This window comes from Apium graveolens, chromosome 5 (genome assembly GCF_009905375.1).
Source record: "Apium graveolens cultivar Ventura chromosome 5, ASM990537v1, whole genome shotgun sequence".
NCBI lineage: Eukaryota > Viridiplantae > Streptophyta > Magnoliopsida > Apiales > Apiaceae > Apium > Apium graveolens.
In genome coordinates, this window is record NC_133651.1 from 27,789,885 (window position 1) to 27,861,973 (window position 72,089).

Here is a 72,089-nt window from a genome sequence, read left to right on the forward strand (position 1 = left end):
TGAGGATGCCTGGAAGAAAAACAAAAGGGAGTTAGAATTAATTGATGGATTGTCAACGGATGTGGAATCAACGGATGATGAAAGTTATCCGTTGAAGGAAGAAAAGGAGCATCCGTTGAAGGCTCATCAATTAAAACAGGCAAGTTCTTTTAAAAATAAAAATCTCAATAAAAAGAATGATTCAACTCTCAAGAACTTTGTCAAAGAAGGAGCTAGCACATCCAGAGATGTCAGTAAGGTGAATATAGGACACATGACTTTAGATCAGCTAAAAGATAGGCTTAAGTTGGTTGAGGATAAGAAGGAAACTAAAAGAAAATCTAAAAGAAATGGGAAGGTAGGGATTAATAAACATAACAATTACACACCTGATAGGTATGCTCCTAGAAAAAGTTGTGTGCATTGTAAAAGTGTTAATCACCTATCTGATAATTGCAAATCTGTTAAAAATGCTCCCATGCCTTCAAATCCCTCCATGCCTAACATGTCTATGTCACCTCTGCATGCTATGCCTGTTATGTCTCACCAGAATCCCCATACATATTTTGCAAACATGCCATATATTAACAATCCTTATTTTACTGCATTTAGTATGCCTCAAATGCCATACAATATTCCTATATGGAATAACATGTTTGCACAACCTATGCCTTATCAAATTCAATCAAATGTGTTAAATGATTCTGTGACTAACCCTACACTTCAACCAACCACATCTGAGACCAAGGTTGACCCAAAGTTACCTAAGTCAAAAGATGCAGGAGGAATGAAGTCTAGGAAAAAGACTAACAAGGCTGGACCCAAGGAAACTTGGGTACCAAAATCAACTTGATTGATTTTGTTGTGTGCAGGGACAAAGAAGGAATCTATGGTACTTGGACAGTGGTTGTTCAAGACACATGACAGGAGATTTCACCCTGTTCACAGAGTTTAAAGAGAGAGCTGGCCCTAGCATAACCTTTGGAGATGACAGCAAAGGATTCACTATGGGATATGGCTTGATTTCAAAAAAAAATGTCATCATTGATGAAGTTGCATTGGTTGATGGTCTCAAACACAATTTATTGAGCATCAGTCAACTATGTGACAGAGGGAATACTGTTTCCTTCAATTCTGAAGCCTGTATTGTCACAAGTAAAAAGGACAATAAAGTGGTTCTAACTGGAGTTAGAAAAGGAAATGTGTACTTAGCTGATTTCAACTCTACAGATGCAGAATCCATTACTTGTCTTCTCAGCAAAGCAAGTCCAGTTAAAAGTTGGCTATGGCACAAGAAGCTGTCCCATTTGAATTTCAAGACAATGAATGATCTAGTCAAAAAAGACTTAGTTAGAGGAATGCCTCTAGTGGAATTCACAAGGGATGGACTGTGTGATGCTTGTCAGAAAGGAAAGCAAAAGAAAGTATCATTCAGTAAGAAGCTTGAATCTGCAATTGATGAACCACTATAACTTCTACACATGGATCTTTTTGGACCAGTCAATGTATTGTCAATTTCAAGGAAAAGATACTGCCTAGTGATTGTAGATGATTTCTCAAAGTTTTCATGGGTTTATTTTCTTGGATCAAAGGATGAAGCTAGTGAAATCATCATCAATCATATCAAGCAAGTCAACAATCATCCTGATTTCAAAGTAAGGAATATTAGGAGTGACAATGGAACTGAGTTCAAGAATTCAACCATGAAATTGTTCTGTGAAGAAAGTGGGATCATGCATGAGTTCTCAGCTCCAAGAACTCCACAACAAAATGGTGTGGTGGAAAGGAAGAACAGATCACTAATTGAAGCTGCAAGGACAATGCTTAAAGAGTCAAAACTCCCAACTTATTTTTGGGCTGAGGCTGTTAACTGTGCATGTTACACTCAGAATATTTCTCTAATCAATCAGGCAAAATGCATGACTCCCTATCAATTATTCAAGAGAAGAAAACCAACTTTAAACTTTCTACATGTCTTTGGTTGCAAATGCTACATCTTAAGGAATCAATCTGATCACAAAGGGAAGTTTGATGCAAAGGCTGATGAAGGAATATTTGTTGGTTATTCTGCTGGAAAATCATATAGGGTCTACAATCTAAGAACCAACATTGTCATGGAATCTGTACATGTTGTGTTTGATGATAAAAAGATTGATGGACTAACAGATGAGGGACATCATGAAGGACTCAAATTTGACAACATTGAGATATACTGTGATGATAGTGAAGATGAGAATGATAAAGAAGGCATCTCAAGAAGAATTTAGAATTTGCCTTTGGATAATGCACAGAATGCTGCATCCGTTGAAAGTCATAATTCAGCTTCCGTTGAAAGAAGCAATGCAGCATCCGTTGAAAGACAAAGTGCATCATCCGTTGAAGTTCATAATGAAGCATCCGTTGATCACAGTCTGTCAACGGATAATAAATTCACTTCATCAGTTGATAGAGCTCCCAATTCCTTTCAAAGGATCAGCAACTCAGGGGGAGTTTCAACAAATCAACATTCTATCTCACATCATGACAATACTGAGGCAACCTCATCTAGGGCTAATCTACCACCTCAAAGGAAATGGACCAAGAATCACCCTTTTGAACTGATCATTGGTGATGCTACATCAAAAGTACAAACTAGAAAGGCTACTCAAGATGAATGTCTGTATAGTAGCTTTCTATCACAGGAGGAACCTAAGCGAGTGGAAGAAGCTCTATTGGATCCAGATTGGATTTTAGCAATGCAAGAGGAGCTAAACCAATTTGAGAGGAACAAAGTATGGAAGCTGGTACCCAAGCCAAAGAACAAGAGTTCTATTGACACAAAATAGGTATTCAGAAACAAGATGGATGAAAATGACATTGTCATAAGGAATAAAGCCATATTCAACAAGAGGGAATAGATTTTGATGAAACATTTGCTCCAGTTGCCAGACTTGAAGCCATCAGAATCTTTCTAGCCTATGCAGCTAATGCCAATTTCAAAGTCTATCAAATGGATGTCAAGAGTGCATTTCTAAATGGGGAATTGGAGGAAGAAGTTTATGTAAGCCAACCTCCAGGTTTTGAAGATCCAAATTTTCCAAACTATGTGTATTATCTGTTGAAAGCACTCTATGGACTAAAGCAAGCACCTAGAGCCTGGTATGAGACTTTGTCAAAGTTCCTTCTAGATAATCACTTCACAAGAGGTACTGTTGACAAAACTCTCTTCTTTAGAAATGTTAATGGCTCTAAGATACTTGTACAAATTTATGTAGATGATATTATATTTGGATCTACAGATGATAAGCTTTGTAAAAAGTTTGCTAAATTAATGCAAAGTAAATATGAAATGAGCATGATGGGAGAGCTAACTTACTTTCTTGGTTTACAAGTTAAACAAGTTAGTGGTGGAATTTTCATTAGTCAAACTAAATATATTTATGATCTTTTAAAGAAGTTTGACTTAATGGATTGTTCACATGCAAAAACTCCCATGGCCACTGCCACTAAGCTTGAATTAAACAAGGCTGAAAAGTCTGTGGATATTACAAGTTATAGAGGCATGGTTGACTCACTTTTATATTTAACTGCTAGTAGACCTGATATAATGTTTTCTACATGTCTCTGTGCTAGATTTCAAGCTGACCCTAAAGAATCTCACTTAGTGGCTATTAAAAGAATTTTCAGATATCTCAAGGGGACTCCAAATCTAGGAATTTGGTACCCTAGAGAGTCTGGTTTTGATCTAATTGGCTACTCAGATGCAGATTATGCAGGTTGCAAAATAGATAGGAAAAGCACAACAGGCACCTGTCAATTTCTAGGGAACAAGCTTGAATCATGGTTCAGCAAGAAGCAGAATTCTGTTTCCACATCAACAGCTGAAGCTGAGTACATTGCTGCTGGTAGTTGCTGTGCACATATACTATGGATGAGGAATCAACTATTTGACTATGGTCTGACTGTTGACAAAATTCCAATATTCTGTGACAACACAAGTGCCATCGCCATTACTGAAAATCCAGTGCAGCACTCAAGAACCAAGCACATTGATATCAAGTACCACTTCATTAGGGAACATGTGATGAAAGGTACAGTGGAACTTCATTTTGTTCCAAGTGAAAAGCAGATTACAGACATATTTACCAAGCCACTTGATGAATCAACATTCACAAGATTAGTAAGTGAGTTAGGTATGCTTAATTATTCATAATCTATGTCATCTATATAATCTGTCTTGAAGCCTGAAATGAATTTGCTGCAAGAACAAAGCTGGCTTTAATTAAGACTTATCCTATTAACGGATATTCTCTATCCGTTGAAAGCCAAAATTGTTCTATCAACCGATGTTCATTATCCGTTGAAAGACAAATACATTTCTGGTAATTTTATCCTTCAACGGATAAAATGGTGTTGTTCATCAACGGATAACTATTTCCCTTATCCGTTGAAGTGTCACGTCAGTTACTATAAGTGAGTCACAGCCGTTGATTCTTTTACTCAACCGTTGGTACATATATACAGTGTTGTATGTATTTGTATTTAAGGTAGTTTTCAGAATTTCTACAGTTTTATTTATTCTTGAACGGCTGTAACTTACTTAAAAGTATCATTTAATCATTTTATTTACGTTTTAATTCAAGAAAGTATAAAAGCCCAATTGAACTCTTATTCTCACTTTACGCTTTCTTGCAATTCTTATTCTCTTTCTCTCTAAATTCTCAAGTTTTTCTCTACAACCTCTACTCACAACAATGGCACCAGTAGTCAAAATTATGTCTCAAACAGGATTTGTTTATGAAAAGAATAATTTCATAGCCTTGGTTGAAAAGAATGAAGCCCATTCTGATTATCACAAGATGATGGACTTCATCAAAAACTGCAAACTAAGCTATGCAATGCTGGAAGCCCCAACCATCTACTGTGAAGTGATTGAGGAGATTTGGACAAATGCAGAGTTCAACTCCACAGATATGACTATTGCCTTCTCTCTCAAAGGTAAGGACTATTGCATTAATTGTGATGATATACAATCTTGCTTTAAGTTGCCTGAGAATAATGCCATGACACCACACACTGATAAAGATGTCTCTGCTATGCTAGATTCCATAGGCTATGCTTTTGATTCTGCTAGTTTAGGTAGTATTAGAAGGAATGGCCTTAGGAAAGAATGGAGTTTTCTTGGAGATGCCTTTATTAAGGTTTTCTCTGGGAAGATTAGCAATTTTGATGCTATCACTTCATCTCTTGTTAATATGCTCTATATGCTAGTTTTTGATAGGTACTTTAATTTTAGCAACTGTGTTATGCTAGAATTAGGTTCCAGATTAGGTAACAAAGCTAATAGACCACATAACATCTACTATGCTAGATTCTTTATGTTATTGGCTAACCATGTTGTTGAAGGTTTGGTTATATCCAATGAGAATAATAAACTCAAATGCTGGGCACAAGAGAAAAGGGTCCTTGCAGACCTTTTGAGAATGAACCTCAACAGCCAGGTGCCATTGGTATACTTGCCAATCATGAATGCACCACAGGTAAGTGAGGTAAATACTTCTATAACTCCTACTATTTCCAACCCCAATGTTTCTTTGCCTTCTAGTGTGGCTATGGAACCTGTGTCTTTTTCCAAACAGGCTCCTACCAAAGCCACCAAATCTAAAGTTTCCAAAGTCAAGTCAAAGAAACTTGCCTCTGTTGTTTCTCAAAAGACAACAGTTGTAACAACTACCATAAACCCTGAAGGGAGTGAACAGGATGTGAGTGGTGAGGGGAGGGGTGAACATCAAAAAGCCCCTCAAGAAAAGGTGGGAGAGGTGAGTGGTACCCAAACCAGCCAAGCCACAGTCTCTCAAAAGACTGTGGTGGTTCAAAAGGAGTCCAACACATCCCTAGTTGCATCCTCCCAAAAGGTTGTAACTATTGAAAATAGTCCCCAACCAGGGAAGAAGCCACACATTCACCATTTAAAGCCTTTTCAAGGAAGAAAAAGGCCAAGACTCTAGTTTCCACACAAGGGACACACACAACACAGATATATCCACCTGTATCTGTGCCTTCTCAAATTCAGCTTGATGTGATTCCAGCAAATATGGAATCACAACCCCATTCTCTCAATATAGAAACACACCATTCATCAAACTCTCCAACACCCTCTCTGGATGTGGATATGATATTCACATCAATTCCTGATTCTCCCTCATTAAAACTCAGGGAGGAGCCCCACTCAAAACCTGGTGATCATCATCCTTTAAATGATTTGTTAGATCATCAGCCAATTCTTTCAGATGTAGTTGCAGAATCTGTGTCACCACACTTAAAATCAATCCACACAGATTCAACAATTATGTCACTTTCTATATCTACATCTTTTCCTTCTTCAACGGATATCTCTCATCCGTTGATAAGTGGTTGTTCTTCAACGGATAAGCTTAACAGCAGTTATCCGTTGATACCATCAGTTTCCACTTCAATGGATATTCCCTATCCGTTGATGGTCTCTACACACTTAACAGAAACAATTCCAACTGTAGAGGACATGGCAACTGTACAATCACTTTTAGGTTTGAGGGAAGGGAGTGATCTTTTGAGTGAGAGGCTGGGTTGCTCCCAGGAAAAAGGAGAGGTTGAGAGTCACCATATGCATGCTATTTCTTTCAGCATGGAAAAAGTGAGTGAGATGAGTGCCACCTTAGAAGGTGAGGGTGAGGGTGTGAGGGTGTGTGTGAGCCAGGGGGAGCCCCTGATGGAAGAACAGAGAAAAATTGAGAGAAAGGCAGGTACAGAAGCTATAAGGATGGATCCAGCCATTGCTAGTGAGTTAATGAAAGTGGATGATGCAGAAAAGGAAAGACAATTTCAGCAACATTACAAAGCTGTCATTGATAACATTTCCTTGGATGCTGACACTTTTACTCACCCTGTTTCAGCCTATCAATTATTGGCTGCACAGGGCAATGTGGAGGCAGAACAGACACTACACATTGTACACACTTCAAAATCTCTTCTCAGAGACAAAGCTGCTGTCAACAGGCTGCCTTCTCAAGCTGGTGAGCCATCTGAAGATTTTGGAGTAAATTCTAATGATGATGACTCTAATTCTTTGAATGAGAGCATGAACTTAGGGGGAGTAGCTGGCCCATGTTCTGTTCCTGATCCTCCTGAATGGGCATGGGCAAAACCATCAACACCAGGAGAGTTTGGTGTCACTTTGGTCAGACAAGTCATGACAATTCAGAAGGCCCTTCAGGAGACTCAAGATGCTGGTACCAAGGCAATTCTTCAAGCTCATCTGGAATCTCTACATCTCTTGCAGTTGCAGCATTACCAGCAAAATCTAAGTGTGGATGAGCTCAAGCAGGACATTGCTGATCTGAAATCCTACAATGCTGAGAAATTGGATTCAGTTATACCCTATGGTACTATGCAAGATTTGTTGGGGAGACTGAGGAAAGCATCTGATGCTGACAAGAGGCTGGCCAGATTGGAAGATAGGGTTCAAATCATTGAAGACTCTATGGTCACTATTCTTCAGAATCAACAAACTCAAACAAATCTACTCATGCAGCTGGCAAAAGCACAAGGCTTGACCCCTACCCTTGATGATAACAAAAAGGGGGAGAATAAAAGGGAAGGGGAAGGAGAGCCATCTACAACAGTTCAGATTTCTCAAGTACTAGTTCCTGTCATCACAACTTCTCCAACTATTCAAGTCAAAGGAAAGCTAGATGGAATTGATCTAATCCAAATAGCAGCAGCTGAATTGCAAGTCAAAGAGCAAAGGAAGAAGATTGATGAAAAGATGCAACTAATATTTGGTTCTACAACTTCTCAATCACAATCTGTGAAGCATAGCACAAAAGTGGAATCAATTATTATGGAACCCAAGCCAGTAGGGAGGCATAAGGATGGAGAAACTTCTTCCAAAGATCTGCAACCTATGGTTCTCAAGCCCAACAACAAATCCAATAAGGACTCTACAAAGAATCCTCTAAAAGAGGTGGAGTTTCCTCTTTCAAAAGCTGATGAGGACAAGCTTTTAGGTAGAAGTATTGCATATCTCAAAGAGACCATGGATGAGGCTGTAAGGAGAAACATGGCTATTATCTTCAGAAAGGGAAAGAGGATATGTGTGATGTAAGGACATCCCAAATTCTCAATAGCCAAGAAGGAAGAAACCAAAAGGTTGAAGGAAGAAGCCAAACAGATAAAGGCTGACAAAAGAGCACAAGCAAAGCTTGAAAAATAGCTAAAGTCAAGTCAGGCTGAAGAACAGAAAGAAATTGAAGACAAAGGTGAAGATGAAGCTATGGGGGACATGGTTGGTACTGAGATGGAGGAAAGAAGTAAGGAGGAATGGCAGAAAGGGAAAAGAAAGAAGGTCAATGCAAAGAGAAAGAAGGTAGATAAGACTGAAGAAACTCAATCAATATCCAAACCACTACCCTCTATTCCTGAACCCATTGTACCTGACCCCTTCATGAACATTCATGGTGAAACAATCATTCCCAAGGAGGAACCAATTGATTGGGACACCATCAAATTGCCCACCTTCCTAACCTCTTCTCCACCATCAAAGAAGCAGAAAAGAAGAATCAAATCAACACCCTCTAAAGCCTCAATCAAATTCACACAGAAGCCTAAGCCTAAACCTCAAACCTCTAAAGATGATTATGTTCACATCTGTGACATAAAAGAATTTTCAGACATTGAACTCTATCTGGATGAGCTAGAGGAAGTAAGGGGAATAGCTGCCTACAGACAGCTACCAGAAAGACTAGTGTTCAAATACAAAGGAGTTGGGGAAAGAACATGGCCTCTTCACAGAATTCTGAATGAAGGCTACTCTACCTTGATTAGAGTCTACTCAGCCATACAAAGGGATTCTGGCTTTACCAGGACTTCCAAGACTGAGATTCTCAACAAGATTGCCAACATAAGGAAAACTTAGAGGGAGCCCAATGCTTTGCCTAGAACTTTACTCATTCAAGAAAGAGGAATTACAATTCACAAATCACCTCATTGGTTGATGGAGTTCAGAGACAACAAAGGAGTCAGAAGATTTTTCAGAATTGAAGATCAGCTAAAGATTGCCAATAATAAAACTCTCAAGGATATGCAATCTAAGTTAGATATCAATGAAGAAGATGAAGCTGAATTCTACAGATAACTTCAACTTCAAATAGAGGAGAATGACAGGAGGCTAGGAAAGAAAACCAGGGATCAAAGGAAAAGAAAGTAATTTGCTCAGGCTAAAGGAGCACCCTTGGAAACAATATAATTCTTCAATTCCATCTCAGCATATACATTTTTGTAGCACTTTTGAATTTTTGCTTTATTACAGTTTATATATTTGTTAAGTGTTTTGTTATCATCAAGCTAAACCCAAATTTATGCCTACAGTTCTAGTAGACATAAATAGGGGGAGATTGTTAGGAATATGTGTATTAGTTTGATGATAAGTTAAGCAAAACACTTAAGTAGAAATCTAGTGTTTGTAGCCTCAACGGATAAGACCATCTTGGCTATCCGTTGAAGGAGTAGCTGTACTTAGCAATAAGTTTAGTATTGTAGCACATTTCACTCTCTGGTTTCAAGCTGTAATTCTTAGATGTTGTTAGGAAATAATCAGTCATGTTGACTACTAATGGATGTACAAATAGGAGGGCTAATTATAAATATTTCATGCCTTGTAATTTTGTATAAGTGAAGAAGTGTCAACGGATATTGAAGACCTTCAACGGATAAGAAACAAAGCTTCAACGGATGTCTCTAATGATTCAACGGATAATATCCATCAACAGATAAGTGCTTCAACGGATAAAGACTTCAACTGATAATGCATCAACGGATAAAGCTTCAATGGATAAAGTCTCAACGGATAAGGAATCAACGGATGAAAGCTTCAACGGATGCTTAGTTCATTAGCAGTTGATAGTGACAATTCACAAGCTGACAGAGACACATGGGTTGACAGAGACATACTGGAATGTGGAAGCCTCTAGGAGGAATCAAGAAAATGCAGCATTTTCATTCTGATGCAAACAAGGAAGTATTCAAAGATTTACAGATTATCCTAGATTGCATTGGATAGAGAAATGAAGAAGAAATATGTGAAGAATCTTTTCAATTGTATTTTACAGTTTGTCTTCACTTGTAAACTTGGTGATATATAAATCAAGTAGCAGCTAGTAATTAGATATGAATTTTCCTGAGCTGTTTAGAAATATCAAAAGAGAAAATCATCTAGTTTGTACTAGGAAGCAGCTGTGATTTAATTCTTTGAATCACAGATTTTCTGAAATAACACATCTCTGGTGGAACAACAAATCCACCAGAAAAGTTTTTAAGTTCTTTGTGCTCATTACATTTATGTTTGAATATATATTTGTCTGCATCAGCTTCAAGCAATTCACACACATTTGATCACTCAAACACTTAGCCTTAGAAACTGCTCAAAACTTGAAAAAGTTTTGAGATTTACATTCAACCCCCTTTCTGTAAATCTCATTGTTAGTCCACTGGGAATAACACATAGACATTTGGAGTTTGTCTATCGAGAAGTCATTTTGAGAAGTGAAGTACATATCGAGAAGTCATTTTAAATTACTCCTTTAGAGAACTCAAAATTGGCTTATCGAGATGTCAAATAAATACCCAGTTTATCCAAAGAGTGGACTGAATTAATTTTAACATTTATTTGTATAAATTCAAAATAAATTTAGAATAAATTTTCCAAAGCATTTTACCAAAATAATTTATTAATTTAAATTATCTCAGAATTGAGTTATTGATAAGTCAAAAATTGTACTTGTAGAGAACTCTGTGAATAAATACTACTAGAGAACTCTACAAGGACTTATCGATAAGTCACTTTTAAGCCTATCGAGAAGTCACTCGAGAAGTCAGTAAATTGACTTATCGAGGACTCACTCGAGAAGTCCTAAAATTACTTGTTGAAAAGTTAATTTATACTTATCGAGAACTCAGTTCTCTATATACTTTTGGTTTATGTAATTATGCCTTGTGTTAATTTTACATATTAAGAATGTAAATTAACAACTGAGCAGTTTACTTAGAATTTGAAAAATTCTAAGTTGAATTTAAATTTGAAAAACAAATATGCAGAGATTTCTGAAATATTTATAATTCATATTTCAGTTAATTTCTAATTTAATCAAATTAATTTTGATTTACTGGAGATTAATCTTCTGCAAAACAATAGTTGAGTTCTTGCCTTAGGATGAAGAAATAAACATTCCAATTTCACCTACAAGTTTAGTGAAAGTTGCTTCATCCAAAGGTTTAAAAAAATCAGCTAATTGTTTTTCTGTTGGTACAAAAATGAGCTCTAGCTATATCAAGATAAGAAAATTTTACAACTTCCACTGGTACTCTTACTGTCAACCCTTCATCCAGCAAAATCTGCATTTGTGTAACCAACAACTTCAAAATTGATTTCCTTGAGATACCATAATCCCAAGTTGAGCTTCCTTCCAGTATCCGAAGATCCTCTTTCTCCCCCTGAGATTGTGCAATTAAACTCAGGTGTATGAAATGAGCTTCCATTTTCATGATTCTCATGTTGAGTAGTTTCTTCATTTTCTTAGTCTGACAGACTTCACAAACTTCAACTTGAGCAAGTTCCATCTTAGGCATGTCTCTTACCAACTCCTTTTTGACAAGGTGTTAATTCCCTTGAAATTAAGTGAGACAAATATTTATACCAGAGCTTGTTTATTTCTTCTGATACCTTGGTATAAAAGCAACAAACACCATTCTTATTTATTGAGTCAAAATCTTCAACAAACCAGCTTCCTTTCCTTGCTCCTTTCAGAGCAACTTCACCAGTTTTCCTGCTGATAATCAGTGCATTCTTCTTGTTGAGTAAGACTCAAGACAATTGTCTGCAATATGCTAACTCTGAGAATATTTACTTCAAGACCAACTATCAGTGCTACATCATTAAGGACAACATTTTCAGAAACAATCTTGCCATATCCCATTGTGAATCCTTTGTCGTTGTCTCCAAAGGTCACCAAAAGGGCCAGCTTACTCCTCAAACTGTGATAGCAGGGCCTTATCATATGTCATTTTCCTGGAACATCTACTGTCTATGATCCAGATGACTCTCTACACTATGACATGCACACAATGAGTTTTAAGTGTGTTTGGAAATCCAAGCAGTGTTGGGTAGTTTCTTCTTAGTAACTTTTTCAGCAAAATTAGAATGAGTTTTTTTAGAAGAGATAGAATTCAGTGACTGTTGTGCACGTTTTCCTTCTAATGTGGACTCATTCCTTGTTTCTTTAAGGTCCACTCTCAGTTTGTGGCAGCTCTTCATTACTTTCAAGTTGCAAGGAATGCAATCAAACTTGTCACAGAATGAATAGGGATCATTAGAATTTGCTTCATTGTATTTGCAAGTTCCTTCAGTTGGCTTGCTAACAACCTTTTTACACATGTGAGTTAGATGATTTGTAGAGCCACATTTTTTATACTTCTTTCTAGGAGCATTTGCAACATAAGAAAAATTATTGCTTTTGTTTATCCCTATTTTTCCATTTCTATTTCTCCTTTTCTTTCTTACATCTTCAGTTTTGGCTTCTTTAACAGGAGTCTTGGGACTTTGTTTGTTCACGAGCTTCTCTTCAGTATCGGAAGACTGAACTAATTCTTCAGTTTTCTTCTCTTTATCTTCATCAGCAATTTCTTGCTTGATAATCAATTCTTCTTCACTGAAGTTGACTTCACATGCTTTGAATATAGGTGCATTAACCTCTTTCAAAAATATTGGAGCATTCTCAGTTTTCTTTGCTTTCCCTTTGTCACCTACTCTCTTCTTTTTGTCATTCATGACATCATAGTCAAGTCCAATAGCAATGTTTGCACATGGCTTATTCTTCTCATGATACTGTCCGACCAGTTCAGATGCATTCCTGAAAGACTTCATCTTCACTTCATTCTTTTCCAGCTTCTCCCTGAGCACTGCTTCAATTTCATTTGCACACTTGAGCTTGTTCTTTAGATAAGCATTTTCTTGTTTTAAAGCTTCCAGTTCCACCAACAACAATTCAGTTTCTTGCTTCTCACTTTCAAGCTTCTCATTTATCTTTGTTAATCTGCTAACTTCTTCATTAGCAGCAACCATGCTTGTGTGAATGTGAAACATTTATGTGCTCATCTTTTCAACAGTTTCCTTGTATTGATTCATATTTAAATCAATAGTGGTAATTGTTGGTTTCTGTGATTTAGATGAGGATGATTCTCCTTGCTATAGGGCCATGAGTGCATAATTATCAAATTCTTCATCTCCATCATTTTTAGAGTCATCCCAACTTTTACCCTCTACAATATAGGCTTTACTTTGTTATTTCCTTAGAAGAGCTTCATACTTTACTTCAAGCTCAAAATAAGCCTTGTCTTTCTTTGCTTTCTTAGGTTTCCTGCATTCTATAGCAAAGTGGCCTTATTCATCACAATTGAAGCATCTTACATTAGATCTATCAACAGATCCAGTTTTGTAGCCGTTCTTGCTGTCAGAATTGTACTTCCCGTTTTCCTTCCAGCTGCTGTCTTTGTTGAAGGGTTGTCCTTTATTCTTGAAGTATCTTGGCTTCTTTACTCTAATATTAGAGAATTTCCTAGCTAAATAGGCCATTGACTGATCTAGCTCATCTAGTTCTTCAAGAGTATATAACTCATCCTTTTCCAATTCCAGAATGACTTGCTCCTGTGAATCATTTGTTCTTTGTCCACTTGTTGAGGCAACTGGAGTTTGAGATCTTGGTTCATCATTAGATGTTTGACTTTAATGGTTTCCTTTGAATCATTTCTAGTTCATATGTTTTGAGAATTCCATATAGAACTTCCAGAGTAATTCTGCTCAAATCTCTCCCTTCCCTGATTACTGAGATTTTCTAATCCAAATGATCAGGGAGAGTAAGCAAGAAATTCAAGTTCACTTCTTCAGCTTCATAATATTTGTCATGAAGCTGCAAGTCATTTATCAGCTTGTTAAACCTTTCAAACACATCAGTAATACTTTCTTTTGGCTTTGCCATAAAACCCTCATACTGTGAAATCAGTATTCTCCTTTGGTTTGACCTAACTTCTTCAGTTCTTTCACATAGTATCTCAATATTTTCCCATATTTGCTTGGCAGTGTCACAGTTGACAATGTTGTTGTACATCACATTGTCAAGTGACTCAATCAATATTAATTGCAAGCTACTATCCAAGAAGACTTTCTTCTTTTTAGGGTCAGAATACTCAGACGGATCTTTTGGAGCAAAATGAGATGGGATAATCATATCTCTATCTGTAGATTCCTCAACTCTAACCATAGGAATAAAGGATCCATTCTTGAGGATCTGAATGTAGAGTGGATTGGTCATTTTGATGAACAACATCATTTTCTTTTTCCAAAGAGTGTAGGTAGCTTTGTCAAAGGTAGGAATTTTAATGCTACTGATTTTCTGTGTATTCATTCTTCCAAGATCTTAAATCTGTTTACTTTCAGATTTGGCTATGATACCACTTGTTAGGAAATGAATAACACACAGAAGGGGGTGAATGTGTTTTACTGTTTTTGAGCTTTTCTTGAATGTTTATGGTTGAACAAAGTAAATTGATTCTTGTAGTGAAATGTGTTCATGCAGAATTTAAACTTGCAGAAAAGTAAAGAACACAAATCTTCAAAACTCACTTAATTTTATATTAAAACTTAAGTTGTTTTACTACAAAATTTCTAGGCTCTTTTTTGATAAAGAGCTTAGCTTCTTCTTGAGAGTGTTACAAGAAATCTGATCTAAAATTGCTGCACCTGACTAAGGACCAGTGTTAACTTTATAACTCAGTTAACTGCTGGTTTATACAGTGGATAATAAAACATGCTATTAACTTTTCTAAATTGTCACTTGTCATTTCTATTTATAGAAAAGCAGATCTTCCATTTCTGGCTTAGCATATCTTTAGCATCCCGTGTTCACTTTAATCTTCCTCTATCAGTTAATCTTTGTCATTGATCTGGCACACTCTTCAAGCTACTTTTTATAGACTTGTCAATCTAGCTGTTGGATTGTTTGTTGATTGTTTATCTTGGATATTGAACTGATCTGCAACCTTGTACTTTGAGACTATACATCAAGATCTCCAGTTTAGGTATATAGAACACTTGACATCTCGATAAGTATATAGGCTTATCGAGATCTCTAGCACTCCATATTTAGTTTGGCTTGTAGAGGTCTTCAGCTTATCGAGATCTCTAGTCTTCACATCTACACTTTGCCTTATCGATAACTCTTAGTTCTCGAGTGGCTTCTTGACTTGTCGATATCTTAGAGTTCTTTAGTCAAAATTTACCTTGTCGATATCTCAGAGTTCTCTAGTAAATTTTGACTTATCGATATCTCTGAGTTCTCTAGTGAAACTTGACTTATCGATAACTCAGAGTTCTCTACTAAATGTAGACTTGTCGATAACTCTGAGTTCTCTAGTGGAAGGAATGACTTGTCGATATCTCCAATCTTCAGTTCTTCAATTTGGCTTGTCGGTATCTTCCTGAGTTCTCTAGTAGCTATCCTGATTTCTCGATAAGCCATTCTGGAGTTCTCGAATGACTTCTCTATAACATTAAATCTGTGACTTGTAGAGATCTTGACTTAGAATATTTTTCTCCAAACAGATTTATTCAACTCCAAGTTTCTTCAAAATTCTTCTGAGGCATGATCTTCTTGATCTTCTTCCAGATAGTATCATTAGGCTTGATACTGTTTCAGGAAAAAAACTTCAGTCTGCTCCTTTGCATTTTTATAGACTTTAAGTGTTACAAGTACAAAATACAAATTAAGATAATAATACAACTTACTTAGGGTTGACAAGATATCTTAGTCTTGTTAAAGTACAGGCATGTCTTTTAAAACAGCCTCATTAATGCCAGTGCCATATTCTAACAAATAATGGATACTATATTTAGAGCCCATATCAAGCGAAACATGTTAATCTATATTGATGATATGATCTCCAAGTCAAAAAAGGCCTCAGACCACGTAAACGGCCTCTGTGAAACATTTGGAAATACGCGAGTCCACAACAGGTGCTTAAATCCGGCCAAATATTCCTTCAGCCTCATGGCAGGTGTTGAGAATTGGCTAAGTTGAGAATCAGGATATGATCAATCGTCAAGATATGATTATCCGTTGAAAGCTTCATTATCATCCGTTGACAATCTATTCAATTATCCGTTGATACTTACATATGAATATTTGTCGAATCTATAACATATATATGTTGATCATCTTATCTGTTGATAATGACTTGAATGACAAGTCAGGGTTGCGAGATAAATTAGAATATGTTGGTTTATAGGATCGTAGTTAATTTAGATATGTATAGAAAGTAGAAGAGTTATATTGTAACATATCTTGTTATTGATAAAGATTGATTGTAGATGTGTAGTATATAAACACAGAATAAGTTATCATATTGTAACGTGATAAATGCTTAACTCGAGTATTCGTATAACCTAGCAGCTCTTAAGAATATTGTTCTTGAGAGAATTTTGTAACAATTTATTAAAGATCAATATAAACTGTTATTTGATTCATCTGTGCTTACTTTAATTCTATAACCCCCTTAAATAATTACTTTGCTGGGCAACAAGTGGTATCAGAGTGATCAAATTAACTGTTAATTTGAAAAGGTCAAGATGTCTGGAAGTAAGTATGAAAGCAAGAAAATTCTCATCCCGAAGAAAGTTGATTACTCTACATGGAGAGTAAAGATGTTGATGATCCTGGAAGCTATTGATGATACATATGTTGATATTATCATAACAGGACCTCCATACCCTATGGAAACGGTGGATATGACCCCAGATGTTCCTGAACACTATGTTAGGAAAGAAAAATCAAAGTGGTCAGATCCTAAAATAGCTTCAATGCTTAAGGATGCAAAAGTCAGGAATATTCTGCACAATAGTTTTAATAATGTGATGTCCAACAGGGTGATTGACTGCAAAACTGCAAAAGAGATATGGAATGCCTTGGAGACACAATGGCAAGGTATAATGGCAATAAAGAAGAGTTGTTCTTGTGTAAGAATATGAGCAATTTGATGCCAAGGTTGATGAGTCAATTACTGACATCTATGATAGATTTCTGACATTGTTGAATGATTTATCATTGGTTAGAAAGGAGTATGATAGAGAAGACTTAAACACCAAGTTCCTGAGAGCTCTTCCAGAAGATTGGGATACTCAATCCTCAATAATCAGGCGTCAATATGATCTTGATTTACTGACTCTGGATGAAATTTATGGGATACTGAAAACTCATGACTTGGAGATCCATCAAAGGAAGAATAAAAAGGGTTAGAAGATGAAGGTTGTGGCTCTAAATGTTGAGAATCATAAAGGCAAAGAAAATATAAGTAAGAGATCAAGAAGAAGGAATATCATGAAAGAGTCAGATACTGATAAATCATCTGGTCCTGACACAGATACTGACGAGGATTCTAAGATTGAACTGGATGACCCTCAAGTTGTTGAAATGGCTACGATGCTGGTCAAAGGTTTTAGAAGGATGAGATTTGCAAAACCATAAAGGAAAGGTGGTTTCAACAGAAAGTTCTCTGGAGATGGCAAAGGCAAGTTCAGAAAGAGTGATGGAAAGTACACCAAGGGAAGGAAGTTTGATAAGACCAAGGTGACTTGTTACAACTGCAATGAAAGGGGACATCTGGATACAGAGTGCCCCAAGTCAACTGGAAAAGCTCTGGTCACAAAAAACTCCAACAAAGACTGGATGGACTCATCAGGAACCGACAATAATGATGAATGATATGCACTCATGGCAACTCATGGAGAGGATGCTTCAGGAACTGATAAGGTACCTTTAGTTGTATTCCCCATTGATACTAATAATCTGTATGAACTGAAAACTTTCTTACACTTTCTGCATGTCACATTTAAAAGTAAGATTATTGAATGTGAGAATTTGATTGCTGATAATAAGAAGCTTGGAGAAAGAAATGATTTCTTAGAAGCTGAGTTAGTATGCATGCATGAAAGTGAAAAAGGCATGTAAAAAATCTCAACATAATAAAACTCAGATAAACATTAAGTATGCAAGACTAGAGAAAGTTCTTGAGGAAGAAATAGAGGTGTTTAAAACATGGATGACTTCAGGAAGAAAAGTTCATAGTTTCATCAGTGATAAGAATTGGAAAGAATGTTTAGGTTATAATAAATTAGTGATAGGAATATTAATAAGGCTATTAATAACACTACTCATGTTAAGTCTGTAAGAACTGATGAAAGTGGAATGAATTATGTCTATGAAGTTGGTTATACCTCTAAGAATCCTGATAAGAAGAAAGCTGAACCTAGAGTTTCTGATAAAAAGAAAAAAGAGCCTAGAATACAACAAAAGAAAATAAAAAATATAGGACTTCTATATAAAAGTCAGTTAGACAAGGAAATTTGCGATATAACTGCTAGGACTCACAAATCTAGGTCTAAGAGAGGTAGAAATGGTAAATAAGGAATAAATAAGGCAAACGTGTATAAGTACATTACTGATGCTCCTAGAAAAGCTTCTTTTAATTGTGGTAATACTAATCATATTGCTATTGATTGCAGGAAGCTTAAAAAGAAAGAAACTAAGATTCCTGAGTCTGATATTAGTGGTAGATCAGTATTTTACAAACCACGGAACCCTTGTTCTCATTATGGTAGCAGTTGGCTTTCTATTTACACTTGTAAAGATTATCATAGTCTGTATCACAACAATTATGATCTTTTACCTAAATTTAATAAAATTGATGTTTTAAATAAAATTGATAAACTGAATGTGCATACATCTTATATAATTAATCCTGATGGAGCAATTCCTGATTGATCAATTCCTGATAAGAAGCCTTCAACTGCAAAAATACATAAGATGTCCAAAAGGACCCGACAAGTGTGGGTTCTTAAAAATTCTAATTGATTTCCATATTCCTGATTATAGAGAAATAAGAAGAATGTGCTTGTCTTGGACAGTGGTTGTCCTGCACATATGATTGGAACTAAATCATTGTTGTCAGAATATGAGGAGAAGGTTGGTCCAATGGTTTCCTATGGTGATGAAAATGTACTAAAAATACTAAGATATGGCAATATAATCATTGGAAATATCATCTCGAACGTAGCTCTGTTAGATGAACTGAAGCACAATCTGTTGAGCATCAGTCATATTACTGACAGAGGTTTCTATGTTGTGTTCTATGATACTCACTTTGAAGTAGTTCATAAGGTCACAAAGAAGATTGTCTTCAAAGCTTATAGATATGGAAACATTTATGAAACCAAACTCTATGCAAATACTGATGGTCCTGAAACTTTTTTAATAACCAAGGCATCGTTAGATAAGAGTCGCAAAAGAAGACACTCATGAAAAGGTTGTAATTTTAGACAAAAAGCTTAAATCAGGAAAGGAGGAAAATCCTGATGATCTTGAGTCAAGTTTATGATAATGCACAAGTTGAGGGGGAGCAATTTCAATTATTTGAAAATATATTCAATCAGGAACTGACATCACTGCTACAGGGAGAGCTTCGCATGGAACTAATGTTGTAATTCAATTACTAATAATTTGTCAATTTCTGACAGATTGATTAGTGCTGACAAGATTCATGATTTTACTACTAAATCCATCAATGCAAATGTTGAGGGCGAGAATCATGATTAAATTCTTGATTTTGGATTGCAAACTTTATCTCAGCTTGTGATGGAAAAGACCTGTTTTTTCTTGAAAGGCCGGTAACATTATTTCTTTCGTGATTTTAATTGATGCAAATTTGTTTTATTCTTTATAGAGTAATCATGATAAATTTTTCATCAGTATCCTTTTATACTTGGAAATAGTAGAAAATAAAGAGACTTTGTTTTTTCATAGATGTGTGTAATATTATGCATGTTGTCCTCATTATTACACGATTATCAATAGAGTCTCTTCAATTTTCCATGTCTCCTCTATATAATCACGCAATACATCTCACAAATAACTCACCCTCTGCAGAATAAAACTCTTTACTTTTTCTTCACAATCCTAAATCTTTTTGCTAAACAAACACATGGATCAAAATAAATTTTATACCCGCAATCACGGAGCCTTCATCCCTGTTCACAATATGATTGATGGTCGTCTTTAATTCGACCCTCGCGGACTTCATGTACAGGTGAACCATCAGGTTTACCATCCTGCTGACATACCTGAGTCAGTACTTAATTCCCTCTCTTGGGATGATCAAGTAAAGCTCCAGTTTTTTCACACTGGAGACTCAACTGGAAGAGGAGATGAGAGATGAATAGGCGGACCAACGCCGTCGTGCAGCCCTGAAGCTGCAAGAGAACATTATTTCTCTTGCAGTCTCATATCGAGGATCTATCATCACCGGGCGATGAATAGACTCGAGAACGAGAAAAAGAAGAAGCTATGAAGGAGCCTCTAGTATTTAGTTGTTAGGGTTCTTTCATGTTGTTTTTCTTTCTTGTCTTTCCTATGTAATGATCCATCTTTATCAATAAAAATTATGTTGCTTTTCTTTATGACTGTTCATATTTTACTTTGCAATGCATGTATGAACATTGAATATTTTGATAGTGCATGTGTAAAACTAATTTCCACTTGAGCTATTTTTAACAAATGAAGAACAGTTAGAGTACAAAAATTTCAGGAAGCAAGAGATGATACAGAGACACTCGAAGAAAGGTTCAATTTTAAATTCATATTAGGATAAAAAAATGCCTAGAGCAATGTAGGTGTTTTTGTCTAATAAAATGCCTTACCAGTACGGTTTTCCAAATCTTGATACTATGGAACATGACACATCCAATCCTATTCCTGACCAAAGTGTTTCTCTTAAAACTACCAAATTTAGACATAATATCACCTCTGGTTCTTCTCAAAAGGAATCAGTTGCAAAATCAAAATCAATAGCTAGGACTGATGTGTCTTAGAGACAATCAGGTTCAAAGATTGGTTCACTTTCACTTAAATCATTGGAGACACAAGGTGGAGGAAAGAAGAAAAATGTTTCATTATTGACAAGCATTAAGAAGAATGTAGGTAGAAAGAAAAGAAAGACTATAACTTGTGTTAAGCTAGTAGATGAGTCATCGGATATTGATACTGATAGTGATGGCCTAATTATTTTTAAGCCGCCTGTTAGACCAGTGGAGGTTACTTGTGGTAGTACAGAAGAAATAAAAGCTGACATTGTAGCAGCTAGTCATGTGTAAAAGAAAAAAAAAGACTATTTAAAACAGCTGACAAGGATCAGGGTAAACAAGAGCAAGCTGGGTTTGAAGTGTCGGCTCAAGTTGCTCTTGGTCAGGAAACTGCAAATCTTGACAAGTTTTCATCAGTTTCTGATCTCACATAATCAAAACTGATAAATCTAAAAGAAAAGCTACAGTAACACAATATATGTCATAAAACAGTCTTAGCAGCAGTATCCATAGAAGGGGTACTGTACACAAGAACCATTTTCTTAATGTGAAGATGCAACTATTCATGCCCCTGCTACACAAGAACCACCTGCTCAAAGTGTAAGTGCAAGCACTAAAATTCATCAGACTATTCTGCTCAAGAAAGTCATATTTCTATGGAGGCTGATATATAGAAGACAGTACAAGACAGGGAAGCTCATTAGAAGCATATTGCTATGTTGGATGTTATCATCAATGATCTCATCTTTGAGGGAAGCACACAAGAACCTTCAGTTCAAAAGATTGAAGAAGCTTCTACACCTCAAGTCCCACAAGAACCAACAGTTCAAAGTATTGTTGCAGACCTAGTATCAAATCCTGACATGGGGTCAATTTCTGACAAGTAGCAAATCTCTGACACAAGGTCAATTTATGATGCAGTTGTTCATGATTCTACACAACCTGATGTGCTAGTCACTTCTACGAACAACACTGAAGCCATTTTGGTGCAACCAACACTACTAGAAAAAGTAGAATAGACATCGCCTCAAAGACATCGGTTGTTTTTGGCGCTGATGTAAAAGATGTTTTAGACATCAGTTTTGAGCAACCGATGTCTTTTGATTTTATAAACATCAGTGTTTTAGGTGAACCGATGTTATATGTATGTTTAAAAAAAAAGAAATCAGCGTGCCTTCCCCGTTTTCCCCCCTTAGCAAATATTTCATTCCCTCCATGTTTCCCCCCTTTGTTTTTTGCCTTAGCCAAATTCTCCCCCCTCTTTTTCACACACAATTCCCCCCTCTTTTCAATTAAAAATAAAACATAAAATATTAAAAACATAAAATCAAAAACAAAAACAAAACATTTAAAAACATCTCTCTTCACTCTATCATCTCTCTGAAGAATACTCACAAACACCTCTTTTCTCTCGAATCTCGATGACTCTCTCTCTCTCTCTCTCTCTCTCTCTCTCTCTCTCTTCAGTCTCTCCTCTCTCTGAAGAACATTACAATGTTCATTTGGATATTCTTGCCGACGTATCCCAATTAGACATCACAACGATATTGTCCATCTCTACTCTTTTGTAATTACAATCTCTCTCTCCCCCCTTGATATTATATTAATGTTTATATGTTTGTGCGTGCGAGTATTTGATTTTGATATTGTTGATTTTGCAAGGTTTTCGTGACGTTGATGGCAAATAAGAAAGGAATTTAGAGGAAAAGAGCCTCTGGATCTGTATTTGGTGTTGCGATTCTTGTATCATTTTCGATAATAGCTAAGTTGAAGTTAAAGCTTAAATTTGGTAAGTTTTGAACCCTAATTTTAGAATTGGGGGTTTCAATTTGAACCCTAATTTTTTAATTTTTAAATTCTAATTAAGATAAGTTTTACGCTCTTTAATTGTAGAATTGTAAATTGTTGATTTTTCAGTTGGATTAATGTTCAATTTATTCGATGCATTGACTTTTTTATTGGGTATTGATTGACATGATTATTGGTTGTAGTGAAGGTTTGTGATAAAATGGCAGAGGAAAAGAAACAACCTGTGTTCCGTAAGGTTGCGGAATTTCGACCGGGAACTTATGGGCTTAATCTCACTGTAAGCGTGCAACACTGAAGGTATGACAGAAGATCATATCATTTATCTTAATCTCACTTTAAGTGATGCTTTTGATGGCCAATCTATTCTTCGTATCTTAATTTATGGGGTTGATGATGTATATTGAAGGACTTGGTTTCCCATGTTTTTAGATGATAGTTTATACCTGTAATAATGTGGTGATTAACCAACTGCTAATAGTACAAGATGTTTTTAGAGGTAGAAAGCTAACTAGCATCAGTGATATTATTTGATGTAAACCTTTTTATTTATGGCTATGATAAGAAACTTCTACAAAGACGGGATGTTCTACAGACTACAAATACAAGATGTTTTTACATTACTTTATTCTAATTAATGATAACTTGGATTGTACTATCATACTTAATGTAACACCCCAAACCTCACTTAAAAACTATGGTGTAGGTTTGAGTTGTTACATACTACTTCTTTTGTATAAACAATTATTAACAATGATCCAGCACAAGAGTAATAGAAAATTAAACAAGGAAAATGTTTCAAGAAATTGGTTTGGTAGAGTAGGATAGTAACACCTGCCTTAGTTGATCATGTTCTTAGTACTATATCCAATCAACCCCTCGATAATCTTGAGTTCTGACTTACTCCTTAAACTCCAAACTTTGATCTCCTCCTAGCTGTTAGTCCCCTTAGGTTTCCATTTTAGAACAAATATATAACCTCCCTGTAATGTCCTGTATCTCTGGTTTATTTGATAGATATATGTGACTTTTATTCTCCCGAGTTGTTCCTTGATTCTCATTTTACTACACTTATTTACATTCCTGAAGACCTGTTAGCCTCTAGTACATAAAAGATACTTGATCTTTTTCCACATTACCCCCATCCTCTCAGTAAATATAAAATATAATTAAAACTCATAAATATACTTCCAACCAAACATAGTTGCTCTTTTTTCTTTAAATATTTTTTTATCAGAATTTATGTATTTACTTAAAAGAATAGTTTGTAACAATAATGCATTTAATTATTGTTGTTAATATTTTAAATAAGACACACTGATGTGTTACTTTTAAAGTCTCTTAGCATCATAAATCCTTTTTTTGGTCCAAATTACCCAATCAAGATTTCAAGGTTTTTGCTGAAATGTTGAGGTTAATTTATAAATGTCAATGAGAAAATAAAAAGTTCGGTTATAAAATTTTAAATTTGCTATGTCCTATATCTATATATCATATATGATAGTGAAACCTTTAGTTTTTTTTAACTTCTTTGTGTTACATGGACCCTTTGTGGATAAGTAGCTGTATAATGGCGCACTCTGGGTGTATTTTTTCTTTAAAGAATTTTTGGCATTTATGAATTTTGCCCAAAGTCAAACCACTGGTTATTTTCATCTTCTCAGGTAGAAGAAAAACTTGAGTCTGGGCAAGGGAAAACAACAGTTAACCATTTTTTTTCAAGATTTTGTACACCTATATTCCTGGAGGTTTGTTTTGTGTTAAATAAAAATATGGTTCTTCCTGTCTGGATAATAGTTGCATCTTAATACTGCAATTGTCATACTCATTACTTAAGCAAATAATATATGCATGCACGTTAAAAGGTATCATTTATAATGTTGCAATGATTTCAATTAGATTTCCGAAGGCACTGCCTATAAAAACTGTAATGATTGTTGCTTTATGTCATTTTTTTTCTTGCAGTCATTCATTTTAAAATTTCTAGCAGAGTGGGGGGATCGTAGCCAGATTGCAACAATTGCTGTAAGTTACTTAACTTCTGAGAATCATTTAGAAGAAATATCTAGTATTGTATATATCACATCGGTGAAATGTCTCCTAAATGAGAGGGATTCATGAATGTTTTTCTTTTCCAATAGATTCTTTGTACGAAATTGATTTAGAAAGGCATTGTTCATGTTTCTCGTTGTTAGTTCGTCAACAGTTGAATGTTGTCCTGTTTTAAATCTGAGAAAAGTCATTCCTGAACTTCCCTAGTATATTACCCAAGTCATAACTCGGTTACCCTACCTGAATTAGCGAAAATGTGGTGAAAAATGTTTTACTTACACGAAACATAAGACTCTGTAAATTGGTCATGAGTTGCCCTCACTTATGTAAACAATTTAATATTTTACTTCTTAAAGCACATACAAAGATTATATTTTGGGCGGCAAGTCTTTCCATTGGCTTTGATTCCCATTTAGTTCTTCAGGTGATTCCCTTGTGGTCACTACTGCCTCCATTATCTATTTTGCCTTATAGTCTCTGCTCTAATTTAATAACCATGTCCAGCCCATTGATAGCCTTTCAGTTTGTTTCTATGAAAATTTACTCTATCCGTTCTTTCTTGTTTTGGAACTAAATATTTAATTTTCTGTTCTTGGCAGAACAAAGATGTGACTGAAGCAATTCAGAAGGTTGTAGTTGCCTATGACTGTAAAGTTGTTGAAGGTGTTGATGCTATTTACATTCGATAAAAATAATTTAGTTACTACTACTGTTAAGTTAAACTTGTTAAGGTGTTACAAAAATTTTCAATAGTAAGTTAAACTTGTTAAGGTGTATTGTTTAACAGGTCATGAGTGTTAAGGCAATTGGAATTGTTCTAAAGCTAACATTATCGGGAGTGAATCAGCTAATTTATCCCCAAACATGGGCATTTACAATGGTAGTTATCCTCTGTGTGCTCACACAAATGAATTATTTAAACAAGGTAAAATTCTAACTATGAACCTTCTAATTTTCTTCTCATTTTTTCATCGGGCACTGAATGATCAGCAAGTTGTGTTTCTCTGTGTTGTTCACCTATCCTTTGATACAAATTGGTACAGATAGAACTATATAACTATGTGAGTACGAGCAATAGATGTAGCCATCTCAGATTAGTTTGTTTAAGTGAAGCTTAGATTTAGCTCTTGGATTTCGTGAAGTTGGCTTATTACATGATCAAATCCTCTAATGCTATTAGTAGTTAGGAAGACTATTGAACTTTGTTTCGTGAAGTGTAGTAGTAGTTGATCATTTTTAAGTTGAAGTATTAGATTATTGAATTTTATGAAATTTTTATTTCAAAGTTTTTTCTTTATAGTTGCATAAGTTCAAATGATGCTATGTCATTGCCAAACTTTAATGATGGATTTATCTTTGAATTTTGGGTCATTTACTTATTAAATTATTTGTTCTACTATTACCTACTGTAGACCTCTTAATGTTGTGTTATGGAACACTAAGTTTTAGTCCCTACAAAGTACAACTATATTTAGTAATCGGAGCTGATTCAATTTTCAGGATCTTCAACGCATTAGGCCAAATCGTATTTGCATTTGAAGGGCATGCTATGATACTGGAAATTCATATCATAATTCCATCTACTCCAGAGAAGCCCTCCAGAATTCAGGCCAACTTTCTATGTTTTGATTACATGTTGCCGGATATTATAGCTAGTGCACAATTACATATTGTACTTGATGTTTGGATACTGGTTGATGAATATATAGACAATTTGGTATTATGTAGTAATTGGTTTTGGAAATTTTTGGTTTGGCAATTTTTTTAGTTTGGCAAATTTTTGGCATCAGTATAAAATTGATGTCTATCAAGGTTTAATATATCATTTTAAGTAGTACATAAACATCAGTTTATGAAAAGAAACCCGATGTTAAATACCACAACAGACAAAGGCATAAGAATCCAGAACTGATGTTAAAGAGAACTTTAGACAACGTTTGGTTAAAAAAATGATGTTATTAATTCTTATAGACATCAGTTCAGTGACTATAGAAATCAGTTCTCAGATAGGAATCGATGTTAAAGGTTCAGTTCACATCGGTTTTGCTTGAAAATTGATGTTATCGGTATTAGTAACATCAGTTTAATGGAAAAAATAAAACATTTTGCTTATCTGTCATATGTTTAAATTGATAAAAATATCATATTATATAATATATAAATAATAGATGTGCATGAAAAATTTAACATCAAGATATAGATATCGGTTTTATACAAAAAACCGATGTTATATGTCCTCTTTCACATCAGTTTAAAAGCGATGTTAAATGGGGGGTCTTTAACATCACCCACGAAGACATCGGATTTTTTCATTCATAGACATCGGTTTTTAGCCGATGTCTATTGACGTTTTTCTAGTAGTGCAATCAAAGCAGTATCAGTGGTCTCTAACACTCAAGGTGTAATTCTTTCTTTATTTGATAGAATGATTATAAATAGACCTATTGATAGGGATACCTCTATTTATATGACTACAGACTACTCCTCTTTTCCACCTCTTATTTCTTCATTTCCTGGTGAGTTGAGCCTTTATAGTGAGAATGTGAGAAAAGATCAAGAGAAAAACAAAATCATTGAGAGGCAGTCTCCTGTATTGACAAAAGGTGAGGTAGAATTGAGTGACAAAAGTGAGCTAGATATTACTATTAAAAGTAATATATGTGCGAGGAGTGATGTGATCACTTTAAAATAACATAGAGATTTAGGTTTTGGTTCTCTTATTTCAGGTTCTTCACATGCAACTACACCTTTTAAGTCAAATCTTGATTTAACGCTCAAAGGTAAAGTTCCTGATGTTATTTCTGATGTTCCTGAGACTTTTTCTGATAATGATGATGAGTTTGGAGATTCTGATGATGATGATGATAATCCTGATGATGCTGCTCTGAAAGCAGGAATAGAAGCATCTAAATTGTCTAATTTTGATTCATCATTTGGTCCATGCTCTTATTCTTAATGTTCATAGAACTCATGAATGGAATCATTCTTGGAGCTTACCTAGTGAGAAGATTTCTCGGGAATCTGCTCAGACTTTAGCTGATCATGTTGTTCATTTGGTTTCTAATCCTGATATGAAAGCATCTATCAAGACCACAACAGTTTTAGTCAAATGACCGCATTCTTCAGTCTCTGCACTCAATCAAGATAATGTTGATCTTAGAGAAGAGATTGATGATCTTTTTGTGACTATTAAGGGCTCAAAAAAACACAATGGTTTGATAAAAAGGATGTTTAGTTGGGAAGCTAAACAGGATCACATGTCTGAGAAGCTGACAGCTCTGGAAGCTGGTCAGAATGCTACGAATTCTAAGTTGGATGTTATTATCTCTATTCTAAAAAGTCTAGATGCCAAAAAGGGGGAGATAGTACCACAGACAAAATGTCAACCTGAATCAGTTTTGGGGAACATGTCAATCCTGATGATAATGGTGATAAGCAAGCAAAGAAGACCTCTGATGTTGTTATAGTTCAAACTGCATCTGGAATTCAAAATCAAACTACACAGTCAACTCAAGTCTCTAAGGGTAGATCACATGTATCTAAATTAGAATCTTCTCTTGTTACTCCAAGTTCAATTCCTGACAACAAAGATACAAGTTTTGATTCTTTTCCAGACACTGGCAGAGTGATAGTTATTCTTGATTCTATTAAAACTGAAGGAGAAGAAATTTTATTTCGGATGGATTTACAGATTCTTTCTGCTTATGTTGAATCCTTTAATGTTGAAAACTTCAAGGTTTTGACAGAGAAGAAAGGGCACAGGAGGGAAAAATCAGAATAGCTGTTGACAAAGCAAATCAAGTATACAGAAACATGCTTAGAAGATCTGAAAGGGATAGATGGAGGAGTACGGATATGAAGATGTTATATGAAAGAGCAGAAAGGAAAGCTCAAGTATTTCTAAAGATCAAGAAAAAATACAAATAGAGAAAAATTGATGATCTCGTTTGTAATGATGAATTGAGCTTTACTCCTGGAGGTATAAGGGTAGATGGTTTACCTGGTTCTAATACCATGGGAGATAAAAGTCTTGGTTAGTGTAAGCCAAGAATCTCAAGTTGATTGAACCATTCACAAGAGCTGGAATAGGACATCATGAAGTTAAATTTGTCAACTTAAAGTTGTTGAAATTCACTCTTGCTGATAGTCCTGGTCTGGAAGTAATTGTTGATCATCTGGACAGACTTGAAGCTGTGAAGATTATACTTGACAAACATGATGGTTCTGAAACCAAACAGAAGATCTTACTCTTATTGTAAAATGATCAAATTCAAGTTCTTTCACTTGATGAACTGATGATCATGTCAATAAAGGAACTGAAATACGTTCACTATTTTCTAAGAGTTGAAGATGAAACTTCAAGGGAATGGTCAAATATGATTCTTGCCAATATCATAAAAAGGATACTGGATAATGGTCAATATTACTTTGGATCATATATTCCTACATACATAAATTTCAGAGGGCAAGAAGTCAACATTAAATATTCTTACTCAAAGGCATATAACCATGAATCCTGATGGAAAAAGAACTTGTTATGTGTCACTAGAAGAAATGATGACAAAAAGAGTTCAAATCAAAAATCTAAGAGCTGCTATCCATCAGTTATCTAATAAAACAGAGTATGAGAAGAATTTGAAGATCAAGCTAGAAGATATTCTGTTGAAAAAGATTGATGACAGAGTTAAAGCTTTTGTTCAGAGATACTGCAAAGTTTATCAAGAAATATGAAGATCAAAGTCTGAAACAAAGTATGCTTTACACTATTTATTTTGTCTATATGGTTTTTGGCACTAGACAATTCTATTAGAATTTATGCTTATTCTGCAAACCATAAATTGGGGGAGATTGTTGAGAATTAGCTAAATCGAGAATCAGGATCTGTCTAACAATCAGGATACGATCAATCTTTACGATATGATTATCCATTGAAAGCTTCATTATCATCCGTTGATGATCTATTTAGTCATCTATTGATACTTACATATGAATATTCGTCGAAGCTATAACATATATCCGTTGATCAGCTTATTCATTGATAATGACTTGAATGACAAGTCAGAGCTGCGAGATAAATCAGAATGTGCTGATTTATAGAATCGTAGTTGATTTAGATATGTATAGAAAGTAGAAGAGTTATATTGTAACATGTCTTGTAATTAATAGAGATTGATTGTAGTTGTGTAGTATATAAACATAAAATAGGTTATCACATTGTAAAGTGATAAGTGCTTAACTCGAATATTCGTATAACCTAGCAGCTCTTAAGAATTTTATTCTTGAGAGAGTTTTGTAACGGTTTATTAAAGATCAATATAAACTGTTATTTGATTCATATGTGCTTACTTTACTTCTATAATATATCGATTTGTTTAGTAATTGTATATAACCCCCCTTTAACATTTACTTTACTGGGCAACATCGGGAAAATTCCTAGGGTTTCTTGTCACCTAGCTGGGAATAGAGGCCGATCTAGCCCAAACAAAGGCGATTCTAGAAATGGAGGATCCAAAATCCGTAAAAGATGTGCAACAATTGACAAGGTGCATCGTCTCCCTGAGATGTTTCATCCCCCAATCATCAAAGAGATGTCTCACATTCTTCGCAATAATAAAACAAGCTTCAAAGTTATCGACGTTCGAGTGGAATGACAACTGCAAAAACAGCTTTGTTGAGCTAAAGACCTTTCTCACCAATCCTCCAATTCTCACCAAGCCTCAGTAGGGTGAGCCCTTGAGGGTCTACTTATCAGCTACCGATGAAACGGTAACAACTGTTCTGGTTCGACTAGATGAGGGTAAAGAAACCCCGGTGTTTTACTCAGCCACTCATTATGCGACGCCAAAACAAGATACCCACAGGTGGAAAATCTTGTCTATGCTTTGATCATTGCAAGTCGAAAGCTCCATCATTACTTCCAAGCAGGAGAGATACATGTCTTAACAAACCAGCCGCTTAAGCGGATCCTACATAAACCAGACATGACTGGAAGGCTCGCTGCTTGGATAATTAAGTTGAGTCAATTTTTCATCGAGTATAAGCCTCGGACGTCGATAAAAGCCCAAGAACTGTCGGATTTCATCGTCGAGTGCTAGTTCGCTAGTAAACAATCAATCCTCGACAATGATCCATCGATGGCATGGTTGTTATTTGTCGATGGCTCATCTATAACTAACTCGGGGAGGGGGCAGATATAATCTTGATTAACCCCGAAGGTTTTAAGGTTCAACAAGCTCTTAAATTCTAATTCCAAGTCACAAACAATGTTGCAGAATATAAGGCGCTCATTGCTGGCTTGAAATTGACAATAGAACTCGAGGCAAAGATCATAGATATATTCGGTGATTCTCAGCTAGTAACTAAACAAGTAAACGGAGAATTCAAGACACATAATGATAATGTACCATCATATTTTTCCCGAGCTCAGAAAATGCTACATAATTTCTCTTACTGGAAGATATCGAATATTGATACAACTGAAAATCAGTGGGCTGATTCCTTGTCAAAGCTTGCCTCTTCATAACTCCCTAGCAACCCCGATCCAATATACGTCGAAGAGCTCTTTTATCCCTCGATAGACGTGGAGTCGATAAACGAGATTAAGAGTCACACCGATTGGCGGAAACCCTTTATGGAATACATCTTGGATAACAAACTGCCAGTATCGAAAACCGAGGCCCGGTCTATCATGTTTAAAGCAAGAAACTCTTGCGTAGAAGGAACCTGTTTTATCGGGCATTGTTAGAACCCCTACTCCGATGCTTAGGTCCCGATTAAGCCCAATTGAAAATCATCCAGGTTCACACTGGGATATGTGGTGAACATCTTGGAGGAAAAAACCTAGTATTTAAAATCATGCGATAAGGACTATTCTGGCCCACGATGCGTAAAGACTGCGAAGAATACGTCAGGAAATGTCGGGCATGCCAAATGCATGGCAAAGTCAGTCATTAACCCTCGGCCTAGCTGACCTCGATCCTTTCCACATGCCCCTTCTTTCAGTGGGGATCGACATTATGGGATCTTTTCTAAAATCCAAGAACCAATGTCAGTATATCATGGTCAGCGTCGATTATACAACAAAATGAATAGAAGTAAAACCCCTGACGAAAATTAGGGAAAAAGATATGATAGAATTTTTTATGGAACATGTGGTGTTTCGCTATAGAATCCTCAGGATCCTCGTCTCTGATAATGGAACACAATTTGTGGGGGGAAAGTTCGAAAAAAAATTAGAAGAGCTTAAAATTCAGCATATCAAAGCCTCTGTCACTTACCCTAAGCCAACAGGTTAGTTGAGGTATCCAACAAAACAATTCTCCAAAGGTTGAAAAAGCGCATTGAAGAAATCACGCGTTGCTGGGTAGATGAGCTCCCAAATGTATTATGGGCATATAGGACGACCCCTCGCTCAACGACAGGTGAGACTCCGTTCCACATGGCATATGGTGTCAATGTTGTCCTTTTGGTCGAGGTAAGCTTGATATCCACGCGTATCGAGGCCTATTCATCCCTTTCTATCGAGGGCCTAAAGTTCCACAACGACCTACTGAAAGAAGTTAGGGAGGACTCGAGACTGCGGATGATAGCTCAGTAGGAAAAAACCGCCAAGTACTTTAACAAAAAAGTGAAGACCAAAACACTCAAAGTCAATGACCTCGTGCTCCGAGAGACTGCAGCATCGCAACCAATGGTAACAGGAAAGCTCAAGCCCTCGTGGGAAGGCCCATACAAGATCACCAAGTTCGTAAGCTCGGCCACCTATGAGCTGGCCCATCTTGATGGTCGACCCATTAAGAATCCATGGAATGACGTTCATCTAAAAAAAAACTACCAGTAGTTTTTCTTATTTCATTTTAATTGAAGCTTGTAAAATATTGTCTATCTTAAGATCTGCCCTAGATGCAAGGAGGGTCGTTATGAGGCCCCCATCGAATTAAGTTATTTAAACAAAAGCTTCAAAACTTAACCCCGCCCCGTCTCACAACAAAATAAAATCAATATGATATTTCATCGAAAGTCGATAAAACGATGTAGGCATATATCAGCCCGCACTATTTAGACACTTCACATAATCGAACAAGTTATAAAGGTCTCATCTAGACTAAAAAATATAACGAATTATCATTTCGGCATACTTCACAATGAACTATTAAAGAACTTCACACTTAAATACATAGTTACATTAACGTACTTCTCAAGTGTAAAGGGTTAACTAAGTTGTAGAAAGAAATAACTCCCGCATGGCAAACATCGAGGGAAGACACTTATCCCCACAAAAACGCAAATATAGGGGATTAAAGTAATGATCACTGAATAAAAAGTTAAACACGCAATATGTTAAAATTCTAAAAATACTTCATCAAATACCCCAAAAACAAAAGTTCTATAAGGAATTTTAGTAACAAGTGATTAAGGGTCAAAAATCAAACTTAGACATAGTCTCGAGGCCACTTTTGAAGGCGGAACTATTTCAGAACTAAAATTTGATAATCACCAAGCAACAGGTGAAATACATCATCCAAAAACAAAATAGAAATACCAACATTTATAGCCAGGAAATGAAAGTATGCAAATACCAACAGAAAAACATTCATAGCCATTAAAATTCAGCAGAAAAACTTTACAATAATCACGGGGCATTCCCCCCGCCTTCAAGTATCAGTATGGGCTGGAGGATCCTGAAGGGCCGCATGTTCCAAGGCGAAATCCTGCACGTACTCTTCAAAAAAATAGCCAGTAACATCTACACCGAATTTCGATAGCCTGATCAAACAACGGCCATAACCATCGCCTAAAACCTTGGCAATATCCTCCACACCCTTCTGAACGTCGACCTTCAGCTTGTCATTCTCCTCAACCAGCGACTTGTTGGAGTCAAGTACACGACTTAACTCGGCTTCCGCCGTCTCCCTCTCACCCTTCTCCTCGTTTCTCGACACAGTCATTTCCCGCAACTCCTTCTCCAGGTTATCAATCCTCGTGCTCATCATATCACGAGCCAGCTCCATCTCCCCAACTTGCTTGCTGAGTTTGGAGTTCGTGGTCGACAGTTCTCCAACCCGACGTTCAACCTCGATGTACTGGTCCTCAAACTTCTTCTTCTCTCTTCCCATAGCAGAGAGGTCAGCGGCAAGACGGGAAACATCCTCCCCTTCTACATCATTTTTAAATTCCTCCAGAATATGTGTGAAATAAGAAAGAAACTGCAAACAAATTCCCAAACACACACGAATTAAAGCAAACACAAAACAAAAACAAGCAAAACGTATATATATACAAGTAGCCAAAAAACAAACGCATACCCGACCAACTCGACTCATGCATCGATCAACAATATCACTTCTCTTTTTTGAAGAATAAGAAACTGCATCTTGAGGAAGGTGAAACACCTGGAAAGCTTGAATTGGAACCGTTGAACCCCCGGTCCAACGTTCGTTGGGTTGAATCTCAACACGAACAATCTCCCGCGCAGCATGCGGGTCAGCTGTAGGGTTCATGAAAGCCCTGCCTCCGATTATCGTTAAAGTTTTGTTAACTCCAGTAGAACGGCCAGTATCACCCCTCGAGACATCAACACGAACGTTATCACCATCACCATGGTGCCGCTTGCGGGGAATAATCCCCAAACCATCATTAACAACCTCCTCCTGATTCTCAATTACCCTGTCACCATTGTCATCCAGTAAATCAAACGAAACAAAATGGCCGACCTTCGACGGTTCGGCCTTTGAACCCCAGCCTTAGAGGCGTCTACACCCCCATTTGTGGATTTCTGCACTAAGAACATCATTGCCTACGACTTCACGAAATAAATAAATAAATATATATATATATATTAGCCCCCGCACATCAAGCCAAATAGATATACATGAATAAAGAATAAAATAAAAGATAGAAGGGACAGGAAGAATAAAAACAAAACAATGAAATATGCGATAAAGCCTTACGAGCATGCTCTTCTAAAAATTTATTATCTTTCAGCTGTAAATGGGAATAAACCGACATCGATCCATGAAAACTATCCAAATAATCCGTATCATACTTATCTAACTTATTCAGCGAGTCAAAAGTATTTTGACTAACTTTTCGACATGGTCGAATAAACTTTAGATCCGGGCCCCCAATGTATAACCACTTTGAATGATACCTCGAATTCGAGGAACAAACACTAACAATTTTCATTCTCTTCTGACGAGAATCAAAATATACCTGCCCCTCGTGGTATTGTATCCCATAAATAGAAAAGAACAACTGATTCGTTGGCACCCAACCCTTCTCATAACACAACGCAATAAAACCATTCACCTGAGCAACATAATTAAGGGACAGCTGACCCAGGCCAAACCCAATCGCTTCATAAAGAGCCAACTGAAAAGGATGCACGGGAAGTCGAAGCCCGTACTCAAACAAAATCAATGGGATCCTGTGCATTCCATACTCAGGCATCATCCACGCCCGATTATTAGGGTCCGGTATCTGATACCTATACTCATTATCAAAATTCACCCAACTCTTCAATTTGGTCTAAGGTATCTGTAATAACCCCAATTTTTGGGAATTTTTTTTTTTTGAAACCCTTATGAATAGTGTTTTTGCTGATTGAGAAAATTTTTCATGCCACACTATGTAGGGGTTCTGATATGGATATTTTGAGGTTTTATTAGTACTTTATATGGTATATAAGTGTATGCAAAGATCGTCAGAATCCAATTCCGAACACTTTGATTTTTCCCGGAAATACACTAGATACGGAGAGAATTGAGTATAAGGTAACAGGATAAAAAGGATTTAAATTAAAGGATTATAATAGAGGATCATAAAAAGGAATATAATGTATTGAGAAAGGTTAAGGGAACCTAAGTAATAAGATCCCGGGTATGATCCCTCAAACGATAAACGAAAACGAAAGTTAAGCGAACCGTATAACAGATCAGCGGTCATTAGGCAAACAATTAGAAGCTAATCAAAGAGATTAAAAGGGATGATGACATAGCAATGTGACATAAGCATGACATAAGGGGAAGGAGATGTGGTTGATTTAAAACCACACAAAGTCAAGGCTAGAAAATAATTAACCAAAAACAAGACAAAAAACAACCAACCAAGCCAAAACATTTCATTTTCATCAAAAAACACAAAACCCCCATTTTCTTCTTCAAGCTCTCGGCCTCTTTTCTTAAAAAATGAAAGTCCAAGCTCCTCCACTTACTATTTAGCAAGGTAATTATCCTAGCTTCTCCTAGTTAAGTTACATACTTCCTATAAGTTTAAGCTTCTAATTCCAAGCCAATCTTTTTCTATAAATCAAGAAAGAAGATGGTGAATAGTACTTTCTTATAATTAATTTTTGTGTTCTTGATTTCTTTGAAAGAACAAGCTTGTAGGAGGTTAGATTAAGGCTTCCATGGGCATTCCAAGGATCTTTCATGGATTAAAAGCTTCAAGGAAGGTATAACTCTTCATGATCTTAGCTTTAAGTTTTGTTGTTTAGATTTCCTAATGTTTAGATGAAGGGTTAGGGTAATGGGTGTGTAATCATGTTAAAGCTAGTTATGAGTATTTTAGTTGGTGAGAGGCATGATTATTGTGTGTTTAGAGATTGGTTGATTTTGTGATATTTTTGGAGTTGAAAATCTTGGTTAATTAGTCAATGAACTTAAGTAAAACTCTTAGTTCATAATTGAGAAATAAGTATGAATTGGTAACATTGATTTGATGGGGCTGTTGGAGTGTGTTTTGGATGGATGTTGGTTGTATGATTGATTTGGGGTTGAATTGTGGATGGTTTTGAATGGTTTAAATTTGGGAAATCACGTAAACATAGCCGTCGTAACGTCCGATTTTCTTTAGACTGTTTTTGTGCATAACATTAGGACCCGAGAACCCCCTGCTAGATTATGACCATTGCCATGTCTAGATAGCTCATGTTACGAGCTTCGTTTTGATATGTGGTTCGTTCGATTCCGATGCACGGTTTAGGAGAAACGACTGTTTTAAGTAACGGCGTTTCGCGAACGAAACATTTCCCCTCGCCTTACTTTGAAACATAGGTTAAAGGCCAAAATGAGTTAATTAATGTATAAAACATTTATGGTAAGTGTGTTAGGCAGTTGGTAAGACACTCGCGAAGGAATCGCCTTAAAACTCGTAAAGGTTAAATTATTAAAAAATGGTGGAGCCGAGGGTACTCGAGTGACTTAAGTGAATCAGTAAGCACAAAACGAGCGTTAGAGTCTGAGTTGGTTAGAGTATAGATTTACAAGTGACTTTGGTTTAATTCCAACTTACTTGTTGTTTATAGGTTACCAGACTCGTCCCGAGCCTTTTTCACCCCAAGTTGCTCAGGCAAGTTTTCTACCAGTTATAACTGTTATTGTGATGTATATATGTATTTGCATTATCTTGCGATAGATGCATGTTGGTTAATTAGCAAATGTTGCAATATATTGAAGCATGCTGCTATGGTATATATATATATATATGCATGCCTGTTTCGTATTCTTTCCTTATATATCTGTTGATTCAATTGATAATACCTATGCTAGAGGATAGCGGTAATTTGCATATACCCTTAGTATAGGGACCCAAAGGTGAAAATATTTTCTAAAATCGGGAGTCGAGGATCCCGAGTAGATTTTGTATATATGGATATAAATATATATATATATATATATATATATATATATATACTTATATATATATATGGTCATAGTTTTCAAAACTATTAATCGAATAAGGTTTATTCGATAACTTTAACTTTATTTTATTATTGAATATTATTTCGAATATTATTCGAAGGCTTATGACTCCTTTATATTAAATGAATATTATTTTGAATATTAATTCGAGGACTTATGACTCCCTTTATTTTATTATTTGAATATTAATTGAATAATTCATTCGAGGGCTTATGACTCTTTTATATTATTTATTGAATATTATTTGAATATTCATTCGAGGGCTTATGACTCAGTTTATATTATTTAATGAATATTATTTGAATATTCATTTGAGGATCTATGACTCCGATTATTTGCTGAGATATATTCTTTATTTTATTAAAGAATAAGGTGTCAATAATCAAACTTATTTTCGATTATTCAAATAAAGATATTACTTTCATATAAGTATATCTTTGGTTATTTAATACTCGTTTCAAGTATAAGTTTTAATACTTCTACTTCAATTATTTTTATAAAGATTATTCTTTATGGGAATATTATTTAAATAATAATATTCAGACATTTTCTAAATATTCCAGGGACTGATTTACTTCATTAAATCAGCTTTACTCCAAACACTCTTTAAAGTGTTTTCGAGTCTTCAAAATGATTTTTAAAAGTTAGAGCGGATCCCAAAACTCATTTTTATATTTAAGATCTTCCTTTTTAAGGGGATTTAAATACTCGCTCAAAACCTGAGGGATCCGGCTATGTGGTGTATTTTATATTCGCAACAAGGTTGCAGTTTTGGTAAATGAATTGATTACTTACCCAACGTTCGGGAAGTAAGTCCATCTATTGAGTCGGCATAAGCAACATGGGCTCAGTGGGCGTCCATGATAGTGTAAGTGGCTTAGTGGGAGTCCATCAAATGCATAAGTGGCTGAGTGGCAGTCCAGCATAAGGTCCTATTACGACCAGGGTGATGACCAGTGGGGAATTCGTCCATCTACTAGTAGAAAAGGTTACTTATTGGTATCTTTGCCTGATCAGCAAGATATCAGGTTTATGCCAAAATTCTTTCCTTTCCAAATTTATTGGATATTGCAATTCTGTTCATACTTTACATGACAGAGGTTTTCAGGAAATGTATATATATATATATAGGTGTATATATATGTCGGGACTTAATGAAGTATCTCGTAATTTCATTATTTATAATAATATTCAAAGATTGAATCTATTCAAATCTTGTCTTGTAGTCTCATCTATGTGATGAACTTTTGAAACTAATTATAACTTGAATGGTGGTAGTTCAAGTAGTATTTGGGAAAGATATAAGTATATTGGTGTATCTTGTAACTTCATCTTTTAAACTTATATCTAATTAATAATTGTCTTATGAATGACAAAGATTTTCAGAAAAACGTTGAGACAAGGTTAGATATATGAGATCGCCTTGCAACGATATTTTTTATACAGTTATACACTGGGACTTTGTGTATATTATGCATGGAAGAGGACTTCCAATATTTTGAAAAGTATATATGTATATATATATATATACTGAATATTTTGCGACTTCATCGCATTAAGATATCAACTTGGTTCATTTCTTTTGACCAAGACTTTCATGAGTATTATGAATAGGCTCATATATTGTTAATCATTATACATATTATTTTGGTGGGCTTGCTGCTCACCCTTACTTTCTTTTTTCATCACACAACAACAGATAGAAAAGATGAACAAGACCAAGCTTCCAATTCGCAAGCGGTTAGGAAACGTTCCGCAGTTTTCTGGAAGCGTTGATGCCGCCGTAGCTGAGGTAGGAGCTACCATTAGGCTAGGCTTTCAACTTTTGATATACCAGATTTATGTATATTTATGAATTGTAATAATGGCAAAGAAAATGTAAATTTATTCAGAAAACCTTTTAAGGTGTATTGGCAGATAATTGTGGAATAAAATGACTTGTGATTATTTTTGGATATTCATCTCTGAGGTTATAACTTGTGGTGTGTGTGTTTAATGGTGGGGTCACAGTACAGAATAGTTGATTATTTATTAAGATTGGGTGTTGTTAAGGGAAATGAAATTCGTGACAACCCGGATCCCCGACCCCGAATTTGGTTATCCGCAAACTCTGTCCTCCCTAACCGTAATCTATCTGCTAACACTCGATCCCTTAAGGCTATAGTCCCGGGGCTCAACGAGACAGGAACTTGGTGATCGACGGGAACTCAAGTCAATAACTAATCAGAATTCATAAAATCCAAATAATAGCATTGTGCTAAATTGGGGATTTCTAAGTCATTTAAGTTAAAAGACGATTATTCATCTCCCTCTTCGAGGGGGTTTATAGGGTTCAACATAAATATTTTCAAAGAATATATTATCTCTTCAACTGCTCTCAACCCATAAGATAGAGTAACGTTAATATTAGGAATTACATGTAAAATAAATCAAAAAAGAAGAAATATGAATTGAAAAAAAAAAGTATTTTACTAGATAAATTAAAGGCAAAACAACCAACTTTGGAGGATCTTCAGGCAAAGTTGAGCACGGGAGATAGAGGTGCCACCGAACATTACATAAAACATAGTTTGAAACTTCTGGGAGCCGACATGACATTCCTTCATTGCCCAGGTTTGTAATATAGATATAAATTTTATCATCAGGAATTATAGTGTGGTATCTGATTCTCATAACAAAAATATGTAAACACTAAACACCAATTTGAGTAACAAAAAAACTCGGATTCTTTCTTATGAAAATCCTGATTCATCCTTTTATTATGATATACTCGACTACTACAAATGTCCTGCCAGATAAAGAAATTGCAACATTTTTTTCACAGAATTGAATTTTCCTACTACATGAAATATGTGGGGTGTGAGAATGAGAAAAAGCTCAGACGGGAAACAAAAGAACTGCTTCTTTCAGCCATACAATTGAGAACGGGAACAGAACTATCAGGCATCCGGCATCATTTTCTGTGCAGGATGGACTACTCATTTTACACAATTTGACTGATGGATAACATGAACAACATTTAAACGATATCATGAGCCTCCTTAACACGTATTCCCGTTACCAACGAGTTCCTGATGAATACATCGAAGATTGAAAAAAAATCTTCAGAACATTTATGGTACATAGGAGTGCTTATGGTGGGTATGAACACCAGCCTGATAGAGAGTGAGATGGTCTACAGCTTTAGCAAACAACTCTCTTAATTCGGGATGATGAGCCAGCATAGGACGAGCTGCTTCCTCTATTACACTCAACGCTCTTGCTTGTTCAAGTGCAGGGCTGTTACCAACATGTATGGCAAGGCAGCACAACAACACAAATTCATGCTTTCGAGGCCGATCATTGCTCTTAAGCAAATTCATTAAACGCGGCACCCCATTAAACTCGATTATCGACTTTGAGTGCTCAACACGATTAAAGTTATCCAGAGCAACAAATTTACCAAGCGCAATAGCAGCTTCAGTAGCCACATCAGCACTCTTATGCCCAAGTTGTTTGACTAAAGGGCCAAGGATTCTAGTTTCTTTCGCGGGAAAGGTCCTTGCCAAAGACCCTATCGATTTTATAGTCGGTTTCAACAATTGTGGACTAGTCTCTTCATTAAGTACTCTCAATAGCTGGTCCAAAATTACTCTAGCCGCAGGAGAGTTCGGCTTAAAAGCCACTTGTCTAAGATCGGGATGGATTTCAGCCACCGCAGCCAACTCCATCACTGTCATCAAACAGTTGATTTGCAACTCCCCATGCTCCTTCTCAATGAGTTTTGCTAGACAAACTAAAGCTTTTGTATCTGTAATTTTCCTACTATTATGCAAACTCCCTTTCGATAACATCCACAATGCCCCTGCACAGCATATCTTAAGCTTGTGTTTCATATCAGGTGACTCGGCTTCTCTCTCCTTCCGTCCACCTCTACTACTACCATCAGAATATAATGACGACGAAGAATTTGAATGAAAACTTTTCTTAGACACTTCTTTATTAATTTGAACAAGTGAATGTATACTAGTAGGCTTACCTGAGGGTGTCTTAGCTTCCTCCACAACAATATCCATCCCCAACAAAGTCACCAATGGCCTATGTACATTCTCTCTTCCCAAATCCTCTCTAACTCCTTCATCCAAATCCGCCATTCTAGCCACTAAATTCACCAACACAATCTGAACCCTCATCGGAGACTCGCCAATTGCTTTAACTACAATCGAAACAGCTGAAACCTCACTGGCAATTGACTTAACCTTTTCCTGATCAGTACCTAAATTATAAAGAGCAGTAGCAGCTGCCAATTGAGCTTCAGCAGAAGCACCATCTGTCAAAAGCTTAAGTAATGGCGCAACCCCGTCTTCTTGAACGATAATTTTCATGTTTCGATTATTGTCTCGAGCCAAGGAAGCGAGTTCATTAGCAGCTTCTACACGGTCTTTGAGTTGACCCATTTGAACAGTAGCTATAAAAGACCAAACCCATGCGAGAATCGGGTCGTTACTAGCAATTGGGGGAAGAGACAAGTTGGTTCCAGATTCAGAGTCATAAATGGAGATAAGCCATTTAATGTCTGCAATAGAAGATTCAAGAAGATTCGAAACTTTACGAAAATCAGCTGTGGTAGTTATAGCAAAGACTAAACGGAGAACTCCACTGTGCTTACACTTGCGTACAAGGGTTAAGGCACGAAGAAGGTTCATAGAACTATCGGTAATGATACGGCGGAGGGGGCGTTCGTATAAGGACTGAGAAGAAGGGGTGAGTCGGACTATGGATCGGAGGAGGTGAGCGAGTTGGGTGGACTGTTTCGCAAGTTCAAAGCATTCGAGTTTGGAAGACTCGGCTTCTTGGGCTGATTTGATAACTCGTTCAGCGAGTAAGATTTGGTCTGTGAGCTCCTCTTGGATGCTCTTCTCTTCTTGTTCAGCAGCAGCCATTAGATAGAGAGACTAGAGAGAGAGATAGAAAGAGAGAGTAAAGAATACTTTGAAAAGAATCACGAGTATGAAAAGTGGAGTTCCCCCAGACAAATGTTCTTGATTTTATTCTACTAGTATAGAAAAGGAGAACACTAGTGATATTATAATACTATATACACGTATACTAAAAGTCTAAAATAATGTAAAGAAATGAATTTTGGGAAAAGAGAAGCTAATGGTGGATATCACTTTTGTGGACCAGAATAAGGGAGAGGGAGTACTATAAACCCACTACTACTATAAAAAGACCCTTGACCTTTGAACTGGTATTTTTATGAAGGCACCTTTGAACTGGTATTTGCTGAGAGGCTAGACTTTTAAGTATTCAGTACTACTAGTCGTCTAGTCTACTCCACAGTCCACACCAGTATATTCACCCCGTATTAAATCAAATCAGAAAACACGCAAATTATTAAAAAAACAATCATGCGACGTCAAAGTTACTGTTCAAACACCGTTTAAGCAAAATTGACAGACAACGTAATTACCCTTGTTTCATGGAACTCATTGTCATAAAGAATACAGCAAGAGAAAGAAAATACAGATGCAGTCATAGAAGATATCAGAGCTTGGCCATCAGCTCGTTTGAAATTGATTTGGCATCTGTACTATCTTTGGAATCACCGTCTTTAACATCCAACTCGCATCCATTGGGCGGGACATCTACAGCAGGCGAGCAGTTGAAAAATCCATGTGGCTACACCCATAGACATCAAAAATCATGTTAATAACTCTAATCAATAAATGTAAGCACCATATAGTATATATGGTATGGTTAACCTTCATTTACGACACTGTGGTTAAAAAATTCTCCAGGCATGATATGCAACATGTCCACAAATATGTTTGGAGGAGTGGGATATATCCTGTCATATTGACAGTTGATACTTGATACACAAATGCATCCCAACAAAGAGTTAAAAGCCGCCTACTTCTACTTGTGAGGCTTGGTCAAACTCAAGCTACCTCATTATTTCGTTTTATCCAAAATCAAGATCACGGTGAAGTTCAAAATGAAGTGATCAAACAAATTTTGGTTGAATCAGCAGCAAATGTTGTATTAAGCAAATGTTGAATCAGCAGCAAATGAAGTGAACATCAGTATGTAGTAGAACATATTCAGCAAATCCAAGTTCTTTTGCAAGAGGTACCAAATTTAGATAACCTAAATGCATGTGGCATATTTTAAATACTCCTATTTTGCATAAATCTATTAGTTAAACATAGCCCACTGCTACATGCACATGGGTGCTCATTTGGGAACCAATTTGGGGAATATAGCAATTGAGCAATATATATTTGCAAGTGCTAAAAATATTTAGAGGAAGTACTCATATTAGGAAATATCGTTGAAAGATGCCGTAATTTGTGACTTTCCCATATGAACAGAAGCAATTACTGACACTGTTGCACAGACATATATAGAGGTAGGCAACATGTACCTGAAGCATAAAACCGATGCGTTCTACAGGCATGACAGGCCAATCTTCCAACCGAGGAACATGTGTGATACCAAAAACATACCTGCATTTAACAAAAACAAGTATACATAATTAAACCACTTTCCTTTCAATTAAAAAGCACAAGAGACAAGCTCATTTGAAAAATTACAATCTTTATCTTAATAAAAATCTAGAAAATAATATCCTTCTTGGGTTGAAAATTATCTATCAACTCACAGTCTTGATCAACCCAATGCATGATATCATATTTCACTGCTAATAAAAAAATGCATCATTTAAACTCGCATTTGAAGAAGAAAAATCCATAATACAAGAGTTCGTGTGTAATTTTGCAGCTGAGGTTTGAAAAAAAAGAAATATATGATTCATTGTAACTACTAGATAATTATGAAAATGAATCTGAAGCTTACCAAAGAACTATATTTGTTTCCTCTAAAGACCTGTTTTGCTTAACCCAGGAAGCTAACCCATCACCAACTCGTGGATTTTGATTAGGAAACTCTCCTCCTGGAAAGTTCTCGTCCTGCGCATACGGTGTAACCCAGAGATTGTGCTTTAGAAAACTAGCTCTTCTTAAAAACTTGGCCTCCGGACCAGCCAAAGGCAGACAGTTGGAACCAGGTACCAGCTTGTAGCCTGTCAGCTGTCCAGTCCGATTTACTGTTCTTGTGTTTCTAACCTAAAGAAACAAGTAATATAACATAATTGTGTTAATAAATGACAATATTGATGATTAGAAACATAAAAAATCTATCAAGTTACGCGATCAAAGCAGAGTGGAGGGGAAGGCAAGTACGCAAGAATGACGTGGAACAAGCAGAAATATATGAAGAAAAACATTATACATGCCCACATATACATATTCATATTAAACTATAAGACTGTTACACAGATGTAATTTAACGAGATCCATTACAGTATTCCGCGGAAGAAAATCTTTTGGCAGATGACCAGATCTCAGAAAAAAGCATACACAAGTACACAAAGAAACAATGGATCATGCTACGGCTAAACCAACACTGTCGCTGTATGGTACTCTTTCACATACAGCTCACAGCTGATAGCTACACCCAACAAAATCACAAAGTTACAAGATAGAATGCTATTACTTTGAGGCTTTCCAGGAAAAGAACAGAAGTTAAAAAGGGAGGAAAGGATAAAGAAGAAATGATAAATCCCGTCATCCTACTATATGCGCGAGTCATTTTCAGAAAATAAGTTTTTCACTTTTTCAAGATATATTTATACCAAGTAAGAATGCGTAGATTTAAACTACCAAATCCACAACCAAACAAAGAGAAAGAAAAAACTTTAAGCTCACGTAATACAAAGAAATTGGGAAAAATGGAATCTTTTCTGCAGAATAACGGACCCAAAGGTTTTATAGTTCAATATAAATTTTATTTCTTTTATCTTGAATAGAAAATACCTTTACCTCTTTAATGGAGCAAAAAAGTAGACAGAGAGATATAGAAACATGCAATAAATTTTTGGTCATGGTAAGCCTCATTGTTGTACTTACAATCCAATGGCGAGCAGATGAAAAATTGCAATCACGCATTGCCTGCAATTCAGATTTCAGCAATTTTTCTTCAGTGTAGAACGCATTGTTATGTACATTGTCATTCCCGGGTTCTTCGACTTTGACATCAACCTCAACAACCTGCAAAACCGTATATTATGAAAGAATTATGTAAGCGAATATCCATGAACTTATATTGATCCTTGTAGGAAAAGAGTTAATCTCAACCTCCCAAGTACTGCTTTGTGTCACCAGAGAACTATGAAACAATATGAGGCCAGGTGTCATTTGCTAGATTACTACGTGAGGCAGTGACAAGTATACCGAATTACAGATAAAAAGTTGGTTGTCACTGCCTTTGGTATACACAATTACAGATAAAAGTTGGTTGTCATTACAGATAAGAAGACCAAATCTCAGAAAAAAGCATACACAGGAACTACAAGGGAAGAAAGTGGCGCTACTTGCACTTTTTCAATATGAAGATATCTTAATATCAAAGTTGACGGCATATACCTGATTGTATGCTTCCCCAGGCTTGCAATCAACAGCCATATCCATACGAGAAATAAAAAAATGTTGATGAACTGGTGCATATAGTCCTGGTGCAATTGTTGTACCATATTTCCGGGACTCCCCAGGCTGCAATGCTCCTAAGCTGAGGATGCCAGTAAGTTTCACTTCAGCTTCAATTTTTCCATCCTGCAGTAAAAAATTAAAGTAGAATTAAAGTAGAATTATAATCAGGTGTAAGTAAAAATTTTGTGCCACCACCAATCAAATCATTGCACTATAAAGAAATAAAAATCAAAAAAATCATATGTATGTGAAATCCTGAAATTATGTGTGTTCATATTAGTAAAGCGTGGAAGGTAGCAAAACAATATGTTAATCTGGGTCAGCATAGTGAATATAAAATTTTGCTCAGTTTATTAAAAGTAGGAAAAGGCTTTGTTTGCTCACTGTCCAAGCATCAAGCAGAAGCAATGTACTTATGAGTACCTATGAATTTTCTAATATTCTTGCAATTTTAAAAAGACGACAAATATCAAGAATGTCAAATCAAGTTATCATGTATATTTTAAAGCAATGAATTCTTTTTGGCAATTAACGGATAACCATTAATGTTAACGATTTTGAGTTACGAGTTGAGTGAAATGTTTTGACTGTCATATTGAAATTAGACATTTTAATAAACTGTTTGATAAAGACAGTGATTTATGAGTTTTAATTTAGTTTAATTAGATAGTCATTTAATTGAAAAGCTGCTTCAAATTACCTTTTCAAAATTAGCTAATTAGATCTCGTTACTAGCATTACTAGGCCAACAAGGTTACTAACATTATATACTTGTTAGAGTTATAACTTGAGACATATTTAGAATTGGCAAGTGCAAGATGATTATCAATAATGTGATTATGCCTGTTTGGCCACCAGTATATAAGTATATAAGTAGCTTATTGACTTATAAGCTCGTACTTAATTATCGACGAGTGTTTGTCGACCCAACTTATAAGTCGAATTTTCAACTTATAAGCAGATAAGTTGAATGTTAGTAACAACGTACTTTTTTTCAACTTATTTTGATTTTTCGCCTTTTTATTAAATTTGATTTAAAAAAATATATTTTTAAATGTTAATCTAATCTAAAATTCATGAATTAAGATAATTATTTTTAAAAATTATTTATTTTGATTAATTTAAGTAAAAAAAATTCTGGCTTACAAGTAAGATTATCTAAACACTTATATTAACTTATAATGATTCATCTACTTATCACTTGTAAGTCACTTATTTATTTTAAGTCATAAATTATTTATCTTAAGATTTCCCAAACGGGCATTTATATAAAATCATATTTATTTTGAAATGGTAAAGAATGTAATAATGCTATTGTTCTAATTTGTTCATTCATGTGAAAATTTTCTCTATACAAATGCCAAATGGATTATGCAGTGCATCAATATTCTTATGTTTAAACACTTTAACAAAAAAGAAAAAGAAAAGAATCCAAAATGGAAAGCTGACTAATTTAACATGATGGCAAGAATTTTTCACTGTGGGACTTTAGAAACAATCAGCCAGCTGCTTACTCATGTGAACATATAAGACCTATAATAATCGAAGCTATGAAAAAGTTTTGCAGTTAATTAGCCTCAACTTACCTGATAGAAGTGCCAGTAAAAACCATATTCGTAATTAGCCACAGTACATATAAAAGAAACCGTTAGGCGCCTGGATCTTCGGACTTCTGCTAAGCCTGTTCTCCAGTCCTGGTGCTTCCAAAGGATCCCATGATCCTCCTCATGAAGGCATACACAATTTTCTATAGTTTCAATGCCTCCGGTAAAATTTGTAAAATGTGCATCGAAGTACTTAATATAGCCCAAACAATCACATCCCTGTAAAATCAATTTGTTTGACACCAGCAGATCATAAATTAGTAAAAAAATATTAGAAAGTTTCTAAGATGTGCAAAGAGTGACAAACCTTTTTAAGAGAGTGAGCATTCTTCCCAAGGCCATCTTCCCCTGCATCAAATGCATTTTTCCTGTAATGGGGGTCATTTGGATCGCCATAGGGGACAACCATCTCAACAAAACTCAGTCTATGAGCTATGGGTCTTCGGCCTCTACTACCATCAACATATGCAACAGAATGTATAACCAGGCCTTCCTTTGGGGTGAAACCAATTCGGAAATTCCACTGTCAAGTTAAAACCAGTTAGTCAGTTACATATTTGGTCCCTTAAGAAAGGATAATGCTGGTAAAGCTTATTAATAATAGAAAGAGAAATACCTTCTGCCTTTCTCAAAAAAAAAAAAAATACCTTCTGCCATTCTACATAGTGTCCGCTAACTCGAAAGCTTGGACCCTCAGGCTGTACGATCTGTAAAGGCTTTACATCACTACGATCAACCCCTCCCCTTGTTTCACCAGGAGTATAGTTTCTTAGTGGATCAGCTGGAGGTAATGGGACAAGTTTACGATCTTCAAACTCAATCACAACCATGTTTTGCATATCAACTAGTACATATATGCCCTCAACTGGGCGTGCATAACCATTTTCCATGGGACAATCGCTTTCCGTTCTGCAGAAAATAAGTGGCTTAGCGAGTCTACGGTTAGGAGCATCAGCGTCACTATAGTAACCAACACACCTGTTAAGATTTAGTGTACACGGTTAAGCACAACTTAGATAAGATAACACTTGAGTGCATCAAGTATCATCATAAAATTAAACTAACCAAGCATCAACCATGACAAGATCCATATCCTCAATACCCCGCTTCTTCATAGCTTCACAGAAAGGAGGATACTCTTTTACAACTGCTTCACATTCAGCATATTCCATGGCATCCTACAACAGCCGAAAAAAATATTATCAAGTAAGAAAACATCAAAAGAAACAATCTGGCATGCAAGTGTGCCTGAATTGTACAGTTGCCAAAAATAAACAAAAAATATCATAAATGTTGGCCAGAAAAGTTAGTATGCTCGCTTCAGTCTTCATTTTTAATAATGGATTATTTTCTCTTTAGGTATGTAATTCTGATTTAATATTCCCCAGAAATACCAAATCAAGTAGGTGTGCTTGTAGGATTGGCCTACCCAGAATTACACCCAGAACCACATTTATTGCATACTTTAATTATATAGTGGTGCAAAGGAAACAGAAAAGCAATATATTGGAGACGCAAGACTCTCACCAGATGAAATCCAAATTTTTTTTATGTCCTTCACTGCACTAGTACAGTTAATAAGGAATCATAAATTTTTAAAATGATCTCAAAATTTTTTAATTTTGTATCAGAAACGGGATTAAATAATTAGAAACTTCAATTGTTGACTTTAGTTGGAATGGGTTATATTCTTTCTGCAAAGATGAACAACATATTGACAAGCACTTGATAACAAAGTTGAAAAGGATAAGAAATTACCATTGATGGCTGTACATCAGGAACTACTTGTGAGGAAATCACTTTTCCCCTGTGATGTCCACCTCTAGTAGCTGCATGTACTTCCGACAGTTCTACAATCCATATGCTTGTTTCATTTGACTTCTTGTTGTAAACCACAAGTCTAGCTCGTCTTGGAGGTAGCTTACTAGGAATAACAGCTCCACCCTTGGTTCTCGGCAGTAATGAGGGTTGAAATGGAGGGAAGAAGTAAGCATCTGCCAATGCAACAATATTTTTACTTGGTTCTGACAGAACAACCTCAACAAACCGCATGCCATCTCTGACCTGAAGGAGAGAAAAAAAAAATTATAGTCACTGCAGAGTTAGCAGTAAGGTGTGTTACCCTCATATACCAACAATGCATAGTTAATCACTCAGAACGTAATTGAAACCTCAGGGGTAGCTCCAGCTGCTCTGACAGTTGCTACGGCCACTGAGATCTCAGCTGAAGATAAAGGGTCTAAAGGATGACTACTTTGTGCCCTTAGCATAATCGGGATTCCTGTACAAGCAAAAAATGGTTTGGCGATTTAGTAAATATATTTTGCACATAATTTAGTTTACAATAGACTACCTTTTCTTCAAAAACTTCAAGACATAAATTGCTTTAAGAATTTCAATTTTCTTTTTTTAAATTAAGCATGACAGTATAATGCAATAAAACTAGCTTAATATTCTTTTCATTCTGTCTTGATTAGAAATGCTAAGAGAATTACAGATTTACAGAGAACATCCTTCTCTCTTCTTAGCACACCTGACACTCAAGAATCCTCCTAATCAAGACAAAAGAACAGCCACATTATTACAGTAAAAAACAAAAACATGCTAAAAAGTTCACTGTCATTAGATCCAAAAACTATTCAAGTAATTATTCAACGTCCAACAAGTGATCCACGATATTTGGTTGGTTCAGTAGTAAATTCTAATTATAAATAAAGAAGTTAATTCTGACATTTTTCCGATAAATTTCTGAGAACAGATAAATCCTTACAAATTAACAAATCAGTTACAATAAACGTTAACTAAACACCTAAAACATATAAACTTAACAATGAATAAAATCTCAATTGTTCACAATCCTAACTCTCAATCACATTATGAACACATACATATACAATTCATTATCAGAAGCAATAAAACACTTCTGCCTATATACACACATGAGTTTCAACACAAATAAGCAATGACATAAATCATGTAAAAATAGCAATCATCAAAACCTAATTCAATCGTAATCGCATTCACATCCACATTTTAGGCACACACAGCCATCCACATTTTAGGCACACACATACACATTTCAGTGCTAAAAAACAATAACATGCCTATACATAGAGAGAGAGGGAGGGAGAGAGAGAAAGAGGGGGAGAGAGAGAGACCTTTAGTAGAAGCAGCAGAAGTAGCGGAAGAATTCAAGGAAGCAACGGCGGAGGTTTTGATCGGGAGATCATCGGAGGAGACGGAAGACAAAACACTCCAGTCCTGCGCAACTTCGGCACGGCGAGAAACGAGCGAAGAGTCATCGGAAGCTAAAAACGACGGCGTTTTCTTAATTGAGGCCATTTCGCAAGCTCGCCAAAACCACCGTAGTAATGCGTGAAACAACTTAATGACATACAGCAAATATATATGTGGAGCTTACCTACACACACTCTCTCTGTTTCTCTCTATCTATCTCTCTCGCTGATCTTTTGGCTTTCTCTATCTCTCTGAATATAGCGTTTGTATGTGTAAAAGAGGTTTTGTTTTGGGAAGTTGGAGAAAGAGAGAGAATGTGTAATGTGTGTATATATAGAAAGAGATACAGAGTGGAGTGGGAAAAGAGAAGGAAATGGAGTTGTATACGCTGGTTAATTACCCACCTCATGCTCTGTTATTTTCTCTACTGTAACTCTTTTTTTACTGTTTTTTCAAATAATTATTTTCCAAGACGAGGATATTCAATTTGGATCGTTCTTTTTGGATTTTAAAAATTGAGGAGCGTCTAATTTAAATTTTATTCAATTCATTTTAACTAGGATTATGAAGTATTTTTTACAATTCAGATAAAATGTATTTATTTCAGATTTTAAATAATAGATAATAATCACGAATTTTAAAATATTTACGTTGATTTTAGTTGTTCGCGGATTATGATAAAGTTGAGAAAAAACAATTTGTAAAGTTTTGATGATTTTGTGAATTTTTTCAAAAATATTTCAAAATCTCGTGGATTTTATAGAGATTTCAAAATATTAAAAATGTAATAGCAAATCCATTAAAATCCCCCATCTTTTTTTTTTGCCAAAATATTATGCATCTCATCAAAAAGACTTAATACAGCTTGGACAAATTCCAAAACTGGTGATACGATCGGGTTGACAAATAAATAAACGAGCTAAATGAATAGCAGTTTTGTTTCCAGATCGCTTAACATACGGAATATAAATATTATTTAAACTGAAAAATATTACAATAGTTTCCCAAGAAATTCATCCTACACCATCTCCAAAATCAGTAGCATCACAATTGACCTTCACACAATTAATTCTAGTTGTAATTCAATGTTCAGAAGTGATTGGAGGTACAGATGCCCTCGTAATATGAACAATCTTCCATTATGAAATGTGAGTTTTTGTGATTTTCACCACCGATTCAGACTCGATGCAAGCTTTCAAGATTCCTCGAAACCCCAATTGAATCATTCTCAACGATACAAACCAACAAGTCAAAAATACCAAAAACATACTGACCACTCCAAAAAGGAGGACAAACGACCACTCCAAAATGAGGACAAACAAAATACCCAAAAAGATTGGGTACGATAGTCATCCTTACAAAATAAGAATGATTATTGAAAGAAAAATAAAAAACTAATTATTAGATGGGGAAAAAAAGATGGAAGTAATTTTGGGAAAAGGAAAAGAACTTAATTTGAATCTCTTTGAGGTGGCTAACTAGGGTTTGAGAGTCGACTCTCATTGAGAGAGTTGTCTATTTTCAAAAGTTTTAAATCCCCCATCTTTTAAAATAAAAAAAATCATAAACTTTTAAATATCTTTATATTTTGTTGAATTTTTTAAAATCGAAATTGAACAGCAACGGGATTTAATAGACTTTTTAAACTATAAGTTGACAACGCCCAATTTTTTTAAAAAAATACAATCCTTATTAAATATTATCATATTTTTAAATAATTTTTTAGAATCAAAATTTATATCCGGAAATTTTCAAAATCCAAGAAAATCTTGCAAAATCTTAACTGAATATATCTCTAAATTTTGATTTAGTTATGTATTCGTTTAAGATTTAAAATGTACGTTTTAATTAGTTTCATTTTATGCAAAAGAATGCTTGCATTTTCATCTCCATCATTTCTTTTTAATGCGCTCCCAAGTCACAAGGAAAAAAAAAGTAAGCCCGCTATCAAATTTTTGAGGAGAGAATGGAAATGATGCGGGGAGAAAATTTTATTCACTTTCTTTCAAAAAATTTATTTACATTTTTGAGATGATTGAGGATTCTCAGTTTCTCACAAAGTAATTGATTTTATTATTTTTATATTCAAACTTTTTCTTCTCTGCATTAAAAAAATTTATAAAAAAATTATTAGTCAATTGTAGTCACTCTTAGCTCGCTTCCTTTCTCTTCATTCTTAGAAGATTCGTTTCTATTCTATTGTGTTGGCTTCTTCTTCTTTTTTTTTTCTTCCGAGCATAGCATTTACGTAAATAACAAATCAAAAGAGTGCATCATGAAACGTTAGATTGCAATTATCATCCAAAGGACAAGGAAAGAGGAGGACGTGTGGGTACTATTACTATGATGAAGAAACTAAGTTTGATAACTTTGGGAGGACCAATAGGAGGAATAGATAAGTCGAATGAAGCGAAAGGTGATATGTACGTCTGCTTTTTCTAGCTTACCAATAAAATTACCCCTATAATTTTTGATAATCGGGATGATAAGGCCAGAATTGTGAGGTAATATTAAAAATATAATATATGTGATTTCTTTATTTGTATTTCATTGCAAGGCAATGAGTCATGGGTTCTTGAACTACATGATCAATCTCTATCCAAAGTTCTCAACAACCAAATTATCACATCCTTGTGTTTGTATTGTATGCATGATTAATACTTAACCATATTTTATACCAACTAGGAACAAATAATGCACGGCTTTTAGATCTGAAATTAAATATATTGGTGGTGAATGAGTTTTTATATCAGCACTCACAGTATTATATTATTATTACATAGTATTAGTTTAAAGTTTAATATATAAATTATAGGAGCATTATTTTATGCTGCCACTTGAAAAGGACATGTATTCGTGTAGCAGGTCCAGTTCCCATTTCACCTGTATAAATTAAAACCGAAGTTACAAGACTGAACTTAATATGCATAGTATTTAATTTCCAAATTAATGACTATATACATTACTTTTATTACATTTCTTGTTTTATTACTTTTTTGAAAATAAAAACAATCTCTAATCAACATATGTAAATCTCACATTCCGCTCATCAAATATATAAACGGATAGAATGCAAATTACTCGCAAGTAGGGAATTTCAAATAATTTTTTATTGATCCTAAAATAACAAACTTATTCCAGGCATGTTGAATGTGATATAACAACCGCAATATTTCATTACGACAGCTCTCACCTGCCGCAATGAAGGTGTATCGCAGCCCAACCTAATATTCCCCTAAAATATTAGTGACGGATGTAGAATGGTTTAAATCTTGATAACTGGACTATATTTTGAGTTTTTCTCTATAAAAAACAAAAAAACAAGTTACAATTTTTTGCAAAATTGCTGTGCAATTTTATAAGTGATCGACTATAATCTCAGACGCAGGTTTTAGCTTCAGAAACATGAAACGGAAATATTTTTGACAAGTTCCCTAATGTTTTTTGATAGAGAATTCATTTATTTAATCAAGGTTTAACAGTATAGTAGTGGATCGATCTCCAACTCCTTGTATAATTTAAGTTTTATATTAACAAAACATTGGGCGACACATCCACAATATCAAGATGTTTTCTTCCTTGTATTGCAACGACAGCCATAGCTGGCTATCCTCAGCGGTCAGCACAACGTACTTTTAAGGGTCATTTGGTAAATCTGAATCATTTATATCTGAATTATTAATATTTCTGAATGATCTGAATTAATCAAAAATTTGAATATCAATTGATTAAGATCATTTGGTATATATTTATTTTTATGATTTCTGAATGATTAAATTTTGTGATTAAATTTTGTGATTAAATGAGTCTGAAAAAATTACAAGATTTTAAAATTGATATAATATTGAATGTTAAAAGTGCTAAGCATTTAAAATGCTAGATGCACTTAATATTTTAAAAAATAATGTGTTTTAATTAAAAATATAATTCAGACAAAGACATGTATAAATTAAAAAAGGTACTAATACGCTTTAGTAAAAGTAATTGGTTAGTTATTAATAAATATAATATTTTATTAAATAAAATTGCTCATGATTTTTTTATAAAAAGAAGTGTTTTAGTTGGGTAAAATAAAAAGGGCAATGTGTTTAACTTGAAAAAAAATTATTGATTTATATATTAATTAAGTTAGGATAATTAAGTAAAAATAAAATTTAAATAAGAGTAGTTAAGTAAATTAAGCAGGTATCGTACTATCGATCTACTCTCAAATTTTTAAGGTTTCATTGATTATAATATAATATAGTGTAGCTAGATATTAAATTTGGATACATGGAAATATTATTAAAAAACTATTAACTTAATAAAATAACTTGTTTATCATAATATTTGTTTTAATGTTATTGCAAAATGATATAATTATGAATGTCATAATAATTATAGTTAATAAAAATATTAAAAATGAAAGAGAAAATAGGCTTTTGCAAAAAAGAAGGAAAAAAATAATATAAAAGCTTGATAAAAAATGTGGACAGTATCATATGAATCATTCGGATAAAGTTATCTACATGAATGATGAGGTGATTTATATGATAAAGTTATCTACATGAATGCCGAGGTGATTTATATGAATGATCAGGTAATTTATGAATCGCTCATGTGTTAAATGTTTTCAGACAAATGACCTAAATGAAAGATGCAGTCAAATCAGTGTTCATTCAGTAACATTCAAGGGCCAAACAAATGGGGCCTTAATACGGCACGTTTTATTCTATTTTTGTCATTGATATATTTGGCAAATATATCCAAACATGCGTGATCATAAAACATACTACAACCAAACAAATAAATCCTTATAATGTGGTTTTATTTCTTCAACTTATTATTGCTCTTGAATTTCAACCAAATTCATGCATGTATGTGTTACAGGAGATTACATTATATTCTATAATGAAATAAAACAACATAACAATAAGTTACGTAATTATTCTATAATAACATAATATGATAGAACTCCATTATTAACAGACACATGCATTATGCATAGAATCTATGCAGCTGCAACAAGATCCAGCACAAGGCAAAGCAAACAGACACGCGAAATGAATACAACTAAGTTTCAAGCCATCCAGTGTGCAGCTACGAAAGAGTTCATATTCAATGCAGGAAAAAATAAAATAATATTCTCACCTGACAACAAAAAATTGTCACAAACAGCCACACAAAACATCACTTGCTACAAACATAAATCATCCCGGATTTGTTATATTAACAGAAATGCTAAGCCAACAACAAAATTCTAAGCACATCATACACAATTCCTTTTCTCGTATTTGAAGGTAATAATAATGAACAATGACCGTGTCAAACAAGAGTTTAAGACTCCTCAATAAAACCTAAGAATTTAAATGTTATGAGGAATGAGATTAAGAGAGAACCTGTAAACAGGCTAACCTAGCAATTTATTTTTTGAAAAAAACAGGACAAATGACAAAGTCTCAATCCGATAATACCTTTAAGGCTTTCACTAGAACCCATATTTCATAAATAACGCGTATATGTTACAAATGCTTGCTTGCTAAAACTTACATTATTACATATATCTTTGCTAGTCCATTTTCCTCACCAAATGTCTCAACACTCAACATCATTGTATAAATTTTAATTTTGCAAGATTAAACCCCTATCCCAATATTTTGTAGGTCTAGGAAGATCCTACAAGCCACACATGTAAAATATTATATCTATACATGAAATCGACTATAAAGTTGCAATAAAATGATTCTAGATCCTCCTCTGAAGTTGCAGATTAGAAGTATTGAACCTGTTCCCCTGTTGGCTTACTATATTCTATGCCACATGGTGGGTGTCAAAAGATGCTAAAAAATGTACCTCCAGTTCAATTTCAAATAAGACTTGCTCGTAATTCTGTTTAAAAAAATAATAATAACTGGAAGAGAGCTGCAGAACAAACAAAAAAGAGACTGGAACAAAAATTACTGACTCGTATAGTGTGAAGTTGAAAACACAGTGTTGTGCAAATAAAATGCAGAGTGTGTGCCAATGTACCCCGCCCGTTCATAATTCCACTTGAAAGTCCTCAAAATTACAAACCTACCTAAATGTTGGCGCTAACACATTCTTCCCATTTCTAAAAACCATAACGTATGCAAAACACAAGGAAAACACCGAGTTAAGCAAGGCACCACTCAACCTTAATATTGTTCCAAGACATTTACCCAACAGATGACGCACATGTATATTTATTATGAAAAGTAATAATATTATCAGGAAATACTTACAAAACGTTGTCGTATTAGACTAAAATGGCATGTCTCTTCAACCTGACTACTAATCGGACTACCAGCCTACTTCTCATTTTCCACTACAATTTATTATTAAATTATACTAAGTTTCAAGTATCTTAACTTAACTTCTATTGGATTAATAGTACTGAGGGAGACGTTAGAATTAAACAATCCCTACCAAAATGAGCTACAGAGTGATCAAAATAGTCACAAAATAGTTTGCCGCATTCACCCTGGCAACCAAATAAACGTAACCAATTTAAACCACTAACCTCATTAAACACAACACTTCCTAATCCAACCCACATTATATTGTTCCATTCCGCAGATCACCATTAAAAACTAATTACCGCAAATAAAACACAATCACCGCAAACAAATAAAACATATTCCAAACCAACCATATCCATAAAATTCTCAACAAAACTCCTTCAATCCAAAGACAATAAAAAACAGTAATAATTAAGCAAAAACATTAAATAACCATAAATTCAATAACTGCATTAAAAACAATAACCAATTTACACCATCAAAACCTCTAACTACATCAAACGCAGCATTTCCTAAACCAAACCACATTACATAATTCCGTTTCACCAATAATCACATAGCTTAGACAAATAAACGCATAAACATATTTCATAACAACAAACCTCAATTAATCCAAACAAATTAAAAAGCAGTTGTAATTTAAGAAACCCATATAATAACCATAAATTCTGAATCAATAATACCCAATTAACAGCATTTCCTAAACCAAACCACATTATATAACTCTGTTTCACCGATGCAATAATTATATACCTTACGCAAATAAAACAAAAATATAGCAAACACGTAAAAACATATTCCAAATCAAACATATCCATAATAATCTCATAATAACAATTAAGAAAAGCAGTCATAATTTATCCAAAACATTTAACAAAAATAAACTCGATAACCAAACCACGAAAACTAAGCAGTAAGCACAACAGCGCCACCAGCCTCCTTAATTTTCCTCTCCGCATTCTTCGAAACAAGTTTAGCCTTAACGACAACCGCACTCGGTATCGCACCTTTCCCCAAAACCTTAAAATACCCTAACTGACTCACATCAAGCACTGGCGTCTTATCTCCAGCACTCTCCTTAACATCTTGTGGGACCATTGACCAGAGCTTATCAACGTTGACTATTGGACAGTAGAATTTGTTACGGAGCTTGTGAAAGTAACGCATACCGACCTTTCCGAAATATCCGGGATGGTATTTGTCAAAGAGGATGCGGTGGTGGTGCATGCCGCCGGCGTTTCCTCGGCCTCCAGGATGCTTGCGGTGCTTTCCGATACGGCCGTGCCCGGCGCTGACGTGGCCGCGCTTCTTCCGGTTCTTTTTCAAGCGGGTTGTCATTTTATGCGGCGTAGAGGAGGCTTGGTTAGGGTTTGTTGGGATTTAAAGGGGATTAGAGGGGTTCGTGGTTGTTTTACCTCTTTTGCCCCTCTCGTTTATTTTAATATCGGAATGTTTTGAGCAATTTATTTTTTGAAAAAGAAGAAATAAATATTCGTGAAATGAAAGTTCAAAATAATTGCACCGGCTAAATTGATAATAACCATCTCACACAAATATATATTTGTAGTGGAGTAAATGTATCTTCGTCTGCTATATCGTATAAGAGTTATAATTAGTAACAAATATTTATCGGTATAATGTAACTGTATTTTCATTACTTGCTATGTGCTCTAGTGATAGCGAGGGTTCGAACATGTACAAGAATAATACGGGTGCGGGTGCGTGAGTATGTTCGGTTAGCTAAAAAAATTCCTAGTTAGCAAATAAGCTTCAAGTTCGTTGAGTAGGCATAAACATGACCATTATCAAATAGGAAGCAACATTTCACAGAATGATTTTACAACCTCCACTACTAATTTGATCATTAGTAATTCAGCAACAGGCAGCACTAGGTTCCTACTCCTAGTGTTATCTTGATTGCTGTAGATATCGTTCTGAAAGACGGCAAATTTAGCTGAAATTTATCTCAGAGGAAACAGTAGAAATGTAAATGTGAGCACAGGACTGTCATGTGGGAAGCTCGCATATTTCACAGAGACCATTCTGGAGTGTAGTATAAAATTTGTATAAATTTCTAACATAACAAAATAAAGAAAACTGAATCAAGAGTGGCAATATCCTGGAATGACAAACTAGTCGCTATTTTCTTGCAAGTGTCACAGAGACCTGGTTAAATTGTCAATTGAGCACAAGTTTTCATGTGATCAAATTACTTCTTGTAGTGAACCTATGTTCATTCCTTATTAGGCAACATGCAACTCTGCTTCAATCCACTGAGCCATCCGCATCAGCCCAATTACAGTAATTCAGGTGAAGAGTCAAAAACTAAATGAATGCCTTCACTGAGGAACGAGTTTGTATTACCAGGCATGACTCATGAGCAGAAGACAATTTCCAAGGAGCACGGCAGGATTTATAGCCCATCTAAGTACTTCCATGTCAATTTTACCAAGAGAAACAAATACATTTGCAATCCCTTCTTCTCTGCTGCTCATCGTCGCCTATCTCCATGATTTCATGTGCCACCTGCCAACTACAGCAACTAGGTCCATCTTATGAGATGTTTGTTTCCGTCGTCTTTATGTCTCATATCAGTGCTCATCTTGTACCTAACTAACAAGAACTAAAGGCCATAAAGATTGAAAGAGGGCCCTAAAAACCAATATCTCAAGTATGGGGCTTTGATTATAATGTTGCTTTTAACAGTCATGTATAGAAATGAATATGACAGCATTATCTTTTGTCAACTTGCAGGCCTTTGTCTTGGTCACTTTGTTTGTACAGTCACATGTGAATGGATTTGGCTCTAGGCAACAGGCTGTATTTTTAACAACAAACTTTTGGTATTTGGACAACTTAAAGAAGATAAATCCGAGAAGAATTTTTTTTTAATGATATCAAAATTGAGAACATTGTAATTCATCCGCACTACATTATACATCTCTTGTTATTCTTCATCACAGAATCTCTATCCATGGATAACTATATAATATCTTTTATTCGAGGATTTGTTTATCTAGTTAAAAAAGTTGTAGCAAATATTTTCCAGAGGTTACCATCATAGTAACCTACTTTGAGACCTGAAAACTATTAACACATTATATTATCATCATGCCATTTTGAACCTTATGCCTGCTAGTTTAGTAAGCACTAACTAATTGCTGTATTCGTGTCACATAATCTGTATCTTTGCGAAAATAACAGAAGGTGGTTCAAAATAATTGTGATTTTGGATAAAAGGATGTGACAGATACAAAACGAGAGAGGAACAAATCATCCACCATATGTGTTGATCAAGACAGGCACTACCTTTAGCATATCTTGATGAAAATCTCAAGTTACTATGTCCAGAACAGAGACTGAGACTTGACATAACTAATTCCAGGTTCAAAGTTTGCTAAATTTAATATAGGTCATATATACCGACACAAATTCAATGTTCTGAAAGCATCAAGAGATACTAAGCAGTCGATATATAGACCCTTTAGCTTTTGATCCTTGTAGATAGACACCTATCCGGTCTAATTTGCACTTAGTTTTTGTCTGCCATCTTTGTGACATATTTTGCAAGGGAGGAGGTAAACCCTGTGATTAGGTAAGAGTTTCAGTGGAAAAAAAATATGCTTTATTGGTTTGTTTATGAAAATTTTAAACGATTAATACAATTAGAGTAAACCATAGTAGCTGGTCATAAGCGTAAAGGATCAAGATATCTTGGCACATTACTCTTAAGATAACGATATGTACAGTGAAGACACTGCACTGCTGTGGCACATTACAATTCAGATACAAACGCCCATATTTAAAATGATTCTCTTGACAATATATTGATCAACAGGACCACCTATCCACCTTGTTAAAATAAGTGAACCTTGATCATTTGATTCATTCAGTCACTAAACTGCATCATTATAGATCACTACCTTCAATCAGTTATTTCATTTTACAAGATATGTTTCAGAGTGCAAGTGTGCAACTCCCACTTACATATTACTCGATTTTAAGTGGCGTAGCATCAAACATGCAACTCTCGATATTGGCCCAAAGTTTCATATAAAGGAGCAATAATCAACTTTTCCAAGAGGTTTGCAATCCTGAGATGCAAAGGGTCTAATCTTCCCACCAAAAAACAGTACTTAAAAGTAGGATGGACCAGGAATCCATTACTCTAATGTGGACCAATAATAAGAGGAATATATGATTAAATAGATATCTAAGCTTGTAATTTAATCTAATAAGTAACAATTTGACACCATCTAACTATAACTGAATTAGTATCATGTTCACATCATCTTTTGAAAAAATTGCTAAAAAGTATTGATCACAGTTAAAGATGGTTTTTGACTTTCAATGTCATATTCCACAATCTCTATTCTTATTGCAACCACCTTTTTAACTTTATTATAGGAGTACAATGAAGAATGTTGAAAACTGGTTAGAAAATGTAAAAGAAATCAACAAATAAATGTCATCAAGTGTGAAGACAGGTGGGGGATACACTTAATGTATGTATCTTAGAATATCTTAGAGATATCTTTCCTCAATCTCTATATAAAGAATTAATGCACATTGTATAAAACTAAAAGCTTCCTTCTTAACATCTAACATAAACAAACATGGTGAAAGCCTCTATTCTCATTCTTAAAGTAGCAATCATCTTGGTATCATTGGGATGGGTATCTGTATGGCTTCTTAAGCCAACACAGCTTTGGACAAGAAAATGGAAAGTAGCCGAAAAGAGTGCATCAACAACAGTTTTTGGATATAATGGTACTATCTTAGTTTCATTTGAAGTTTTCGTCAAGTGGTCTCGATAAATTCCTTTTTCTAGATTCTATATGGCTTAATCAAGTATCAGTGATTAAAACTGAGGTTGAAGTTTATACTATATTCAAAACCAATGATTGCTCTTTATAGGTAATATTAATCTTAGAGTTATTAATTTTCAGGTCTTGATTTTGCTGTCTACACATTCCCTCTTATCCTCGTGGCAATAATTGGACTTGTTTATATGAAGTTAAAACCAGATGAAGCAAGAAACAGGTAGAATTTATAGAATTTAATTTATTATTAGTGTAAGTTAGTCAGCTTAGGCACTGTAATTTACCTTTCTGTTCAATGGAATGGCAGACAAGGGAAAAGTTCAATCTCAGCGCTCTCAAATCCGCTCATTGTTAACAGTTACGTAGGTGTTTTGTCTGGCACAGAAGTCCTAGCCATAATCCTGTTTTTCCTCTTTCTAGCATGGACTTTCTATGCTCACATCTCTACTGATTTTAAGAAGATGACGCCAAATAAATCATTTAAACTGAATCAGTAAGTGATAAGTAGTGCCAGTTTGCTTCTAAGTGAGATGTTGATATATCAAAGGCTAACAACATACAATGTGAACGATGTTTTGAGCTATCCTGCAGATGGCAATTCAAGTTTTTTAGGATGGCAACACGGAGTGGTTTGCTGGCAGAAGCCTGCTTAGCTCTTCTACTTTTGCCGATATTGAGGGGATTGACAATTACTAGGCTGCTTGGTATCCACTTTGAAGCAAGTGTAAGATACCATATCTGGCTTGGAACTTCAATGATAATTTTTTCCGCGCTCCATGGTGCAGGCACTCTATTCATCTGGGGTGAGAAAAAACATATTTTAGATGAGGTAAATCTAATTCCCTTCCACCATCTTGATATCACAAAGTAATGAAATGTAAAATTTGATTCTTTTAACCATTGAGAAGACAGATGTGGAAGTGGCAGAAGAAAGGCAGAATATACCTTGCTGGAGAGATTGCTTTTGTTACAGCACTTGTAATCTGGATCACATCACTTCCACAAGTGAGAAGACGACGATTTGAAATATTCTATTACACTCATCATCTCTACATGGTCTTCTTAGTATTCTTCTTGTTTCATACGGGTGATCGCCACTTCTATATGGTTTTTCCTGGTGTTTTCCTCTTCGGCCTAGACAAGCTACTCAGGATGATACAGTCAAGACCAAAAACTTGCATCCTCTCTGCTAAAGTCTTCCCAGGCAAAGCAGTAGAGCTTATTCTCCCCAAAGATCCAAGTATGTTTTAAGTGTTCTTCTATCATTTATCAGAAGCTAACATACAAAAATTATCAGAAAATGATCAACAAGGTTTGTGCTTTTATTCAATTTCAGTGTTGAAGTATACTCCAACAAGTATAATATTCATGAAGATACCAATCATATCCAAGTTTCAATGGCACCCCTTTAGCATAACTTCTAGCTCCAGGGTTGATGATAGCACCATGTCTGTAATAATCAAATGTGAGGGATGGTGGACAAACTCTCTCTATAACAAAGTTTCTGATCAGCTCAACTCGGATGCTAAAAAAAAACAGTGCATTCCTGTTGCAATTGAAGGGCCTTATGGACCTGCATCACAGAACTTTCTAAGGTAATGAATTATGGTCTATTGTTCTAACTCCTAATGTTCTCCAATGCTATTTACTTCATAGCTCCATAGTAATAAAATAAAATGACAGTGATGGTGATAATAGTAGTAATATTAATCTGATAACCATTTGCAGATATGATAGTATGCTCCTGATCGCTGGTGGAATTGGAATAACACCATTTCTGAGCATATTGCAGGACATTGCTTTTATTCGGAAAAGTGGGAGAAGTAATTTTCCCTCAAGGGTAAAACTAATTTATGCCGTCAAGAGGTGCCAAGATTTGTCCTTACTAACTCCAGTTTTCCCACTACTCCGTGACCAAAATAGTGACCAATTGCACTTAAATCTAGAAGTATTTGTAACACAAGAAGCACATTCTAATGCAACGTTTAGAGAACTACTTACTGAATTTACTCAAGTGCGAACAGTTAATTTTGATAGCAAATGTTCAAGATATGCAGCATATGGACCGGACAGTTTAATATGGATGGCTGCGATAGCTGCTTCTTCATCCATTCTTTTTATTGTGTTTCTAACCTTTTTCAACCAGATATATCTCAATCCAGATCAAAAATCATCAGAAGTAAAGAAGCCTTCCACAGTGACAGATCTCTTTCTTATATGTTCTTTCATTCTATCGATCACTTGCAGCATCTCAGTGTCTTTAGTTATGAGAATGAAAAGGCTGAAGAAAGAACTGACACCTTTTTCCAGTAAGCAAGGCACAAAACATTCAGTTGAAGCATCTACAGGTCTTGTGGAACATCAAATCCATTTCACTGGAAGGCCTAACTTTCAAGGTAAGATTATTTTAGACATGACATGAGCATATACATAATACAGTCAAAGAATTCATCGAGATAAAGATTAGGGAACAATCCTTTAGGATCAGGGTTCAGGAACAGAGGCACTATGTGCCGAGAGCAAGCCGCAAAATAAGGGCAAAATACCTGAATTTTCTTTGCTAGAAATTACTATTTACATTTTTTTTTCTTAGAAGTACAATTTTAAAAGAATTTACTTCCGCCACGGTATAAGATAGAGAAGTTTCTAGGATAAAGGGAGTGTTTGACGTTCTCACAAGGTTTGAATCTTTTTCAAGGATTCCTCTGATTTATAACATCTTTCTTAAGTTTCTTAAAGTTTTTATCGCAAAAAACAGGAAATCTTTACCAAAATAAGAGCAGGGGTTATGTTAATAACTCAAGTAAATAATCTGGAATTTGAGAAACTGAATGCTGACATATGCTTTAAATCTAACAGACATATTCAACAAGTATTCAGAAGATGCAAGTGGATCCTCTGTGGGGGTTTTCGTGTGTGGATCAGAATCAATGAAAGAGTCTGTGGCTTCATGTTGCATGCTAAATTCCCAAGATCTCAAGAAGCGTACTGCTCAAAAGAGAAAACCATTCTTCAGTTTTCACTCTCTCAATTTTACGCTTTAGACTCAGGCTCAAATATACTTGATATCTTTGCACCTTCTATTTTATTGATGCAATGTTAATTATTTAAAAATAATGCTAATGAAATAGTTATATGCCTATATATATATATATATATATATGAATATTCCTGAAGTTTATAAGTAGTTAAATTGCATGTCTGATGATCAAGCAAATTTACGCACATACTTCACAAGCATTTAGAGCATCAGATGTATTACAGAAAATATACTTACTGCCTAAGTGCCTATGCAATATAGAATTCCCCTTCTTCAAAAACCATCACCTAATACTTCTCCAGAGCATGAAAAACACAGGATATAGCATTCCAAGCATTGCCTACCTCGGATATTCGCTACTTTCAGTTGAACTGGAGTCTTCATCGTTTAGTAGAACAAGGCTCTCGACAAAAGGCTGTAACCAAATTAGGTCTGAAAACCTCTTGAATTTTGGCTCCTCAATATTACATAGCAATAATTCCTCATTCATATTATAGTCTTTCTGCCTCCGAAATAAAATTATGTGATTGCTTCTAACTACACCTGGCAAAATGGATTGATAACCACAAATCCAGACCACACCAAACCACAATTTCAGACTTGGTTCATTATAAAATCACACTTTTAAAATGGTTTTGGTTTGGATTGGAATCACCTTTTTCCCCTAAATATGGACTGAAATATGTGATAACCATTTTGCATCCATATATTATCTACTTCTATATCCCTGGAGGCCTGTACACTGAACTGCCGCCTACTTCCCATCTAGGCCATCATGTCCAGACACCTCATCTCTTATTTATATATATATACATAAATCTTATATGTAATTTAATAAAATTAATAAGAAAAGAAATAATAAAATAAGAAAATCTGTAGCTATATTATCAGTCAAATTGCACATAGAAAGTCCGATGACGAAGAAGTTGATTGATACATACACACGAACACACGGTATGTATATATTTTACAGCGACCTAATTCTCAATATTTTAAAGAAGAAACAGTGAATTTCGTAGTTTGTGAATTGTAATTGTTAGTAGAGGGGTGTGGTCTACTTCGTTCACGTTGTGCTCCTGAAGTTTAAATTAGAAGAAAAAGAAAAAAATCAAAAATAAATTTTTATAATTTTACTTTATAGTCGTGTTCCCGAATTTTTTTAGGAGAGAGGAGAAAAGATTGACAGAGAAAATTTTCAATATATTTCTCTTCAAATCAATATTTTTATAATTTTCTTTCATTTACGAGAAATAACTTGGGAATATCTTAAAGAAATTTTTTTGCTTCTCTTCTTTTCCTTTTTCTTCTCTTCCGTTCTCTTCTTTCATAAAAAACTTGGAAGCACAGCGTTAATGATATTATATACTCACACCTTCCCTAATCAGTGATCATACCAAATTTTTGCATGTAATTTAAGATATTTCGACCACATATTTCGTAAATTATATTTTAATTTTTTTTGTGAATAAAAATTTAAATCTTTAAATTTTATTCACACAAAAAAAGTTAAAAATTATATTACAGGGATATGCGATCAAAACACCTTAAAATACCGGTAAAAAACAAACATTACCACTAATCTGAATGGTGGGATCATTTTTGACTTTTTATTATTAAAAAGAAAAAAAATTACATATCAATTTATGCTTCATGTCTTACAGATAAAGTTTATTATTAAAATTTAATATCATACATGTTAAAGATCATTGACCGTAGTCGTAAGATTTTGATATTTAGTAAACTTTTGATTTTGATACTATTACAAATTATTTATAAAATAAAAATATGTAGAAAATAATATAAAATTTTACAATTTTGACACAAATATGGATGATCCATATTTGGATCCAAATTTGTATAAAACCAAACCACTTTATATCTATATTGTACATAATATGGTTAGTATTTTGGTTCTCGATCTTAATCCAAACCAAATCTATTTTAATAAACCAAAACAGGACCAAAACTACTTTTTGCCAAGTCTACTTCTAACACCAATTGCAGACACCAATTTATCTGTATCAAAGTCAATCTTGTATAGTTGTTTTAAACTCTCATCATAATTCACAACACCATGTGGTATACTGTGAAAATCTCGAAACAAAAAGATAATCACATTGCACCCCTGCTTCAACAAATCCGAACCTTGAAAACTCTTGCTTTGAAGCAGGCCATATCAGGGTTTTTTGACACATTCCACTTTTAAAATTCAACGAAATAATCAAGCAATTACCTCTTCGATTTCTCAGCCAATGCAGGGTACCTTTTAAATGTACTACAATATCAGTAATATAAATATCAAGATCAGGATCACGAAGCCTAGGAGTATTGACCATATCCCATGAATTGGTACTCAAACTATACACCTCAACTATAAATTTCTTTTTATGAAAAATCCTGGCAACCTCTTTCGAATAGTGGGATTCCTCATAAACACCCTCTCATGACCATACTCATACTCATTAGTATAACAAATTAGGCCATTGCAACTCCCTACTATCTCACTTCCCCTGTGGGGAAATTTCAAACCATAATATGTGCAAAGTCTTTCTTCTTTACTATCATAACAATCTATTCCATAATAAGGAGAATGTTGATTAGATTTAAAGCAGAAGCAGAAATAATGCTCTTTTTTATTCGGACGAAAAAGGTAAGTGTTTATGAATAGAGCCATAGAGGAGATTTTATTAAAGCGTACCATGATTTGCAGACGGACATGCATGTCAAAACAGACTTCATGCAGTCAAGTTTGTGAAGTATCAGCTCTAAAATATCATCAGGCAAAGAGGAAAGATCAGGGCCATCAGGCCTTGTCATGCGTGTTTTCTTCCGCCGGAACAACTGATCGGTCTTAGCTTTTCTTTTGCGGCGCCATAACAACCACCGGCTTGCCATACCACCTTCAAACGGATATTAAGGATCTAGATATAATTGAAAATTGTATTTTTTTTATCAGAATTCATGTCCCAGTCCCAAATTTTAAATAATAATATCAGGCTTTGAGAATCCGAACTTTAATTAGATTTTTTTATATTTACATTAAAAAATAAATATATAACAAAATAAATAGTAAAAAATAGGGTTTTTTTTGAAAAATACCGAATTCTAAAAACATTTTTCAAAAAATAATGTCATTTTTTAAATTTTTTTTGCAAAACTACTTTTTAATTTGCAAAAATAGTACTCCCTCTGTCCCATTGATATCTATACATTAATTTTTGACATACTTTTCAATACTCATTTAAAACATAACTCCATAATATTTTTTCAAAATTATTTTTTATGAATAAAAGTTTATGTTTAAACTTTTATTGAAAAAAAATAAAAAAACATTATGAAACTATACTTTATAAAAATCTCGAAATGCGTGCAAACAGTGTATGTATATAAATCAACGGGACGGAGGGAGTACTTTTCAAAAAAAATTGCAAAAATGCGGTTTTTTGGCAACTGTAATAAACTGCATGCAACATTTGACGAGTTTTTGCAACTACATGCCACCTTAAATCTACCAAAAAAACTTTATTCAACTAGTTGCAAATTTGGTTGATTCCGTATTTTTGCAAAAAAAAAAATCAGAAGATACTAAATCGTAAAAAAACTTAGAAAAATTAGTATTTTTGGTAAATTCTCTAAAAAATAACATTAATTTTTTTAATTGAGTTAAGAGTTATAGTGATAATATTCAAAATTTTTCAAATTTTTTTTATTTATCTTTTCAATATAAATTTGTAACTTGTAAAATATTAAACTAATATCATAGTTATATATATATGTCTCTAATTTTTTTCAATTAAATAAAATTTGAATAAATATATTATATGATGAATACACATACACTATAAAGCTAATATAATAAATTTTAAGTAATATATAATTATGTATGTAATATTTAAATATCATATATATAATTTCGGATTCGAAATTATGGGATACAGATGTACATGTATCGGTATGTATTCGTATCCAAAATTATCGAAACAGATATTTCTAATATTTGGTTCAATACAAATACATATAATATCCAATTTATTTTAATACAGATATATATTCGAACGGTTAAGGATTTTTCGAATTTTCTTGTATTCCAAAAAAATAGGCGTGGGTCCTTTTTATAGTAATTGTTAGGTAATGAATCACACACAGAGTGGGGTGAATGTGTTTTTCTGATTTTAGGCTTTTCTTGAAAGTTAATGGTTGAACAAAGTAAACTAAATCTTGTATAGAAAAGTGTTCATGCAGAATTTAAACTTGCAAAAAATAAAGAACACAAATCTTCAAAACTCACTTAATTTTTATATTAAAAATTAAGACTGTTTTGCTACAAAATTTCTAAGCTCTTTGATGTTAAAGAGCTCATCTTTTTCTTGAGAGTGATACAAGAGATTTGATCTAAATTGTTACTTCTAACTAGAGGATCAGTGTTAACTTTATAACTCAGTTAACTGCTGGTTTACACAGTGGATAATAAACATGCTATTAGCTTTTCTAAACTGTCACTTGTCATTTCTATTTATAGAAAAGCAAATCTTCAATTTCCGGCTTAGCATATCTTTAACATCCCGTGTTTACTTTAATCTTCCTCTGTCAGTTAATCTTTGCCATTGATCTTGCACACTCTTCAAGCTGCTTTTTGTAGACTTGTCAATCCAGCTGTTAGATTGTTTGTTGATTGTTTATCTTGGATATTGAACTGATCTGCAATTCTGTACTTTGAGACTGTACTTCGAGATCTCCAGTTTGAATTAATAGAACACTTGACATCTCGATAAATACATAGGCTTATCGAGATCTCTAGCACTCCATATTGAGTTTGACTTGTAGAGGTCTTCAGCTTGTCGATATCTCTAGTCTTCATATCTTCACTTTGACTTATCGATAACTCTGAGTTTTCTAGTGAAGGAATGACTTGTCGATATCTCCAATCTTTAGATCTTTAAATTGGCTTGTCGATATCTTCTTGAGTTCTCGAGTAGCTTTCCTGACTTCTCCACTCCCGGTGGATATTGCTCATCCGTCGAGTAGATATATAGCTCATCCGTCGAGTAAATATTGCTCATCCATCGAGTAGATATTGCTTATCCGTCGAGTAGATATTGTTCATCCATCGAGTAGATATTGCTCATCCATCGAGTAGATATTGCTTATCCGTCGGTACTCTCTGGAGTTCTCGAATGACTTCTCTATAACATTAAATCTGTGATTTGTAGAGATCCTGACTTATAATATTTTTCTCCAAACAGATTTATTCAACTCCAAGCTTTTTCAAAATTCTTCTGAGGCATGATCTTCTTGATCTTCTTCCAGATAGAATCCTTAGGCTTGATACTATTTTAGGAAAAAGACTTCAGTCTGCTCCTTTGCATTTTTACAGACTTTAAGTGTTACATGTACAAAATACAAATTAAGATAACAATACAACTTACTTAGGGTTGACCCCAAGCTTAACAGATTACTGAAAATAACTGTTCATTAATCTTCTACTCAGATCAGATGTCCATTTGATTTGCTTCATACTATGATCAGAGATGCTAATGACATTGTTAGCTCCAGTAATCTTTGACATCATCTACTATATATTACAATCTCCCCCAACTTGTTCATTATGAAATTTTGCACAAGTTCTGATTGATGATGTCAAAACTTTAACTAAATGCATAAACCAATCTTCCCATCTGGACTTCTTTTGTTGACTTGCATTTAGATTTATTCTTCCCCCCTGTAAAGAATAGAATATTTTATTATCTGACAACATCCATCAGCTGTTTTGGCAGGCATTTAGATATATTCTCCCCCTTTTTGACATTATCTCCAGGTAGAAAGATCCAGCTAGATGCACATTGTTCAATCTACTGTCATTGTCCATTTAGAATACTGTCTGCAGCTTCAAGTTCCAGTGAGATTTGTGGAGATGAGTTTATCAAATAGAATAGAGGTTCCACTTATTTCTGCAGAAAGAGTTTGTCAGAAAAAAAAATCATAAGCTCTCTGTTCTTTTGAATAAGTAGTCTCACTACTTCTCACTGCATTAGTCTCATGACTTTTGAGAGTCAGAGTTCCCTCACAAGGATTACTAAATCCATACACTCATCTACCTCTCCTTTTGCCAGGAAGGATCCTGCCTCTCTTATTCTCTATTTTTCTCTCAATCTTTTATCTTATTCTCACATGAAAGGCTCAGTTGTGTTTGACTTACAGAAATAAAAGGGGGCTGAAAAGAGTTGTTTGTGATCATATAATTAGGGGTAATCCATATAGGTCTAATCATACTCATTTCATCAGAAAAGAGAATATTAGCTTGAAGGTGTGAGGTGAATGAATCATTAAGAACACTTGTGACTATGGTCACAATTTGACTCACATATTACTCTGTGATTTTGATAGTGTGTTGTTCCTCAACTATAGTGGGAACCTCCAACAGAACTGGAGGGGATTTGACTAGGTTACTATCATGTACACCAGCCTCAAACCCTTGTATGCCTTGCAACATACTGACACATAAATGTGCTATACTTGCCCTTCTCATGACATTGTCATACGCAATTGTACTTCTAGCTTTGACCGCTAAGGCAACTTGTGCTAGAGTTATGAGGGGAGTTGTTCCTTTTTGAGGAACCTCTAATTGAATTGGAGAGAATTTAGATAGCTCCCCCTCAGGAGTACTACCCTCAAACCTTTCAGTCTGTGAAGATTATTTTTCACATGAAGGTGCATTAGGAATACTCATGGGATATTCAGTAAAAACTGATAAATTTCCATGTTTATGGTGGTTTTTCTTCTCAATCAACAAAACACTCTGAAGAACATTATGAAATTGTTGTCGTTTTATTAAACAGGTTTCTTTTGAGAGTCACATGAGTGGGATTGTGTTTGAGTTTGTGTTTGAGTTGCTGTATCTGAGAGAACTGTAGTTTGGTTTATAGATGTTTTAGCTGCATTTTAACACAAATACATGTTGATTGAAAATTTGAATTTTTATGTTGTTGTCTGAGTGGATTGTGTTGAACCTGTAATGCATTGAACATATTTATCTATTTTGATTAGGC

The 72,089-nt window shown here is 34.9% G+C and overlaps 5 protein-coding genes and 2 long non-coding RNA genes across 7 annotated transcripts; 2 read left to right on the plus strand and 5 right to left on the minus strand.

The window, feature by feature from the left end:
- Positions 1–33,412: 33,412 nt before the first annotated feature.
- Positions 33,413–34,559, minus strand: LOC141723650 (uncharacterized). The gene is made up of 2 exons (XM_074525509.1): positions 34,117–34,559; positions 33,413–34,017 (listed from the first exon to the last, which is right to left on the minus strand). Exons 1-2 carry the CDS (start codon positions 34,309–34,311, stop codon positions 33,466–33,468), a joined length of 747 nt encoding a protein of 248 aa, XP_074381610.1. The 5' UTR covers positions 34,312–34,559; the 3' UTR covers positions 33,413–33,465.
- A 1,342-nt stretch (positions 34,560–35,901) lies between these two features.
- On the plus strand, positions 35,902–37,159 carry LOC141723365 (uncharacterized). The gene is made up of 3 exons (XR_012576256.1): positions 35,902–36,034; positions 36,186–36,263; positions 37,116–37,159. It is a non-coding gene; the product is annotated as an uncharacterized LOC141723365 (long non-coding RNA).
- A 3,466-nt stretch (positions 37,160–40,625) lies between these two features.
- On the minus strand, positions 40,626–42,434 carry LOC141659937 (uncharacterized). Its single transcript, XM_074466878.1, has one exon. It carries the CDS (start codon positions 42,432–42,434, stop codon positions 40,626–40,628), a length of 1,809 nt encoding a protein of 602 aa, XP_074322979.1.
- A 425-nt stretch (positions 42,435–42,859) lies between these two features.
- Positions 42,860–51,218, minus strand: LOC141723734 (diamine oxidase [copper-containing] 1, peroxisomal-like). The gene is made up of 12 exons (XM_074525616.1): positions 50,803–51,218; positions 49,816–49,925; positions 49,403–49,708; positions 48,710–48,822; positions 48,292–48,622; positions 47,952–48,167; positions 47,627–47,863; positions 45,978–46,163; positions 45,462–45,602; positions 44,350–44,618; positions 43,919–44,000; positions 42,860–43,173 (listed from the first exon to the last, which is right to left on the minus strand). Exons 1-12 carry the CDS (start codon positions 50,984–50,986, stop codon positions 43,039–43,041), a joined length of 2,310 nt encoding a protein of 769 aa, XP_074381717.1. The 5' UTR covers positions 50,987–51,218; the 3' UTR covers positions 42,860–43,038.
- A 6,736-nt stretch (positions 51,219–57,954) lies between these two features.
- On the minus strand, positions 57,955–58,582 carry LOC141723735 (large ribosomal subunit protein uL15x-like). Its single transcript, XM_074525617.1, has one exon. The coding sequence runs from the start codon at positions 58,516–58,518 to the stop codon at positions 58,087–58,089; it is 432 nt and encodes a 143-aa protein (XP_074381718.1). The 5' UTR covers positions 58,519–58,582; the 3' UTR covers positions 57,955–58,086.
- Positions 58,583–61,752: 3,170 nt separating this feature from the next.
- LOC141723739 (ferric reduction oxidase 8, mitochondrial) lies at positions 61,753–65,179 on the plus strand. Its single transcript, XM_074525622.1, has 8 exons — positions 61,753–61,950; positions 62,130–62,223; positions 62,311–62,496; positions 62,595–62,832; positions 62,916–63,243; positions 63,340–63,598; positions 63,732–64,399; positions 64,863–65,179. Exons 1-8 carry the CDS (start codon positions 61,797–61,799, stop codon positions 65,045–65,047), a joined length of 2,112 nt encoding a protein of 703 aa, XP_074381723.1. The 5' UTR covers positions 61,753–61,796; the 3' UTR covers positions 65,048–65,179.
- LOC141723740 (uncharacterized) lies at positions 62,464–63,087 on the minus strand. The gene is made up of 2 exons (XR_012576349.1): positions 62,949–63,087; positions 62,464–62,801 (listed from the first exon to the last, which is right to left on the minus strand). It is a non-coding gene; the product is annotated as an uncharacterized LOC141723740 (long non-coding RNA).
- Positions 65,180–72,089: the final 6,910 nt, after the last annotated feature.

What these genes read in the sequence shown, in the direction of transcription:
- LOC141723650 (XM_074525509.1), bottom strand. Translation starts at nt 34,311, where the DNA reads ATGAACCCTACAGCTGACCCGCATGCTGCGCGGGAGATTGTTCGTGTT. An exon ending in GCATGAGTCGAGTTGGTCGG is followed by an intron (nt 34,018 to 34,116) that starts GTATGCGTTTGT and finishes ATTTGTTTGCAG; the next exon opens with TTTCTTTCTTATTTCACACA.
- LOC141659937 (XM_074466878.1), bottom strand. Translation starts at nt 42,434, where the DNA reads ATGGCTGCTGCTGAACAAGAAGAGAAGAGCATCCAAGAGGAGCTCACA.
- LOC141723734 (XM_074525616.1), bottom strand. Translation starts at nt 50,986, where the DNA reads ATGGCCTCAATTAAGAAAACGCCGTCGTTTTTAGCTTCCGATGACTCT. An exon ending in ATGCTCACTCTCTTAAAAAG is followed by an intron (nt 47,864 to 47,951) that starts GTTTGTCACTCT and finishes TTGATTTTACAG; the next exon opens with GGATGTGATTGTTTGGGCTA. An exon ending in CTGGGGAAGCATACAATCAG is followed by an intron (nt 45,603 to 45,977) that starts GTATATGCCGTC and finishes ACGGTTTTGCAG; the next exon opens with GTTGTTGAGGTTGATGTCAA.
- LOC141723735 (XM_074525617.1), bottom strand. Translation starts at nt 58,518, where the DNA reads ATGACAACCCGCTTGAAAAAGAACCGGAAGAAGCGCGGCCACGTCAGC.
- LOC141723739 (XM_074525622.1), top strand. Translation starts at nt 61,797, where the DNA reads ATGGTGAAAGCCTCTATTCTCATTCTTAAAGTAGCAATCATCTTGGTA. An exon ending in GCATCACAGAACTTTCTAAG is followed by an intron (nt 63,599 to 63,731) that starts GTAATGAATTAT and finishes AACCATTTGCAG; the next exon opens with ATATGATAGTATGCTCCTGA. An exon ending in TGGAAGGCCTAACTTTCAAG is followed by an intron (nt 64,400 to 64,862) that starts GTAAGATTATTT and finishes TAAATCTAACAG; the next exon opens with ACATATTCAACAAGTATTCA.